The sequence below is a fragment of the Vicia villosa genome, linkage group LG4 (assembly GCF_029867415.1).
Source record: "Vicia villosa cultivar HV-30 ecotype Madison, WI linkage group LG4, Vvil1.0, whole genome shotgun sequence".
In the NCBI taxonomy this organism is placed as follows: domain Eukaryota; kingdom Viridiplantae; phylum Streptophyta; class Magnoliopsida; order Fabales; family Fabaceae; genus Vicia; species Vicia villosa.
The window spans coordinates 171,678,965-171,749,974 of NC_081183.1; the positions used below are offsets into that span (position 1 = coordinate 171,678,965).

General features: G+C 33.0%; 3 protein-coding genes across 3 annotated transcripts; all 3 read left to right on the forward strand.

The window, feature by feature from the left end:
- Positions 1–9,372: 9,372 nt before the first annotated feature.
- On the forward strand, positions 9,373–11,954 carry LOC131595929 (probable peroxygenase 4). Its single transcript, XM_058868460.1, has 6 exons — positions 9,373–9,624; positions 9,706–9,804; positions 9,919–10,004; positions 10,827–10,921; positions 11,039–11,164; positions 11,564–11,954. The coding sequence occupies exons 1-6, from the start codon at positions 9,591–9,593 to the stop codon at positions 11,709–11,711; spliced, it is 588 nt and encodes a 195-aa protein (XP_058724443.1). The 5' UTR covers positions 9,373–9,590; the 3' UTR covers positions 11,712–11,954.
- Positions 11,955–24,298: 12,344 nt separating this feature from the next.
- Positions 24,299–29,574, forward strand: LOC131595928 (probable peroxygenase 5). The gene is made up of 5 exons (XM_058868459.1): positions 24,299–24,451; positions 24,555–24,671; positions 25,127–25,212; positions 28,940–29,160; positions 29,268–29,574. The coding sequence occupies exons 1-5, from the start codon at positions 24,358–24,360 to the stop codon at positions 29,401–29,403; spliced, it is 654 nt and encodes a 217-aa protein (XP_058724442.1). The 5' UTR covers positions 24,299–24,357; the 3' UTR covers positions 29,404–29,574.
- Positions 29,575–38,823: 9,249 nt separating this feature from the next.
- LOC131598322 (F-box/kelch-repeat protein At3g23880-like) lies at positions 38,824–40,023 on the forward strand. Its single transcript, XM_058870937.1, has one exon. It carries the CDS (start codon positions 38,824–38,826, stop codon positions 40,021–40,023), a length of 1,200 nt encoding a protein of 399 aa, XP_058726920.1.
- Positions 40,024–71,010: the final 30,987 nt, after the last annotated feature.

Sequence of the window (71,010 nt, forward strand, 5' to 3'; positions counted from 1 at the left end):
TCATGTGCTATGAATGCAATGAGCCTGGACACTTCAAGAATGAATGTCCAAATCTTCAGAAGGAAAATCCCAAGAAGAAGTTTCATAAGAAGAAAGGTCTTATGGCAACCTGGGATGAGTCAGAAGATGATTCAGACTCTGAAGATGAGCAGGCCAACTGTGCGCTGATGGCGACAGAAGATGATGGATCAGAATCTACATCAGAATCAGATTCTGAAGAGGTATTTTCTGAACTTACTAGAGATGAGTTAGTTTCCGGTCTAACTGAACTTCTGGAACTCAAGTCTCAGATTAGTCTCAAATACAAAAAGCTGAAAAAGCTATTTGAATTTGAAACAAAGAAGCTTGAGTTGGAGAATTCTGAATTAAAAGAAAAACTTTTAAAATTATCCAATAATGTTGGATCTCCTTCTGATTCAGAAAAATCCACTCCTAGTCTAAACCATATTCTGAAAGAATATGATTTAAGTTTCAGGAAGTTCTTATCTAGAAGTATTGGCAGAAGTCAGCTAGCTTCTATGATATATGCTGTGTCTGGAAACAAAAGAGTTGGCATTGGTTTTGAGGGTGAAACCCCATACAAACTTGAACCTGTTGATAAAATGAAATTCACATACAAGCCATTGTATGATCAGTTCAAGTATGGCCACTCCCATGATATTAGGCACACTTCACATGCTCAAAGTTTTCACATAACACACACCAAAAAGCATGTGACACAACCTAGGAAATATCATGAAACTCACATTAAAAATTATCATGCTGTTCCTCCTATTGTTTACAATGTTAAACCCAAGTTCAATCAGAACTTGAGAAAATCTAACAAGAAAGGACCCAAGAAAATGTGGGTACCTAAGGATAAAATTATTCCTATTGCAGATATCCTTGACTGCAAAAAGGACAAAGCACAACATGTCATGGTACCTGGACTCTGGATGCTCACGACACATGACAGGAAGAAGGTCTATGTTCCAAGACCTGGTGTTTAAGTCTGGAGGAGAAGTCAAGTTTGGAGGAGATCAGAAAGGCAAGATAATTGGCTCTGGAACTATAAAGTCTGGTAACTCTCCTTCCATTTCTAATGTACTTCTTGTAGAAGGATTAACACATAACCTCTTATCTATCAGTCAATTGAGTGACAATGGTTATGATATAATCTTTAATCAAGAGTCTTGCAAGGCTGTAAATCAGAAGGATGGCTCAATCCTATTTACAGGCAAGAGGAAGAACAACATTTATAAGACAGATCTGCAAGATCTTATGAGTCAGAAGGTGACTTGTCTTATGTCTGTTTCTGAAGAGCAGTGGGTCTGGCACAGAAGATTAGGTCATGCTAGTTTGAGAAAGATTTCTCAGATTAACAAACTGAATCTGGTCAGAGGACTCCCTAATCTGAAATTCAAATCAGATGCTCTTTGTGAAGCATGTCAGAAGGGCAAGTTCTCCAAACCTGCATTCAAGTCCAAGAATGTGGTTTCTACCTCAAGGCCATTAGAACTCTTGCACATTGATCTGTTTGGCCCAGTCAAAACAGCATCTGTCAGAGGGAAGAAATATGGATTAGTCATCGTAGATGATTATAGCCGCTGGACATGGGTAAAATTCTTGAAACACAAGGATGAGACTCATTCAGTGTTCTTTGATTTCTGCATTCAGATTCAATCTGAAAAAGAGTGTAAAATCATAAAGGTTAGAAGTGATCATGGTGGTGAATTTGAGAACAAATCCTTTGAAGAATTCTTCAAAGAAAATGGTATTGCCCATGATTTCTCTTGTCCTAGAACTCCACAGCAAAATGGAGTTGTAGAACGAAAGAATAGGACTCTACAAGAAATGGCCAGAACCATGATCAATGAAACCAATATGGCTAAGCATTTCTGGGCAGAAGCAATAAACACTGCATGCTATATTCAGAATAGAATCTCTATCAGACCTATTCTAAATAAGACTCCCTATGAATTGTGGAAGAATAGAAAGCCCAACATATCATATTTCCATCCTTTTGGATGTGTATGCTTTATTCTGAACACTAAAGATCATCTTGGTAAGTTTGATTCCAAAGCTCAAAAATGTTTCCTTCTTGGATATTCTGAACGCTCAAAAGGCTACAGAGTATATAATACTGAAACATTGATTGTAGAAGAATCAATCAATATCAGGTTTGATGATAAGCTTGGTTCTGAAAAACCAAAGCAGTTTGATAATTTTGCAGATTGTGATATTGATATATCAGAAGTTGTTGAGCCAAGAAGCAACGCATCAGAAGCAGAGCTTCTCAGAAGCAAAGAATCGGAAGATCAAGTATCAGCTTCTCTGGAGAATCTAAGCATTTCTGAAGAACCATCTGTCAGAAGATCATCCAGACTCATCTCTGGTCATTCAGAAGATGTCATTCTTGGAAAGAAGGATGATCCAATCAGAACAAGAGCATTCCTTAAGAACAATGCAGATTGTCAATTAGGTCTTGTATCTTTGATCGAGCCAACTTCTGTTGATCATGCTCTAGAAGATCCAGACTGGATAATTGCTATGCAAGAAGAACTGAATCAGTTTACAAGGAATGATGTTTGGGATCTTGTTCCTAGACCAGATGGATTCAATATAATCGGCACAAAATGGGTCTTCAGAAATAAGCTTAGTGAGAAAGGTGAAGTGGTAAGGAACAAAGCCAGACTGGTGGCTCAGGGTTATAGTCAGCAAGAAGGGATTGACTATACAGAAACCTTTGCACCAGTGGCCAGGTTAGAATCTATTCGTCTATTAATTTCATTTGCCACTCAACATAACATCACTCTCTATCAGATGGATGTTAAGAGTGCCTTCTTAAATGGTTATATAGATGAAGAAGTTTATGTCCATCAACCTCCTGGTTTTGAAGACTCTATGTCTCCTAATCATGTTTTTAAATTAAAGAAATCGTTATATGGATTGAAACAGGCTCCCAGAGCTTGGTATGAACGCTTAAGTTCTTTCCTTCTGGATAATGGTTTCACTAGAAGAAAAGTGGACACTACTCTCTTTTGTAAAACCTTTAAAAGGGATATTTTAATTTGTCAAATATATGTAGATGATATTATTTTTGGAACATCTAATGCTACACTTGGAAAGGAGTTTGCTGAGTCTATGCAGGCTGAGTTTGAAATGAGCATGATGGGAGAACTCAAGTATTTCCTTGGAATACAAATAAATCAAACATCAGAAGGAACGTATGTTCACCAAACCAAGTATGTGAAGGAACTTCTGAAGAAGTTTAATCTTCTAGACTGCAAAGAAGCCAAAACTCCTATGCATCCAACATGCATCCTAGGTAAGGATGAGGTAAGTAAGATGGTAGATCAGAAGTTATACAGAGGTATGATTGGATCTCTTCTATATCTGACTGCTTCTAGACCTGACATTCTGTTCAGTGTTTGTTTGTGTGCTAGATTCCAATCAGATCCTAGAGAATCTCATTTAACTGCTGTTAAGAGAATTCTAAGGTATCTGAAAGGTACTACTAATGTTGGCTTAGTTTACAGAAAATCTAAAGAATACAACTTAGTAGGATTCTGCGATGCTGACTATGCTGGAGACAGAATTGAAAGAAAAAGTACTTCAGGAAGTTGCCAATTTCTTGGAAGTCATTTGATCTCCTGGTATAGCAAGAAGCAAGCAACTATTGCTCTATCAACAACAGAAGCAGAATATGTCGCTGCTGCTGGTTGTAGTACACAGATGCTCTAGATGAAGAGTCAGCTAGAAGATTATCAGATATTTGAGAGTAACATTCCTATATTCTGTGATAATACTTCTGCTATATGTTTATCTAAGAATCCTATTCTTCATTCAAAAGCTAAACATATTGAGATTAAACATCATTTCATAAGGGACTATGTTCAGAAGGGTGTTATATCTTTAAACTTTGTGGATACAGACCATCAATGGGCTGATATCTTTACAAAACCCCTGGCTGAAGATAGGTTTAAGTTCATTCTGAAAAGCATCAGTATGGATTTATGCCCAGAATGAGAAGATGAGAAGTTCTCATGTATGAGTATCTTCTGAAATGAATGTGGAATTTTTTTAATCAGAAGTTCTGATTGAAATCTTTTAGAAATTATGATTCTGTTATTACTAACGTTTTATTGTCTAAGTTGATTCAGAACCTCTTTTAAAGCAAAACAGCTGTAACGTTTTATCTCGGGATGGTAAACCTGTCGTTACTATTCATGGATAAGCGCGCGTGCAGTTGAAGGGACACCGACCATAGGTAACTGTGCTAGTCACCTCATTCGTCTTTATTATCTCTCCTCATGTCACGTAACATTAAATGCTATTCAACATTCGTTTCATTTTTTTTCTTAAATACTCTTCAAACGCTTCTCTTTCCCTATCTCTTTGCATTCCTCATCAAGTTTTTCTCTCTCTCTCTCTCTTCCGTTTTCTTCTCTTGCTCAAACAAGTTTTTCATTCTTTTAAAAAATCCTAGCTCAAACCTAGCGTTCACCCTATGTCTGTTGAGGATCTATGACTCAAAGGCGACAGATCTCTGCATATCTCGGGATGGCTCTCCTAATACCTCTCAAGTCAGACCTCTTCTTTGATGTTGTTATCAACTTTCACCCAAAGACAGAAGACTTTCTTGAGTTATGGGAGGAGGTTAAGAATGATATTTTTAACTTCTATGTTGAGGGAAAGTCCACAGGGATTCTTGATGGGTTGACACCGAGCGTGTCCTGCTAGGGTGCTGTTTTTAATTTTTGTAGTTATTTCCTCTTGGGATGACTTTTTATGTATTTGCTAGGAATGTTTCTCATCTTGTTAAACATAGGAACCGTTTGTAATATCTTTTGATTATCAATGAAAAGTTTCTTTGTTTTTACATTCCAGTAATTTTATTTGTCGTTTTAATCATCTGAATCTTTTGAAATATTCTTTTTGATGTTATGACAAAAAGGGGGAGAAGATAAATGATAAATGATTTGATTAATCTATCAGTTGCTGGGTAAAGCTCCCACACATTTACTAACAAGAACTGCAAGTTCTATATGGTTTAAGTGTTTTGCAGGTATAAAGAAGTGAAGAGAATCTTCAAAGCAAACACAAGAAGCAAAACCATGGAAACTGAAGCAAGCTGAGTGCTGTCAAGCTTCAGAAATCAGAAGCAAGAAAGAAGATAGAATTTGATCCATATTTGTCTATTTGTTCTGACAAAATTCTATTTGCTCTGATACATTATTTTAGCCTATATGGCTCTGATATATAATGTGTTCTAATATACATTTTATGTTCTGACTCGTTCATGCTGACTTTTGTCGTTTAGTTTTTGTTCTGTAACATTTCAGGATGTAGAGATGCTCTGATGATGCTCTGGTACATTCAACAATGTTCTGATACAAATCTAGCATGAAGTGATGTTGGTAGAAATTCAAAGCTCTGAAGCTATCCGAGGGAAGCAGAAATCAGAAGCTGCGAATGTTCTAAAGATCCAGAAAACTCAAGTTCTGAAGCTGTCCTAAATGGAAGCAGAAATCAGAAGCTGTGAATGTTCAGAAGATCAAAGAAATTCAAGTTCTGAAGCTGTCCTAGATGGAAGCAGAAGTCAGAAGCTGTGAATGTTCAGAAGATCAAAGAAATTCAAGTTCTGAAGCTGTCCTAGATGGAAGCAGGAATCAGAAGCTGTGAGTGTTCTAGGGATCTAAAGAAATTCTAGTTCTGAAGCTGTCCAATGGAAGCAGAAGTCAGAAGCTAGGAATTCTCTGAAGACAGAAGCTTATATGATCGTCTCTACCGAAATAATCAGGGAAGTCTTTTATTAAAGTTCTTCGAGTATTTATTTCAGGGGGAGATTATTTATCTCAGGGGGAGATTGTTAATCTCAGGGGGAGACATATTCATATGCTTATGCTATAGCTGTGTAATTTGTCTTTTGCCATCTATTCTTTCTGATCGCAAATTCATATCATTTATATATGTTTTTGTCATCATCAAAAAGGGGGAGATTGTTAGAACAAGATTTGTTCTGATCAATTATCTTAGTTTTGATGATAACAATAATATGAATTTTGCTTAAGATAATATGGTACTCTAATCCAATGCAATTTCCTTTTCAGGAAATATATAAAGAGTACGCATAATTCAGCGCTCAGAAGCTTTGTCTCAAAGGGTTCAGCATGCAACATCAGAACATGGTCTGGCAAGACATCAGAAGATGGTCGAAGCAGAATCAGAACATGGGTCTATGGAAGCATCAGAAGAACAAGAGAACAGAAGCACTGAAGTTCTGATGGTATCACGCTCAGAAGCACTTCAAGGTCAGAAGATCAGAAGATGCTCTGCACCAAGCTGTTTGACTCTGATGATATTCAAACGTTGTATTCACAAACATCAGATCAGAAGGAAGTACAAGTGGCAAGCTACGCTGACTGACAAAAGGAACGTTAAAAGCTATTCTAGGCTACGTCAGTAGACACAGCGTGAACAAGGCTCGAGGTAGTTGACAAAAGCGTATAACATTAAATGCGATGCTGTACGGAACACGCAAAGCATTAAATGCACTCAACGGTCATCTTCTCCAACGCCTATAAATATGAAGTTCTGATGAGAAGCAAGGTTAACGATTCTGCACCAAAACAACTCATATCAAACTTGCTGAAACGCTGTTCAAATCTAAACTCAGAATCTTCATCTTCATCAAAGCTCACTACATTGCTGTTGTAATATATTAGTGAGATTAAGCTTAAACGATTAAGAGAAATATCACAGTTTGTGATTATCGCTTTCAAGAAGCAATTTGTAATACTCTTAGAATTGATTACATTAAGTTGTAAGGAACTAGAGTGATCGTGTGGATCAGAATACTCTAGGAAGTCTTAGAGGTTATCTAAGCAGGTTGTAACTAGAGTGATCGTGTGGATCAGTAGACTCTAGAAAAGTCTTAGAGGGTATCTAAGCAGTGTTCCTGGAGTGATCAGTGTGTGATCAGAAGACTCTGGAAGACTTAGTTGCTGACTAAGTGGAGAACCATTGTAATCCGTGCGATTAGTGGATTAAATCCTCAGTTGAGGTAAATCATCTCTGCGGGGGTGGACTGGAGTAGTTTAGTTAACAACGAACCAGGATAAAAATAACTGTGCAATTTATTTTTATCTGTCAAGTTTTTAAAACTACACTTATTCAAACCCCCCCTTTCTAAGTGTTTTTCTATCCTTCACATTTCATTTTAATTGTTTCACATTTATTTATGTTTCGTATTTAATTTTAATACATTATCGTGTTTGTGTTTCAGAGCTGGATCATCTCCTACTTCCCCCGCATCCACGGCTTCCGCGTTGATCCTGAGTACGAGGACAAGATGCCCAGGGCCGCCCGATACGTTCTCCAGAGGGGGAATAATGTAGTGGGACTATACCGTGGGTACCTCGACCGCACGATGCACGATGACGTTAGTTGGAAGCCATTCAGCGACTACACTGATGTTGTCCCCTTTGACAGCATATCGTCATATTCTGGCTGGTTGGCATGCGGGACTAACACCATGATGCGGTATCTCCCTGAGCGGTGCATGCGACAGTGTGGATTTGTGCAGCTGATACCCAGGTCACCTTTTGAGGCTGCTCCCGAGACAGTGACCCGAGTGCAGCTCACTGACATATATGCAGATTGGGAGCGTCATGTGGTCCCGGAGGAGTATTGTCGCATTCGGGTCACCCAGGACTGGCACAGTGTGGAGGGGTATGTCACATGGTTCTATCGGGTGTCACATCCTCTGATGAGACCCGACGCTCCCGGCGCTCCTAGGCCAGCACACGAGGAGATCCTAGAGAACCAGCAGGCTGAGGATGACAACGCCATTGATCTCCTGCCAATCTGCCAGCGGATAGAGATGCTTGGGCGGGACGCGTTGGATCGAGGTATCGCTGATCAGGGCGGTCCATAGGCAGTCGCGGTGATGGAGAGGATCGTCACTGATGCGGGCCGTGCGGCGGCATACAGACAGTAGAGGAGGTCCCAGAGAGAGAGGTTTAGGCATACCCAGTAGGGGTTCGGGTTTATTTTTTTTGTATTCGGATTATATATTTCGCACACTATGACTCGGTCTGTATATATTATTTGAATTTTATTTATTATATTTGTATTTTACGTTGATATGTCGTTTGTTTTGTTCGGCTTTTTCGTTTTGTATATATTATACGTGCAATATATCTTTCGTACGGGACTATTAGAAAACCATAAAAAAAAGAGACTTCTGCATAATTCGAAAATACACTTTCGAATTACACTAAAATCTGAAAAAATGTGTTTTCGGAAGTGCATCTCCGAAAACACCCCCCATTTGGTGTTTCGGAAGTGCACTTCCGAAGTCTGGGAAAATTTAGAAGAAAAAAAAATTCGGAAATGCATTTCCGAAGCAGGGGTAAAGTGGGGTTTTCGCTGGGGGTGACCCCCATAGGGAGGTGGGTAAAGAAAAAACCTTATTAAAAGGCTTAATAATAACTTAATCTCCCCATTTTGTCTTTTTTTATCCCTCTATTTTAAAAACTACTATTTTACTATTCTTTTTAAGTTTTCTGTGCAATTTTTGTCCTTCTATTTTTCTTTTTTTTGTAAAACTAGTCCTTATTTTTGTCTTTTTTCAAAAGAAAATTCAAATTGAAATCAAAGTTGTAGTTTTTAAAACGTGGAACCAAAATAGAAAAAAATAAAAATAAAATAGGAGAACCAAAATTGCAATTAAATATTATTAAAATATATAATACATCAACAATTGAAATATACGACATATCATTCGTAATTATTCTATTAGTTTAATATAGCATTTTCCTTAATTATTATTATTTTTTTGAAAAACCTTAATTATTATTTTAAAAATATATAAAAGTCAAAGAAAATACCTGAACTTATAGAATACCATTTATATCTTTTTGATATAGATGCATGCTTACGGTAATAAAAAAAAAATGTGTTAACAATAATGCCTATAAAAAATAGAGAAATAAAAAAAACAAATTCTTTGCATTTAAAGCACGCATGTTTTTTGTCATTGAAGAATTTAAAGTAGAGAAAAAGGTTCATACACTGATAGTGTAAAATTACTTTACACTGTCAACCAATCACAACCTTGTATCGAATAAATCATACTTTAAATTAAAAAAAAATTAATGACAAGACACTTTGTTAGTTTTCTATTAGATCTGTCGGCGCATATAAATTAAACTCTTTAAAGTATACTTTTATTAAAAAAAATTAATATGTTTTTCCTTAAAAGTTAAAACCATGGGAAAAGCTTGACCAAAAAAAAAACATGGGAAAATCAGTACCTTCCAAGTTCCAATTAAGAAAAGAATATGCTAGAAAGAAAGTATGAAACGCAAGTTTTGAGATACAACACAATCAAACCATAGCGGTTCTCTCATTACCAAATAACACTCATCTCATCTTTAATCTTCATCATCATAATTAAATCACATTCTCATCTCTATATATACTACTAATCATAATCATAATAATAACAATTCATATTCATATAATCATATATTCCTTTCAATTTTCTTTCCTCTCCATTCCTTTGCACTCAAATTACTCTCCTCTTCTCTCTATCAAAAGAATCCATGGCCACCGCATCTTCTATCACAAACAATCAAGGTATCTCAACATTTCAATAGTTAATTTTTCTGCGTTGATATATTAATATTGTTTACGTGTTAAATTGCACAAAATATGCAGAGAAGAGAATAGATCCAGATGAAAATGTTCTACAAAAACACGTTGCGTTCTTCGATCGAAACCATGACGGTATCGTCTATCCATGGGAAACATTCCAAGGTTAGGTTTTCTTTTCTTCTAATTATCAATTTCTGTTAACAATCTTAACCCTAATTATTCAGTTTTATCACTTTTATTTTATAATAATTCATGAATGATTTTTCTTAATTACAGGATTTCGAGCAATAGGTTGTGGATATTTGTTATCGTCAGTGGCTTGTATTTTCATAAATTTGGGTCTCAGTCAGAAAACTCGTCGGGTATGTCTTTTATTTTTTCATTAAAATTATGTTAAGAGAAATTAACCCTTAATATAGATATTAATTTCTAGAGGAAATAGTATAATATCTCAGATTAAAAAAAAAAAGCATGATTTTGAAAATAGTTTAAAACAAAAAGTGCACGTTGAGGAGAAAGAGTGCAATAAATTAAAGTATAGTTCCATTAAGAAAAATAATAAGTACTACTAAAAAACAGAAATGGTGAAGTGGAATAAGAATCAGATTCTCTTTCCTTGGTAGTTATATTTTTACAAAAAAAAAAATTTGTCATATGCTTTTGGTACATTAGAAAAAGTATATGAAATTAAAGCACGTACAAATGCACGGCAGATAAGATAGGATTTGATTCATCTGCCGACGTATCATAGAATAAAATTGAATTTGATGTTTGCAATTTAATTTTAGAAATTAAAGTACACTATGTCTTTAAAAAAGACTATATATATAATAAAGTTAAGTCAAATATAAATATAAAAACAAACAAAAAAAAAGTCAAAATAGATTTAAATGGAACGAATATAATTAAATTAAAACATTCCACTTTTTCGATAATCATACAATACTAACTCAAAATTTATTATTTTCTTTGTTAAAAAAAATCATAAAGGTTGAAGAGATAAGAGATAATGAGTTGGAAAAATCATATTCTGTCTGTTCTTTTTTTTCCTACCACTCAAAGTGGTTGTTGGATAAAGACACTGACAAATGACAATGTCGTCAATTCAAGGTCAAGAAAAAGAATACTTAAAAATTACTACTACTTATTTAGATTAATTAACTTTAATTTTAATGGTGGTATAGGGAAAATTTCCTTCAATATTTCTACCAATAGAAATTAAAAATATTGAGAAAGCAAAACATGGAAGTGACTCTGGTGTCTATGATAGCCAAGGAAGGTAATATTATCATTTTATATAAATTAAAATTTTAAATATTTTTTTTAGTGTTTTTCTTTTCACTAAACATTATAACTCTTAATGTTTGATATTTTTAACTCTATTTTTTTTCTTCAGATTTGTTCCTTCAAAATTTGAAGAGATTTTCAGCAAGCATGCAAAAAAGAATCCAGAGGCATTAACATCTGATGAATTGATGGGGTTGTTAAAGGCAAATAGAGAGCCTAAGGATTATAAAGGATGGTAATTTTTTTTATTTAATTATATAAACTACTCCCTCCGTTTTTTATTATAAGTCGTTTTAGACTTTTCACACAGATTAAGAAAAATAATAATTGTTGTATGAAAATGAGAAATTATGAATGTTTTTACAAAATTATCTTTCATTAATGATATGTGGAAGATAAATTTATATAATTGAAAGGAGAGAAAATAGTAAATATTTAAGAATATAATAGGAAAAATAACATTAATTATTCATTGGAATTGTAAAGCAACTTATATTTAAATACAATTTTTTTTCCAAAACGACTTATAATAAAAAACGGAGGGAGGATAATTTAGTGAATTTATTTTGATTATTTATTGGTGAATACATTATACTTAATATATAATTAATTGTTGCAATATTTTGATATTCAGGCTTGCTAGTTACACAGAATGGAAAATTTTATATGTTCTTTGCAAAGATAAGTATGGTTTACTACACAAGGAAACAGTTCGTGCTGTTTATGATGGAAGCTTGTTTGAACAAATGGAAAAGGAACATTCAGAAAAGAAAAATAAATAAATATTTACTTGTTATGTTGTGATATTAGGAGTTTCTATGTGAATTTCTATTTGTGATTCTTCAAGTAATTTTAATAATATTCATAGATTGTGATATTGCCATGGGTGTTTTGTGTGAGTGTGGATCTTAAGGAATGAGGTTTAAGTTATATTTATTATATTTTAGATTAGGATATAGGTGGTTTGCTCATGTAAATGTCACCTTTTTTATTTTATTTGATTTACCATAGTATCACATTGTGCATGTAAATCTTGATTACATATATTTATTTATTTTGAATTGAATTGAATTGGGGAATTGATTATCAAAACCAAATTAAAATATATTATCGAAAAATTGGTTATGGCGAAAAAATATGTGAAAAATTTATTGTTTCGTACACCATCCTTATTTATCACTAGGCTATCTTTACCTAACTTCACCAATAGAAAAAACTCTCACTGATGGGAGAAACTACGGTCAATATATTATGGTTGTGTCTCTTAGACAATTAACCATAATCCAAATCTAATATCACTCAAAAACCATATCAGAGAGTGTCTCCTAGACAACTATCAACGATCCACCCCTTTGCATTCTTTAAAATTTTAAAAAACTTCTTGGTAAGAAAACATTAAAATTGAAAAGAAAAAAAACAAATTGGAAATCTTAAAAATCATTGAGAGGGAAAGGAGGTACTTTTTTGTAACCGTCTAATAAACCACTCCATCATTGAGTAATACAGAGGATGTAAACTAAGTATTGACAAAATAGTAATAATATAATAATTATGAGTATAGATCCTTTAAAAGTGATTTTTTCTTATAAAATTAATTTATAAAATTTAATCATTCTGGTAAAATAAAACCGATTCATTCTTATACATGACGGGGAAAATTGAGTACTAGAACCATGAGCTAAAAAGTTAATCCAAAATTACAATTATTTAAAAGTAATTGTGAAAAAGTGAGTTGCTTTAAAGAATTGGTTGTTGCTAAGCTTTAAGGTGTGAAAGGTGTCACACCTAACAAAAATTCTACCTTGCAATTATTGATAGGGATAATAATAATATCAAATGATTTTCAGAAGAAAAAAAAATCAAATAATTTGGAGCTGTATTATATCAATGACCAAATTATAAACGCAAGTTAACCCAAAAACAAGCAAATATTTGATGGCATAATTTAGGGTTGTGCATGTGGTTGGCTACAATCCCATTACTTTATCATTACTTCTTGTTTGATTTGATTACATAACTTTCTTTAGTACTAGCCGTGATAAAAACTATTTTTGATTAATTTGATTTTAATTTAATGATAATTGAATATAAAATTATTTATCTTTGAATATATTATCATAATATAATTTGATTTAATTTAATGATAATTGAATATGAAATTATTTATCTTTGAATATATTATCTTAATATACGAAGCATGAGCTCTGAGACGATACAGCCATCAGGACACACAAACACTTCGACATCTATAATATCAAAAATATAGGTTTTTTCTTTACCCACCTCCCTATGGGGGTCACCCCAGCGAAAACCCCATTTTACCCCTGCTTCGGAAATGCATTTCCGAAATATTTTTTTTTTTAAATTTTTCCAGACTTCGGAAGTGCATTTCCGAAAAAATCCCAAAAATTGAGATTTTAATTAATTCGGAGATGCATCTCCGAAAAAACAAAAAAAATCTAAAAATTCCAAAAATTAATTTTATGATATTAATTAATTCATATATCATAAATTTGATACTTCCTCTGGTCCTATTTATAAGAAAAAAATTCCTTTTTAGATACATTGAATAAATAATGTATCTGGACAAAATATTATTCAGATACATTATTTATTCAATGCATCTAGAAAGAGAATTTTTTCTTATGAGTTATGAATAATAATTATTATATATTTCTATTCTGATTCATATTTTAAAATTTAAAATAATTTTAATTAAAAAAATTAAAATAATTTCACTTATAAAATGAGTTATAATTTTTTATTTATATATTTATATATTTATAATAATTATTATATATTTATAAAAAAATTAAAAAAATGAGTGTTTTAATTTATATATTTATATAATAATTATAATAATTATTATATATTTATAAAAATTATTATATATTTATATATTTATATAATAATTATTATATATTAATTATAAATATATTTATATAATAATTAAAAAATTTTAAAAATGAGTGTTTTTATTTATAATTATTATTATATATTTATATATTATATATTTATATATTTCACTTACAAAATTAATAATTATTATTATATATTTATATATTTCTATTCTGATTCATAATTAAAAAAGAGTTATAATTTTTTATTTAGTTTAAAAAAATTAAAAAAAGATTTTGTCTTAATTTTATTTAATGAATAAATTTTATATTTAACTCTATATAATTCAAAATTTACTTATGAAATTAAAATGTTTTTGATTTATATAAGTTAGTAAAATTATTTTTAACTTTCAAATTGTTTAGGAAATTTTGATTCACCTTGATTTTATTGATTCACCTTAATTTTATACCTATTAATTGTATTGATTCACCTTGATTTTAATTTTTTAATAATTATTGAATTCTTTCGGAAGTGTATATCCGAAACATTCCAAGACCAATTTGGTTTTGGAATATTTCGAATATGCATCTCCGAAGACACCCTTCTCCCAAAAGGGGGTGTTTTCGGAAATGCATCTCCGAAAACACCTTTTTTTTCGTGTTTTCGGAAGTGCATTTCCGAAAACACCTTTTTTTCGTGTTTTCGGAAGTGCATTTCCGAAAACACCTTTTTTTTTCAATAAAAGTACGTTTTCGGAAATGTATTTCCGAAACAAGAGGTATTTTGGTAAATTCGCCAGAGGTGACTAAGAAGGTTAGGAGGTGGGTAAAGAAATTTCCAAAATATAAGACATTGACACCGCTACATATATAAAAGTATTTCTCTCAAACTCTATAAATGTCTAAAAATTTCCTTATTTAGAAGTTAACTTCCACACGCACCTTATACCATGTTGTCCATATGATTTCACTAAGAAAGCACGTCCAACAGTCCTCCGCAGTTCAAGTCGGATCAATCGAGGCAAATTTAATGATCATCCCTACATAAGCACGACTATGAGTCACTCCCAAGTATTCGCTCAATCACACTTGTAGCAATTTCCATCTCTCTTAAATACTGATTTCACTGTTAGAGTTAACCTTATAGGTAATTCCTTCTCTAATCACTAGAGATCACAACCACCACACCTAAAGCCTTTTCGCGATGGTTATATTACAAGGCCCATCCATTTTCTGTTCCAATACTGAATAGTGGCTGCATCAGTCATAATCATCTTTTTATTCTCATAAAATTACCATTGAATTTTTCTATTCTTCTCAGTTGCACTGCCACAACCGTTTATGTTAATCATTATGATCAACGTAACTATTTCATAAACCCTTTTCATTTTCTTGTTATCTCTTCCAATGGTCGGTTCTAAATAAATTTTCCCCGATAATTATGTTTTTGATGTCCGATTAACTATTTAGAACCTCCAAGATAACACATCACTAGTTTTCACTCTCACCATCGAGGAACCTTGGGAGATAAATTCATTAGCTCTTGGAGGAAATTATATGATGATTTTACTTCATAATTTAAAACACGAAAGTGTCACCCAAAGACAATAGTCCTTCCCAGTGGCATTCATCAAAGGAAGAATGGACACTTCAGAAGTACATAGATAGATCTACCAAAGTGGCAGTTGAAATAGGAGGAGCCAACGACAAGCCGGTGTGTTGGGTTTTGGAGAAAGGGTTAAGGCTAGACTATAAGTTCAAGGAAAAATCGGGCTTTGAGGAAATAGAGAACATGCATGATTTCTTCACTCGAGCCCAACTGTACATCAGTTACAAAGACAAATTGCTAGTCGAATATGTAGAGAGAAAAACACTATAAGTGGAAGGAAAGTAAATGACAGATGTGGTGAGGACGAAGATAAGGAATGACACTAATGACCATTGTCCAAATTTTCTAAGTACACCCCGATGAACACATCCGTAGAAATAATCTTACAATAATATCGAGTCAAGGAAGGCGGGGTGAAATATCCCCATGTCATAAAGAAGTCATCACGAACTAGTAAGTCAAAAAATTTCATATTTCATATAATTCATGACCACGAAACTAATGAGTGTATTATTCTAAAGAATGAAATAAAAGACTTGATTAAAAAGGGAAGACTTAGAACATACCTCAAGGACATGCACGAAGAGGGGAGCATAAGAGACACATAGATTCTCCAGTGAAACCTATCCGATAGAGTGAATCTCCACATAGAAATCGTTATCCATGATAGTGTGGTACACTGCTCAAGAAAACATATGAAGTTGTTGGAGGCACCCGTTAAAGGAGAGACAACAATGAAGAAGAGGATAACTTGAATGGGAAAATGACCCTTTATATCCTCCATATTTGGAGGTTGTTTTTTTATTTCATCTATTACCAGAGGGTTCCCATGCCCCAAGATGTCATCCTAGGGAATTGTGAAAAGAAATATTGCAGAGTTATTATTAGTAGATAGGAAAGTGGAGTTATCTTGTGAAAATAACCTTAGTGATAAAGACCACTACGGGAAACTTTGATGTTTCAAGGATCCTCATTGATGGAGGAAACTCCCGTGATGTCGTATGTTAAACTATTAACCAAGTTAGACTTGAAGAGAGAAAGGTTGTCACCCTACATGGGTACCAATCTGCAAGGCTTTAACATGTCAATAACCCACCCTTGGGGCTTCATTGAACTTATGGTTACATTTGGAGAATAGAGAGATGCCAAGATGATGGATATTTAGTTCCTAGTAGTTCCGTGCAAAAGTGTTTACACTACTACAAATAACGCATTAAACGTCGAACGTGGAATGTATTTTACCTCGACATTAGAAGCGAGGTAAACATGGTCGTCATAAAAAGTAAAGACTTATCACCTCGGTGATTAAAACACCGAGTTCTAATTTTATTAGCGCATTGGTTCGAACCCTAGCTTATGCACTTTTATTATTTACAAAATCTCGTGCCTTTTTATCTCGGTTTATTAAGAAAACCGATGGGTTATTAGTTATTTTATAATAAAACTCGTTAGATTGTTTACACAGAACATTAATAAAATAATTTGTTTACAAACTATAGTTTTTATCCAGAATATTACATTTTTTTCACAGAAAAAAATTAATTGTCCATGAAGATCATATGTTGGATCTTCAATCCCTTGATATTCTCCAAACCCAAAAAAAGAGTATTCTCGCTGGCTTTTGCTTGCATTTGTTTTTGATATGAAGAAAAAATGGTTAGACCAAAAAAGGGTTAGATAAATAAAAAAAATTATGCTCAAATAAATACTTAAGAACACAAACCTTAAACCCAAATAATCTTCTGCTCTTGCAATCAATCGTAGAGAACTATTCATGGCAAACACTCTTGCAAACCTTAAACTCTTCATGATGTTAGATCTTCAGATCCTTGATAATTAAGGGGAACAAAAAAAGGGTTAGATAAATAAATGGAGAAGTTTCTCTTAAAGACTATTGCAAATCTTAAAGTGGAGAAGTTTCAAGGGCTTTATGATGTTTTAGAATGCTTTTATAATGAAGGTTATTTATGTTTCACGCGGATCACTAATGGTAATGTCTTGAGCATTGATAGTCATGAAATGGTCGACAATAATTTAATTAAGGACGAGTTAGAATATTTATTTACAAATTAAAAATACAGTTAAAATAGAGGTTCCAATGTTCCCTCTGGTTTTTGGAAAACCGACGAGTTACAACATTTATTTACAAATAAAAAATACAATTAAAATTTTTTTTCTAATGTTTCCTCAGTTTTTTTGTAAAACCGAGGGGTTTGAACATTTATTTGCAAATAAAAAATATAATTAAAAGAGAGATTAGAACACCGACGTGGCACACATGGATTGGAATCATATCACTAGAATAACAATGATCATCTTTATTCAAGTCGCAAAGTCTCTTTTGGATTATCAAGGAGGCTTTTGAGCTATTTAAACGTCTCGTTGTATCTTCAAACATTGTTTAAAAGTCTTTTCCTATTTTCAACGTCTCATTACTGTAAACTCGGTTTTTGCGAACTGACTCCTTGCTCTTTCTTTTTTTTTTATATTTTTTTGCAAGAGTCGCCACCGACTTTTATTTTATCCAAATAGGAAAGGCATAAAAGAACAGGAAAGACCTTTTGACAGATTTTGGGTTCGGGGGGTTGGTTATACAAAGGGAAGGTTTTAAGCACCCTTTGTATCCATGGTTATCCATGGGCTCTTAATTGCTTAGCTCACTTTTTTAAATGCTTTGTTGATTTGAAAATAGAAGAAGTGAAGATGGACAATAGGTCACATAGGTCTCTGAAGAGTTTCACCGGGAATAATGCCCTTCAAATACCAGATGAAAGTTTTGAAAATAGATGAGAAGTTTTGAAAATACGTTGTTTGAAAATGGAAGTGTTTGAGCAAGCAATTAGGAGTTACTTACTCTCAATTTATAAGATCTTTCCTGTACGTTAGCAAAATAGACAAATAGAAAATAGCAGAAACATAAATAATATGTCCAATTGGACAAAGAAAAAAAAAACAGAAACATAAATAATATGTCCAAATGGACAAAGAAAAAAAATAGCATAAACATAAATAATATGTCCAAATGGACAAAGAAAAAATAACAGAAACATAAATAATATGTCCAAATGGACAAAGAAAAAATAGCGGAAACATAAATAATATGTCCAAATGGACAAAGAGAAAATAGCGGAAACATAAATAATATGTCCAAATGGACAAAGAAAAAATAGCAGAAACATAAATAATATGTCCAAGTGGACAAAGAAAAAATAACAGAAACATAAATAATATGTCCAAATGGACAAAGGAAAAATAACAGAAATATAAATAATATGTCCAAGTGGACAAAGAAAAAATAACAGAAACATAAATAATATGTCCAAATGGACAAAGGAAAAATAACAGAAATATAAATAATATGTCCAAGTGGACAAAGGAAAAATAGCAGAAATATAAATAATATGTCCAAATGGACAAAGGAAAAATAACAGAAATATAAATAATATGTCCAAATGGACAAAGGAAAAAATAGCAGAAATATAAATAATATGTCCAAATGGACAAAGGAAAAATAGCAGAAATATAAATAATATGTCCAAGTGGACAAAGAAAAAATAACAGAAACATAAATAATATGTCCAAATGGACAAAGAAAAAATAGCAGAAATATAAATAATATGTCCAAATGGACAAAGGAAAAATAGCATAAACATAAATATGATGAATGATAAAATAAAGTATAAAGCAAGAAATATAAAGAACAATATAATAAAATGCGGAATTTAAAGTTAATTGTTAGTATGTTAGCACGTGAATCATCTTGAAGCTAGTCAAGTATATTCACGATGTTAGTGAAGATCGATGGTGAGTGAATGATGATCTCGGATTTAAAATTAATGAAAATTTATCAGAAGCTTGATAGAATCATAGCGACTACATGATAAATTTCCAAAAGTCTTAAAACAACTGCATACAATCTCTGCCATATTTGATCTTTTATTCTGATTCGGGACAAAGGAAAAAGATAAGAAACAATATCAAATAATATACAAAAATAAATATAAAACAAATTAAACTTAATTCATTCTTTTTGTGATTTTTTTTTTTGAATTGATTTTAAGTTAATTAACAAGCTAATTAAACAAATAATTATACAAATAATTAAACTTAACAAGAAAAATATTATTTTATATGTCAAAGATTATAAAAAAATATAAACCTAAATCTAAAAGGAAAATATTTTTGGAGTTTTTTGATTGGTTAAAAATAATTAAAAAGCAATATTTACATAATTACTAATTAATTAAGCAATATAAATTAATTATGAAAAGAAATAAAATATTTTTATGTTAAAAATTAAATAAACATTTTATCAACTTAAAACTAAAATTAAAACTTTTTTTTTTTGAGAAATTGAAAATATGCATAAATATGGAGTTTTTAATTCATGAACTCCTAACACTACTACATATTAAAAATTACATTGTACTTACTCTATGATGTTCCAAGAGTGGAATAGAGTGATTGAAATTGAATGAAAGTGGCTATTTGAATGAGCCTTGATTTTTACAAGTTTCTTGAAACTTTTGAAAAATATAAAACTTATGCTATGCTTTTGGAGTGTGTTGTTATTCTTCTCTTGTTCCTCCTCCTCCTTTTTTCTCTCTTTTCTCCTCCCTTTAATGAAGAAAATGAAGCTTTATTTATAGGCAAAGAGTTTGATCTAGGAGGCCAAGCAAGTGGAAAAAATAATGATTGATTTTGTGGAAAAAGAATGGAATATTCTTTTATGCTAAGTTAAAAAACTTAACCATGGTTTAATCACTCAATTATTATTCTCTCCAATCTTGCAATCTTATCTTTGATGCTTTGAATATATCATTGCTTGTATCACATGAAGCTTCCTTGCATTATCCTTGAATTATCATTGAATTATCCTTGAATTATCTCACTTTAATTAAACTTTAAATGAATAAAATTTAATTAAAATGAAATAAAAATGTTATGGATCATGGGTGGGTCGTGGATTCCCCTTAGACATATGGGAATCAAGATTGAATCACAAAAGAATTGGCCTTTTTTAAAAAAAAATCAAGTTTTGGTCATTACTTGTTTCATGCATTTTTCCAAAAAAGGTCAACTTCCTCGAGGCATATCTCCCTCAATTTTGATCCTATGAAAGTGTTCTTTTACTTTTTGGAAAGCCCAAGATGTCCTCTACAAGCCACTTTGGAAGCGTTTTTTCATTTGGAGAAGTTATCTTGATGATATGGGCTTGGACAAAAAACTGCTTTTCGTTGACTTTAAAAATGACCTGTAATGTTTTGGCTTATATCTCTTAGGCGGAAGCATTTCTTGACCTTAGTCCCAACATCAAAGTTGTAGAGAATTGAATTTCCTTGAGAATGAGCTTTGGTTGGAATTTTTCTGATAAATTATGAGAGAGTTATGGTCGGTCAAAGTTTAGTTGACTTTTAGGTAAAAAACTCTAATTTTGCAATTTTGAGTTTTGTCGATTTCTGAACTTTTCTTGATGAATTATGATCAACCATTGATCACATGATGAATCTTTTGACAAAATATGGATGTTGACAAAAAATTGCATTTTTGACTGTCTGTTGACTTTTTGGTCAAACTGGTCGTCTGTTGACTGTTTGAGCTGTTGACTGTGCGTCTGAGCGAATCGAAGTTTGAAAATTTGTCTGGTGATATTTTGAGATATATGGAGATCCATGTAATCCATTTGAGGTCTCAAAAACTCATTCTCCTGAAAAAAAACAAAAAACCTTGTTAGGGACTGTTTGTGTAGGAGACAGTTAGGCGTACCTGATTTTTGTGCACTGTTCAGTCTCTGTTGATCACGTGATTATCAGAAGACTTCTAGAACAAAATCTTGGAAATTTGAAGTGCGAAAAATTGATTTGACTGATGGTACAAACACGGAGAATTGAGCTGATAGCGGGTTTGACTGGTAACTAGCTGTCCGGGTATTAACGTAACAGTTAAAGTGAAAACTTAACAGTTCAAGTCAATTTTTTCTTTTTGTTTTTTTTTGGTTTGTTAATGGTGAAAAATTTATTTACCTGAGCTGTTAGAAAAACATAAACATAATAAATAAATAAAATATACTGTACGCATACGAAATTACCGATAATAACCTTGAAAAAAAATATTTAATGCACAGAAAAATAAATATTTAACACACATAATATTATCTTGATAATTAAACTACGGTACAACAGATAGTACAACATTTAATACTAACAGTACAAATATTACATAATATAATGAACAGTACGACAAACAAACGGTACATTATTTGAGAATAAAAGATACGACAAACTTTAAAAATGACGATTAATAATCCATGCTATGAACAACAGAAAATAGATGATCGGAAGTGTAACCATCGCAGGTCCGCATTTTTCAGGACTATGCAGACAGAAGAAGGACATGATCACCGTAAAAATAGTGATGACTATAAGAAAAAGTGTATCCATCCATTTCGCCATTTTTGCCGGGGAAGAAGAGAAAATAGTAGAAGTTTGAGAAATTTGGGAGATGAGTGAAATTTGATGTGAGAATTTATGGAAAAAATGAGGAGTATTTATAGAGTGAAAAGAGAGAGATAGAGACGTTGGGAGTGGAGTGTTACCGTTTGAATAGTAGTAGAATTTGAAAAAAAGTATGGTAAGTTTTGAAAAGAAAAGGGGTATAGAATAAAGCTAGGATTTAATTTGAAAGAAATAGATTTGAAAAGAAAGAAAGATATTTGAAAAGAAAGAAAAAGATTTTAAAAAAAATAATATAGTATAAAAATAAAAATTAGTGGGAAATAAAACCAATAATAATTTAATTGTTACCAGTATAATCTGAAACCTGGACTCCGCGCCTGCAAATTTTAATTCTGTACCAACTGCGTCAGCATTATTTATCTGAAAATTAATCTCAAATAAACAGTGTATGAAGTGATAAACAGTATTTGGCGTTTATGTAAGAATAAATTTAACAGCGAACCAAAATACTGTATAAAAAATTCTAAAAATTGAGTATTTATAAAATCAGGATATTTATGAAATAAAAATCCAAGATTGTATAAAACTCCAAATTTTTAGACAGAAGTCTGTTGACTTCTCTGTTTTTTTTAAAAAAAAACGCAGGCAAATTTTGGGGTATAACAATAATGATCATAACACTTAGAAAATGATGGGATCTCAGAGGTCAAAAATTGGGGTGCAACAATTACCAACTCTTTATTTCTTGTTTCATTGTTTCAAACTTCTATTGTTTCAAAAATGGATGCAAGTATGTTGTTGGTTATCAATGAAAAGTACGTAGATTTCAATGATTTTGATTGTTTTAAACAAAGGAAAATTGTTAACAAACATAGGTTGAATGGTTACTTTCACATTCTTCATGCCCCCATATACACCAATATCATTAAAAAGTTTTGGATGATGTTGAAGTTGAGTGGACTGAGAAGTTTCAATTTGTTGCGTAGTTTTCTTTGTTGTGTTATTTTTTATTATTATTATTATCAATGAAATATTTCTTTTTTTTATTATTTTCTATTCTTGTTTATTGATAACAAAGTTTTAAATGCGAAAACGGGGATTCGAAGTGAGGTTCTTATAGCTATATTATCTCGGTTCTCAAGAAAATCAAGATAACAGTTTCATTAATTTTTGCATGGATAAATAAAGACGCTAACTTATAGTTGTGTTACCTCGGTTTTTTATAACAATGGCGTAACATGTTGTTTATCTAATTAAAAAAATAAAACATTGTGCTCCTAGGATATATCCTCTCGGTGTTTAGCATGTTGGAGATGAAAGGTTCGTCATAGAAAGTGTTATTCGTTGTAGTGTTACAATTACATCTTCTGGAGATCTTTCGTAGCAAAATTGGATGTTGTTCTATTTATAATGAAGTATCATAACGTTCATGACGGAGCAATAACTATTTCCACAGAACTGAAAGAAGCACGCCGTTGCCATAAAGCTCCGTAGAGAAACTTGGATGTTGTTCTTGTCCATGAAAAAGAGAAGGTAAAATAGGCCAATTCTTATGGACAACACTTTTTAAACGTCAACATCGTGGACTTCGATGCACATATAGAGGAAACCACACCTAAGGATGAACAAGAATCATAGAGGCCTCTCCCCATCGAGGCTAGAATGAAAATCCTGAGGCCGGTCCCTAACAGAAAATTTGTATCCGTTAAACTCGACAACATCCCAACGCACCTTGTAAAAATTGAACCAATCTCCCTAGATTCAGTGGAGGAGGGATTTGTCAAATGCCTTAGAGCCAACACTAATATGTTCACTGTTTCCCAAAGAGTTATAAGGCTTCAATTCCAGTGTTACATGCTACTACTTGAATATGAAAGTGTTAACCTTGTAGATACACTCTAATTACTAAAGCCCACAACTACCGCACCATAAACCTTTTGACAATGACCTTCTTTAAACTTGTATCCATCTAGTACAAAATAAAATCAATTTTATCAAATACAAACAAACATATTAAAATCAATTTTTATATCAGTAACAATTATAAAGATTCTAAAAATAAAATCAAACATAAACATATTAAATAAAATCAATTTTACATAAGTTATAAAAGCTCTTAAAATAAAACCAAACATCAAGATATTACAATCAATTATACATTGGAAACAATTGTAAAGGCTCTAAAAAATAAAATCAAACATAAACATAATTTAGTTGATGAGTGTACTCTTTGAAAACAGACTAACTACACAAAATGTTTCTGACAAAACCTTATGAATTCATTACTACCCTTTGGAGTTTTGTTTTTGATTTACTCAAGTGTCAGTGTTGTCGCTTTCATCATAAACAAACAATTGAATCATATACCAAAAATAACAAGTTTTCCTATTTACTAAGACACCTATAACAGTTCCAAAACAGAAAGATAAAGATGAAATATAAAAGCTACCTACAAAACCCTACACGCTAAGTTATCCTTCACCTATATATTCACACAATAAACCAAAAGCAACACTTACTTAAAATGCACATTCTCCTAAAACTCCTTTTTTGGTTAAGCATTCTCATCATCAATATGGCATCTTCTTCTTCTGTCTCATCAGATAGCAAACAGCAAGGTATTTATTTATTTATTTCAATTTTTATCTTCTTTTAATTTTTCTATTTTGTTCATTTTTTCACAATTGATATATTATTTATTTTATTTTTATTCACATGTAGGATTTGTTTGTGGTATTGATGATAATAATTCCGTTCATGAAAATGTTCTTCAGAAACATGCTGCTTTCTTTGATATCAATAAAGATGGTGTTATTTATCCATGGGAGACTTTCCAAGGTTTTTTTTAATTACATAAATGCTTTTCAATATTCATTGCAAATAGTTAAACTCAGGTAGTTAATGAATTTCATGTGAGGTCATTTAAATTCAAACCTCTTCTATTCATTTTCCTCAATTTATTATGGAAGGAAATGAAGAAAATTAGATAAAGTTTAGGTAATGTTTTCTTTATGCCTACTTTAGTTAAATTTAAAATCAAAACACTTAAGTTTGAATTCTGAAAAAAAATTTTGATTAGACTTTAATGATCTTCTAGCTGAGTTCTGGATTTTCAGAAGCCTTCTCAGATCTAGAGAGTTAAGATTTTTTTTTTCACATTATATACATAATTCATGTGTAGAAGAACACTAAAAACAATATATTCAAATAGCAATAAATTTTATTTTTAAAAATAAATCTTTTCAAACTTTATAAGAATTAATTTTGGTTAATGATAAATGAATGTATAACAGCAATGCGTCAAATTGGAAGTGGGGTGTTGTTATCAACTGCAGCTGCTGCTTTCATAAATGTGGCCCTCAGTCAGTCTACTCGCCCTGTAAGTAAATAATTTTATCTTGTTTTCTTCTTCTTTATTTGGTAGGATAACAATTGTACTCATATTTAATCTATACCCACAAAATATATTTATAATGAATCGGACAAGTAATATAAAGAGTAATTGTTGAATCAATAAAAAAATGCAAATATTTATAGTTATATTGTTTAAAATATCAGAGTTGTAATAATTAAATGCAAAAATATAATTAATATAGAAAAATATGTTCAAAGACATTTTTATTGATTAAACTTACCAAAGTTGTTTGCTCAGGAAAATTACAATTGTTGAACAAGTATGTTCTTCAATTTTCCAAATGCCCTAAACAAAATTACAAAACCTCCTATATATAGGAGTAAACTAAGAAGTCCGGACTTCAAACTTATTACTACTAGATTTGAAAAAGAAAATAAACACAATAGTAGCCGACAAACCCATATGGCCAAAGCAAAAAAGCAAAAGCAAAAACCAACATGACTTAATAATACACTTAATAATACCACAATGAGTAATGTAGATGATTCTTTTGAGCTATAATAATATCATTTCTTTTTAGGCAAAGCCAAAGTAATTTTATTTTCTTCTTATCTTTGTTTCTTTTTAGGCATAAAAGTCAAAGTAACTTTATTCTCTTCTTATCTTCATTTCTTTTTAGACATAAAAGCCAAAGTAGCTTTAATAGTTGACAAAGACAACTCCTATTCTTGAAATTTAATAATATCTTAGTAATACTATCATGGTAATAAAATCGTGGAACATGATACATCCTTCTTTAGAGACATGGACTACTGTAACAGTCGTCTTCATTTTCCGGTGCAAGGTTTGATGTGCTGGAGGCACTATCACTTTCGGAAAAAAGCTAACATAGCATCTTTTAATTTTTCTATGAACTCTCTTGGATCCGCAGTAGAAGATAGTGTGACTAACACTTTAGATCTATCTGCCAAAAAAGCAGTGTCTTCTGAAACAGACGAAGTCTTGCATAATTTTGGATGATCTTTAAGCCAATTCTCTAATGTTGTTTGTGATAGTAGTTCAGGGTTAAACCTAACTTACCATTTAATAGATATCCTTTTAATTAATTGTTGGGTTGGACATTCTGGCCATATTTGTTCAGAAGAGAACTTCCAAAAATTAATACAGTTAATGTCAAAGACTGTGCAAAAAGCCAATAAAGATTTGTGCTTTAAGCATGTAATAGTGGAAGTAAATTCTTTATAAGCTTTATAGGCATAATATGGAAATATATCTTCATTAAGTCCATACACATTAAACCACTGTGTGAACCAATTAGGAAAAGATAATGAAATATTCTTATTAAACCAAATGAACCAGGTGTGCTCAAAAGGTTTTAAACAAAGAAAATTGGACGAAGCATATTCCCATATAATAAAGATAGTTGTAAGTTTGAGGAGTATATTCCCTTGGAAATGATTTAACAGCTGTTAAAGGAAGATTTCAATCAGCGTGTGATAGGACCTTATTAATTTTAAACTTTGAAAATTTAATAATTGATTTTCTCCTTATTAAATTTTCAATAAGATTCCAATCAGCGGGTGATAAGATCTTATTAAATTTTCAAAGTTTAAAATTAATAAGGTCATATCACCCATTGATTGAAATCTTTCTCCAACAGTTGTTAAATCATTTTCAAAGGAATATACTCCTCAAACTTACAACTATCTTTATTATATGGACGCTTGGTCCAATTTTTTTTTGTTCAAAATCTTTTGAGCACACCTGGTTCATTTGGTTTGATAAGAATATTTCATTATTTTTTCCTAATTGGTTCATACAGTGGTTTAATGTGTATGGACCTAATAAAGATATATTTCCAGATTATGCCTCTAAAGCTTATAAAGAATTTACTTCCACTGTTACGTGCCCAAAGCACAAATCTATATTGGCTTTTTGAACCGTCTTTGGCATTAACTGGATTACTTATTGGACGTTCTCTTCTGAACAAATATGGCCAGAATGTCCAACTCAACAATTAGTTAAAAGAATATCTATTAAATGGTAGGTTAGGTTTAACCCTAAACTACTATCACAAACAACATTAAAGAGTTGGTTTATAGGTCATCAAAAATTATGCAAGACTTCGTCTATTTCGAAAGACGCTGATTTTTTGGCATATAGATCTAAAGTGTTAGTCGCACTATCTTCTACCGCGGATTCAAGAGAGTTCATAGAAAAATTAAAAGATGTTAAGTCAGCTTTTTCTGAAAGTGATAATGCCTCCAGCACATCTCACCTTGCACCAGAAAAGGAAGACGACTGTTACAGTAGTCCAGATCTCTAAAGAAGGATGTATCATGTTCCAGAATATTATTACCATGATAATATTACTACGATATTATTAAATTTCTAGATAGGAGTTGTCTTTGCCAACTATTAAAGCTACTTTGGCTTTTATGCCTAAAAAGAAATGAAGATAAGAAGGGAATAAAGTTACTTTGGCTTTTATGCCTAAAAAAATGAAGATAAGAAAGGAATAAAGCTACTTTGGTTTTGCCTAAAAAGAAATGATATTATTACAGCTCAAAAGAATCATCTACATTACTCATTTTGGTATTATTAAGTGTTTTATTAAGCAATGTTGACTGTTTCTTTGGCTATATGAGTTTCTCGGCCACTAGTGTGTTTATTTTCTATTTGAAATTCGGTTGTAATAAGTTTGAAGTCCGGACTTCTTAGTTTAATCCTATATATAGGAGGCTTGTGGGTTTGTTTAGGGCATTTGAAAATTTGGAAAACATACTTGTTCAACAATTATAGTTTTCCTGAGCAAACAACTCTTGTAAGTTTTATCAATAATATATATATATATATATATATATATATATATATATATATATATATATATATATATATATATATATATATATATATATATATATATATATATATATAATCAATCGACACAAAGTGTTATATTTTAATTTGACACCAAATTATATCCCTTTATTTTTATAATTTAAAGACTAATATGATTTCACTAAAAATATGCAGTGTCATGACACCAAATTGTCTAAAGGTTAAAATATATTTACTTAAAATGTAACACATGAGTTTTTTTAAGGACAGGTAGAATTTGGTGTGAAAGTTGATATAATTTCACTAAAAAAACTCACGTGAGTAGAGTTCATCCACTATGTATGTACCGCCGTTGAGAGACACTCTCATCTCGTCATGGACACTAGATGATACACGCCGCCTGACCACCATATTAGGAAGAGGGGACCTAAACGTCAAAGATTGACCCAAACAAATGAGAGAGACACCACATATTCATTCAAAATCTTAAAGTAATAGGTGTATGAGTGCTTTCACTTATAAAGTGTTCAAGCTCCACTTTTATTAGTAATGTGGGACTTAGAACCCAGTTGTTTTTCAACACAATCACACTTTATTCTCAACACATACAATTAAAGAAAAAGAAAGATTTAAAAAGTCTATAAAAAATTATTAAAAAAGATGTTGAAATTAATGATTTGGATAGAGCATAATCCTATATATAACATTATAACGTAAGTTAATCTATGTAGCGGACTATATTTAGTGAGATAAAACTTTGGTGTTACGATACTTATACAATTTTGTTTTACATATTTTGTCATATTTCATAGGAATAAATTTATAATAAGAGCTTTCAATTAATAGTAATATATATAAATTATTTGTGAGCACTTAACCTAACATTTATTAAATGATTGTTGTTATGTAGGGAAAGTTCCCCTCTCTACTTTTTCCTATTGAAGTTAAGAATATCCAACTAGGCAAACATGGCAGTGACACTGGAGCTTATGATACTGAAGGAAGGTTTGTTGAATCAAAATTTGAAGAAATTTTCATCAAACATGCACATACACATCCAAATGCTTTAACACATGACGAGCTCGACGAGTTGATTAAGGGAAACCGAGAGCCTAAAGATATCAAAGGAAGGTTTGTAATTTGTTGGATATGATGCATATAGAATTACAATTTTTAGTATTAATTATTAAATTTATTGTTACTACAGAAAAATAATAACCATTTGATGCTTCATGCAGGATTGGGGGCTTTGTTGAATGGAAAATTCTTTACAAACTTGCGAAAGACAAGAATGGTTTTATCCGTGGCGTTTATGATGGAAGCTTGTTTGAAGTGCTCAAAAACGAACATACAAAAAGAAGTAGTTCATCCTAATTATAATTTATTGATATTCACGCAAAAGGCAAAAGGAAAAAGTATATCAATTCGTTTTTAGTTTCAATGTCCATTTATTTGTGAAGTAATATGTTTTACTCATGATCTATCATGTTGTAGAGTATACATATCGAAATGACGATTTATATAAAGTCCATGAGTGTTTTTGTATTTCCGTCTAAACCATATATTTATTCTTACATACTTCTTGTTAACCATAGTAAAAAAAACATATAAACAAGGTTGTAGTTAATTACATTAGCATTCCTAAAATAGAGAAATATATAGTTGCTTTTGTGATGGTAGCTTTATATAATTAACAAGAAATAAGATGAAGTGTATGCTTGAATGTCCGACAATTTAATCAAAGTTGCAGTGAAAAGTTATACCAACTTTGTTCTGTGTAGGAATTAGAAATAGACAATGATTGAATGAGATAAAGTTTGGATGCCGTGATGTGAGTTTCTAGTACGGAGGAGTAAGGATGAACCTATAAAATTAACACTCCAACACCTAAGACAGTGAATGAGAGAGAAGTAGTTCGAGTGTGTGAATAAGAGCGTATCTGAAATGACTAGTGCTCCACTTTATATAGTACTAGTCAGAGACCCGTGCTTCCGCACAGGTGAATTTATTTTAATATTGACGAAATAATTTTTTTAGATATACATATGAAAAACTCATATTTATTAGTAAAATACAATGAAAAATTATGAAATCAAAATATTATAACAAAAAAACAATTTGATATATGATGTATTTAGATACACATGGTAAAATAAACAATTATTAGATAGACTAAATCGTATTAAATAATTTTAAAAAAACTTGTGACATGGAAAAAGAAGAAGAAAATTGACATTTGAAAATAATGGTAATAATTTGATAGTGACTCGTAAGATAAAAAGTTAGTTGTGTGAATGACTATGTAGTATTATTCTCTTTGATAAAATTCATTTTTAATTTTATTGAAATTAAAAAATAGATGAACTGGTATTTTTAGTGATAATAAACAAATAGAATAGATAAAATATGTTCTAAATACAAAAAAATCAATATATTTTGTCAGATGATGAACAATGGTACATCATCTAAAATACATAATCTTAAATGGATATTGGTCTTATGATAATTATAGGATTCCATTTGTAAAGAAAGCATGAATTTTTATAGGATTATTTATCTAATATTACAAATATTTACGAATATTACTAATAATTATAAATATTTTGTTGATTAAAATAAAAAATGTATAATGGTGAAAGTGACCCGTAAAAATAGTAAATTTGAGTGATTCTAATTTTCTCATTCATCTAATTTTTGTTTAAATATAAGTCAAGATAAGTTTTGTCAAATTGTTTACATGAATTTATTATATTTGTTTCTAATATTTATTTTGATTTAACGTCTACAATTTGTAATTTTAGAATTTTATTAAATATTTTTTATAAATATTCTATTGTAAATTATTTTAATTCAATTAACGACAAAAATTTTGATCACAAAATTTGTACCATACAATTAAAATGTGTTTTCATTATTTTTATCATATATATTTAATTGTATTAAATAATTATAAAAAAAAAAGAATCGTGTTGATAGTGGCCCGTCATAAAAATAAGAATATTATCTCTCAAGTTAAAACAATATTAAAATAAAATAAATATTGTGTTGATAGTGACCTGTCCGATAATAAATTTTTTAATTTTATTAAAATTAAAAAATAAATTATTTTTTAGGGATAATAACTAAATAGAAAAAAATTAAAATGAAAGGAAGAAGGTGTGAGATAAATTTGAAATTTTAATTAAGATAGAGAAAATGTGCAATGATCGGTTAAAATAAATTAAATATTGTGTTGATAGTGACCCGTGAAATAAATAAATATTTAGTTTTATTAAATGAAAGTAAAAAAGTGTGGGAAAATAAAATGTGAAAGAAATTTGAAATTTGAATTAAGAGAGAGAAGATGTGTGTTGGGGAGAAAAAGAATTGAGGTTGCGAAGAGTCCAATGATGATTGAAAGCTAAAGTGAGTTTACTAAAAAAAATTAATTGAAATAATAGGAACATAAGAAATGAAATATTGAATGTATGTGAGGTGTATTGGAATAGGTACATGGTATGGTATGGTGAATTTAAAATTTGATGGTGGGAAAAAGTGCTTTTTAATTTGAACTAATAAAAGGATGACAAGTGGTGCATCTAGTTATAAAAGATGATAAAGTGAAGGGTGAATTTGTTAATTACTAAAATATCCAAAGTGTAGTGTAAAAAATTTTTAAGACAAGGATATTTTTGGAAGTTTGGTCAATCTTTTATTAATGAGTAGATAGTAGGTGAGTGGTTAAACCATATTCGTGTGATTTGGCGCTTTATGCGGGTAGTCGTTCGATTAGATCCAATAGTGAGAAATGTGCAGGAGGTTGAAACCACACGTCCTCCACTGGAGTGAAGTCTCAACTGTTCCATGTGTCTTTCCGTGCGATGCTTATTTTTAGGTCTTTCATCGTGGGTCTTGCGAGCGGCCAAGAATAATTTCCCCTCGAGCCCTTGTTCCTACTTATTAGAATAAGGGTATTGTCGTACATGTCTCTAGTTCGGCTTCTAGTATAAGGAATTGGAAAAACCTTGACGGGGCGTCAATAACATTAGGAATAGACACATCAAATATCTTCCTCGTAACTAACAACATTTTGTAGGTGGTCCCGACGCTTGGCCCAATATTTGACAATAATGATGTCTTCATATACTAGGGTATTCAAATGTTTTGAGAAGTCTAAGGCGAGATCTAAATCATTAATAGTGTTGTTTGTGCTTCCTAATGCTTACTATAGTGGATCGTACGATTGTCTTCGTTGGAGGATATACAAGAAGTTATGGGGTTACCATTCCCCCTTCCGCCATTCATGAATCTTGAGACACTACTACAAATAATACATCTTATGACAGAACTTTCACCTCACTTAACAAAAAAATCGAAGTGTAAATCATAGACGCGTTACATTTTATTTTAATTTTTTAAAAAAAAGCATATATTCTCTCGGTTGAGCTGGAAACCGAGGGGTAGAGTATTTAGAGGACACGCCTTTGAATCTCTGCAACTACATTTTAACACCTTTTAATTTTTAAATTTTTTTCACTTATTACCTAGATTTTACGGAAAACCGAGGGATAAAGTATTTAGAGAACATGTCTTCGAATCACAACAACTATATTTTATCACTTTTTAATTTAAAAAATATATATTATGACCTATTACCTCGGTTTTACTAAAAACCGGGGGATAAAGTAGCTAGAGGACACGTCTTTGAATTCCAACAACTACATTTTATCGCCTTTAAGTTTTTTTTGATGACTTATTACTTCAATTTTGCTAAAAACTGAGGAGTAAAGTAGCATATTTTTTATTTATGACCAATTTGATGAAAAAAATTAAGTAACGACTATTTTTCATCCATTTCTAAAGTAATTGGTCAAAACATTGTCAACTCATCAATCCACATGAAACATTAGTGATCCGCGTGAAACTCTCACTAGCTAATCAAAATGGGAATCGACTATTCATCTTGGATGCAAAATGCTGAAATTTAAACTTAACATATTGAAAACAATGATAATGAAAGGAAGAGCCGAAAAATATTTCAAGGTTGGTTTTTAATGTTTAATATTTTCTCTAGTTAGGAAAGCATGAAAGTAACCTATTAATGTTAGTTGTAGTTGTATTAAATAAAATGGTTAATATTGTTGTTGTTGTTGTTGTTGAAATTTAGTATTTAACAATTCTATTGATTTTGTTTATTTATTTATTGTAGTTATTGTTGAGATATAATATTTAAAGAATCCATGGATTTTGTTGTTATTGTTGTTGTTGAGATTTAATGTTTAAGGATTCTATTGATTTTGTTGTTGTTATTGTTGTTGTGGATGATGAGGAATATTTAGAATTTGTCAATAAATTTGATGCTTTGCATATTAAAAGGAAAAAATATATCAATTTTTTTTTGTAAACAGGACTTTAGCCCCCTCGGTTTTTGTTAAAAATTGAGGTAAAAAGTAGCACAATTTTGAAAATCCAAAAAATACAGTTGCTGGGGATCGAACCTACCAATGCCACTTTACCCCTCGGTTTTTGAATAAACAAGAGAAAAAATGGTAGATTTTCATGTTGCTCTTCGTTACCTCGCATGTGTAACCGAGATTTTATTCCTTTCGCGTACGAGGTGGAGTATGGTTATTTGTAGTTGTGAGAGTTCTTCTTCTCTGTCTACATCTTATTTCGTCTTCATCAATATCCTCACATTGTCCATCATTCTGGTAAAAAAAATGAGTGACACAAACATAATATTTACTACATAACCTTTCTTCCTCAGTGGGAGTTAAGGCACCTCAATAAAATAAGGGGACAAGTTCAAGAAAGGCTCTATCAAGACTGCCATTTTTGGAAGAAAAAAAAGAAATGATATAAGAATCAACATCGTCCACTCAAAAAGATGAAACATTCTTCTGGAATTTATGAACACTCTTTTGTGATTTTTTACCGATAATGCTATAACTTTTCAGATGCAAGAAAATAAAACGCCAAAGAAGAAGATAACCGCTAAATTTGTAAAAACACTCAAAGAAAAACAACGCTGACTCCTAAAGGATTATGCTCTAACAGGCAAAAGGAAGTAGGCATTATCAAACATGTCAAATCACTCGAACGCAATAGTCAAGTGTTTTAATTCCCAAGGTTCATAATGATGATACCTCAGAAAAGACGTTAGAAATATGGAGCATTAAAGGCGAAAATTACTAAGGGAATGAAACATTTTCTTTTGCTATTTCAATCGTAAACGTGAGAGTGGTCGACAGCCGAAGCTAGACTAACAAAATGATGCCTTGCTGAGCATTGACATGGGCTTAGGGGGCAATTGTTCCTGGCCGACCATATCACCCCAGCCGACCACTTTGAGGAAATAGTAATCATTCCAGAATATTTTGAGCACAAAGATTTCTCCTCATGACGATAATGAAGATTTCGACTACAAATGTATCCAACAGCTCTCCTCAATTCACTTCTACGAATTAGCAAGTTTGTCATTCCTTCTCTATTATATATATATATATATATATATATATATATATATATATATATATATATATATATATATATATATATATATATATATAGGGATATGATCAAATGACACCAAGGTGTTAAAGTTTAATTTGACACCAAAATCTCAACCGTTAAAAGAATTGATCTAACGGTGATGCTAAATAAAATAAAATAATAAAAAAAATACATAGCATATTTTTCTCCTAAAAAATAGGCTATTTAGCATCACCGATTATTTTAATGGTTGAGATTTGGTGTCAAATTAAACCTTGACACCTTGGTGTCATTTGATCATATCCCATATATATATATATATATATATATATATATATATATATATATATATATATATATATATATATATATATATATATATATATATATATATATATAGGGATATGATCAAATGACACCAAGGTGTTAAAGTTTAATTTGACACCAAAATCTCAACCGTTAAAAGAATTGATCTAACGGTGATACTAAATAGTCTATTTTTTAGGAGAAAAATATGCTATGTATTTTTTTGTTATTATTTTATTTCATTTAGTATCACCGTTAGATCAATTCTTTTAACGGTTGAGATTTTGGTGTCAAATTAAACTTTGACACCTTGGTGTCATTTGATCCTATCCCTATATATATATATATATATATATATATATATATATAACGCCACATTTAAGTAACAAGTTTCAATTCACGCTTCTTCCTCATGTATAACCTTGCACAGGGCCGTCCCAAACAATTTGGAGGCCCTGTTCTAATTTTAAATTTTGATCCTAATAAAAATAAATTTAAAAAAATGTATATTTTTTTAATTTAAGTTATAAATAATAATAAAACATTGATAGAATCACAGATATTATTTTATAATATTTTTATCATAGAATTTTAATAAAAAATGAATTAGCCATATAAAAATCTTTAAATATCTCATTAAAAATACTTGCTAAAATGACATTATTAAAACAAATTATTGAAGTACAACGAAGTATATTTAATATATTTTTATTTAACTTGTTAAAATGACATTATTAAATTTACTAAAAAAATTTAACATGTTTACAAATTATTTAACAACATGAGAGTTAGTGTAATCGCAAATTATATTTTTATGAATTAAAATTTAAGTTAGAAAATAGAAATTAAGAATCGAACACGCACCCCTAGTGCTCGCTCACAAAAGAGATCACCCCACTACGCTACTTAGCAGTATTTATAAATGTTTAAAATGAGTAAACATATAATAATTAACCTTATATTTCTCTCAAGCCCAAACATTAATTTGTGGCCCTTAATATTGGAGGCCCTGTGCGGTGGCCCATGTTGCACACCCACAAGGCCGGCCCTGACCTTTCAGGTAATTGGACGGTGAGATTTGACAAAAAAAAAAAGAAATATAATAAAATTGTAATTGATAAATAGATACTTAAAGAATTAAATAAGTTTAATACTATTTTATCGGATGTTATGTAACGAAACCCTTTTGACATGTCTTTCTTTTTTTTCCATAGAATTCACTTCTATAAAAGAATTTTATTTCTCATCGGTGTGATTCATATATTTAGTCTATGTTGCATCTTTACTCTTCCAATTAATTGAGGTCTTCCTATCATGAATAAAATTAGGATTATTTTAATTGTACTGTCTTGTTGTTCTTCTATTTTGTTTCATATCTTGATACCACGCTAAATTCGTAATCGGTTGAGAATTATGAATCTAACTTTCCTAAGATAATTGAGGTACTTCTTGTTGTTCTTCCATCTCATGATAGTCATTTTTCTCAATATCTTTACATAAATCAAATAAAGGTCCCTGAATATGCTCAACCTTCCCCTTAGTATCCTTTATAATAATAACTTCATTCATATGCGAGTTTTTTCTCCTTGTAAGAGCTTTCATCAAGTGGTCTCTAGAAAAATCCACACCTTTAAAAAACAAATGAGTGAATTTTTAAAATACAAAAAATTTTAAGGTAAAGTGTTATGGTTAATGTAAGAATATAATTCCCTCCCTTTTATTGATACGATTTGTGAATTATATACGACTCTTGTCAAATTCTATATGGATATTAATAATAACTAATAAATATAATTGGTAATTAATCAATACAATTAATGTCTAATGAATATGATACATACGATGAAAGACATATTCTAGTATTTATGATTGTGTCACTACCTTTGAGATATAGGTTCTAAAGTATTAGGCAATGTCTCCTTCACAACTTCATCTCGCAAACTAGGCATATGTGAAAGTCTACTAATATTGGTATGAATATTTGAATGGAAAACCTTCTCTGACCCTTTTCTTCCATCTCTTTCAATACCGTCATATTCTTGCGACTCAGGGTCGTAACAGAGGATTAATCTCCCTGAAGGACCGTTCGGGGCTTTGGGACTTTTCCCGAGCTACTGCCATATTCAAAGACCATTTGTTTATAGTTATCCATATCCATCTTGAGGTATATTTGAGCGAGGCTTGGGAAGGTTGGAAGAAAGACGAAGACGAACTCAGGGAGTTGCATCTCGAAAATATTGACATATCTAAGGAGTATGCAAAGTCGGTCAAAGACAATTATTCTATTTTGAATGTTTCTTTTGAAAATGCATTGCAACAAGTAGAGATTTTTTATCCTACAATGCATATTTCACAAGAGCAGATTAATCTTGATTAGGAGATGAAGGATGGCAAGTCGACCATCTTCGAGGATTTGTAAGACTCATAGTCTATTGGCTTTTTTCCATATATAGCCGGGATGTTCTTACTCGAGTTTACTTTTCTAGGAATTGGCTACCATCTAAGGTCAAGCTCAAAATTTTTATTAGACGTATCTAAGGAACGCGTCTTACCAAGGATTATCTCATGTTCCCTATCCCCAAGTTTAGACTTGGTTAGAGACCGACGTAGCAGGGACTCACCTCATGCGCTCTAGAGTGACTAGCTATCAAGATGGGGTGAAACATTTATCACCATTTTGTCTTGGGGTACATTATCTTTATCTATATGACTTTTGTTGCTCGTTTTTAATACTTCAGTCGTATGCTTGTGGTGTTTATATCTCATGAGTTGTGCATATCCTTTGTGGTGATAAGGAAGGCAATTTGGTAAATATTTATCCATTCTTATTGAAATAAGACATTACACTCTAATGCAAAGTGTGTTTTACGCATATCACACAGAGAAACTTAATCGAGCGACATAATCACTGATTATTAGTCTTTGGGTGTACTTAATCTTAATGAATAATTTATCAAGTGTACCAAATCGCCGTCAAGTAGTAAATTCGGTTCTACGCCAGTTTTACTGTCAAATAAAGACACTTCAAAATAAACATAGTCAATCCCCAAAATCTCCTCAATGATCCCAAAGTACGCTCTAGATGCTAGTACGTGATTATTATCTTTGGAACTAGAAAAGTACATGGATTCAGCCTCAACCATAACACCACTATTTTGCATAGTGCTATGATCATCCTTTGATTTTGTACAAAATGAATATTTTCTAATATCGTATGCACTTAACGTAATTACATTAAACTTAGGCACACGTGACAACCATTTGCAATTATCCGAAGGGAAGGGGTTTAACAAGCATAGTAATGTTTTAATTTAGAAAAAATGAATATAAAATAATTTGTAATATTCTGAAAAACGGTTTTATAAAATCTATTTTGAAAAATACAACAAAAAAAACATTTTTTTAAAACTGAAACAAACAAGCCCCTAATTAAAACTTTGTTGGTTAGTATTTTATATCGGAACATATAAATATAATTTATTTAATTTTATTATTTTTTATGCATTATCCATTTCAACATATAAGAGTGTTTTTGGTGTCTTATTTTTATATTATATTACCTTTTAAATAAATAATAAAAATATCAGAAAAATAATAAAAAAAATGAGAATAATAAACTGCTAAATAATATTGTGTAAATAAAAATATAAAATAAAAAGAATAATCGATATGATATTATTAAATACTATAAAAAAAATTAAAATACTAAAATTATTTAGTGATGTATAGGAAATCTTACGTAAACAATCCCTATTGAATAAAAATTTGACAGTAAAATAAATGTTACTCTATTTTATTCCTATGGTTGAAACTGTGCTGCAAATAAGGCTGTAGTGTAGGCAAATGTGATGTCGTCAAATCCGATCGTTCTCTCATTAATGTAAATGACTGGTTTCTTAGAAATGAAATGCTTAACACCACGGAGTAGATTTCGTGGGTTTTGAGAAAGTCTTCCCTTTTATTAGCACTGCTCTATTTCTAAATTTAAAAAATTATTTAAATAGTTGATTTGAAGCAATGCTATTAGGATTAGAAGCCACCCTTTTGAGAGATATGCTAGAAGTAGCCACCATTCCATTTCCCGTCTTGCCGGAAGTACTCATCTGCGAGATTCTTCTCAGACTTCCGGTGAGATCCCTCCTTCAATGCAAGTGTGTATGCAAGTCATGGAAAATTTTAATCTCTGATTCCGAATTCATAAAGAACCATTTTAGAATCTCAACCTCGGATCCAACCATGACCAACCAACAATTAGTGTTTTCTTTTAGGAAACAACCCGGAAAAATTGTATCTTACGCTTTGAAGCCGTTATTAGAAAATACAGCAACCTCTATTAAACTTGGTACCTACCTATTTAGAGAAGAGACTTATTCTAATATTATAGGTTCATGCAACGGTCTTTTGTGTCTGCTTGATAATTTTTCACGTTGCTATGTTAGACTGTGCAATCCTTCTCTTGGATTGATTTCTAACCGATCTTCAATACCTGTTTCGGAAGATTGGTACATCGTGCATTATGGTTTTGGATACGATCAGGTTAATGATAAGTACAAGGTGTTATTAGTTGTGCAGATTAAGGGTCACATTTTTACCAAAATACACACCTTTGGTTATGATGATGGATGGAAAACAATTTCCAATTTCCCGTGTGATTTAGATACGCATTATGGTAAATTTGTGAGTGGCACTATGAATTGGTTAGTTTCTAATAAAAATACATTTCTTTCTTTACATGTTGAGAATGAGACTTACATAGAATTGTTGTTACCTCAAAATAATGTTAACAAAAAAATGTACTCCTATCGTGCATTGTCTGTTTTGAATAATTGTCTATGCGTGTCTGAATCTGATAATTTTCACTGGGTTTTATGGGTGATGAAAGAGTATGGTATTGTTGAATCATGGACAAAGTTCATCATCATTCCTCATGACAACCTCATCCATAATGTACCTTATTCGGTTGAGCCCTTGTTCATTTCACAAGATGGTGTTCTAATGGTATTAATCGATTCCGAACTTATCCTATATAATTCAAATAGTGGTGTTGCCTTGATAACTTTCAAGGGACTTGGTATTCGTCCACATCTTCACTGTGAGAGTTTAATATCACTGCCATGTTTGTTTCGTATAAATATTTACAGAAATGCTGCTTTTCAGCTATTCAGCACTACAAGTTGGAAACAATTATGGGATCTTCTTTTTATTCTATTTAAGTAGAATTTGGGAACTATTATGTTATCTTCTTTTTATTCCATTTAGTAGAACTTGAGAACTATTATGTTATCTTATTTTTATTCTATTTAATATAACTTGGGAAGTATTATGTTATCTTCTTTTTATTCTATTTAGTAGAACTTGTAAACCATGTATCCAGTTCATCTCTTACGGGATGTGCTTTTTTACAATGCCGAAAAGAATTGTAAATGAATACAATAAAAATGTTTAATTAAGTATGTAAGATTTAATGTCTAAACCAAACATTTTTGTGCCGCAAGTTTATAGATCGAATAAATAAAGTTCTATTTTTTCATATATATACTAGTATTAGTTGGTTGACTAGTGTATTGCACGAATACTAATTGAACATAAATATTATTTATATTTATTATGTTTTTTGAAAACTTAATTTTTTAAATAAATATAATCAGAAAGTAAATACCTTAAAACCCCAAATTTTTTAAAATTAAATATGATTAAGGATTCTATGAAAGAAATTAAGTAAAGACTACATAAATATAAAATATACTTATAATTAAAAGATATATTATATAAAATAAATTAAACTAAATGATATTCAATACATCTTATATGTAATATATTAATACAAAATTATATTATAATATAAACTATATTCATGAAACAAAATATATTGAAACTGAAAAAAAAAAACTATATAAAATACAAAACAGATAAAGACAAAGTCTATCTAAAATATAAAATATAAAATATTAATAAAAATTGGTAAGCTGAGACAAAGTATTATTTAATTTTAATAAAAGTACAATGTATAAATTATACAATCTATATATAATTAAAAATGTGGGTGCAGTTACCGTGCATGGATAAAAATCTATGCACCGTGTATAGATTATTATGGACCCTTGGATCATTGGATCAAATTCTAGACATCAATTGTTATTACTTAATATTCAATACTCACCACTCAATACTCAATACATAATACTCAATACTCAATACTGAATTAAAAATATGATTCAATGGTTTATGTAGACTTATGCATGGTGCATAAGGATTTTCCTTATGCATATTAGCCCAAGCCTAAAAATGTTATTATCTTAACCATTACATAAAGCAAAAATATTATATATGTGAAAGACATTATTTAAGGTGTTATTTTAGTATATTATGATGGTCAAAGTAAAAAATCAATGGCATGATATATAATTTTTTAAATTTTAAACGTGCATTCATTTCAACGTGGTTGTAGTTTTATCATTGATAAAAAAACATAACGATTCTTATCTATAAGATCAAATGATTGACACATTTAATTTGAGAATATTATATGGAAATTAAAAAACAATTGATTATAGGGTTTAATAGATATACATTGACAGTGAAACTGTCATCTAATAGAAAACAAGCAATTTGTCATGTCACTAAAATATTTTAATGATAAAACTGTGATGGAATTGGATACATGGTTGTGATTGGTTGACAATGTAAAACTATTTTACACTGTGAGTGCATCACTCATTTTCTCTTGATTATATATATTAGAATTTTTTTTAAATAACCAATTTTTTAATTTTTTTCAGAAATAACCAATATTTCAAAATAATTATGCAAATAACCAATTTTTTACTAAAAATACACGTTGTCGCCAGGGGTGGCGACAACACCTACCTTTCAACGTAGTTGCAATATATATATATATATATATATATATATATATATATATATATATATATATATATATATATATATATATATATATATATATATATATATATATATATATATATATATATATATATATATATATAATTGCCAAAACTCAATCGATCTTAAACAAAGCTCATTCTTATGGGCGGTTCGGCCACCAAATTTGACAATTTCTGTAGACACCCATATGGGGTGAAAATCTCTACTGAAAACCCCAAATTGCCCTTTTGAAATGCATCTCTGAAGGCACCCATATCCTAATTTTAAAGATTTCAGATATGCATCTTCGAAATCACCCTTAATCAGATTTCAATGATTTCGGATATACATATTCGAAATCACCAAGAAGCTGTTTCAGGTATGCATATCCGAAATATGCAGATTTTCAATGATTCATTTTTTTCACTACGCCAAATCTTACATTTAGCAACGCAGCTACGACAGCGCTTTGAGAGAAAGCGCTGTGTAGCAACCTGCCCTAAAAATTAGACTTTTAGAGTCGCCACCTATTCTGAAGGGCGAATAGGAAACCCTACGCAGTTATGAGATTCAGGGTAAGTTATTATAATCAGGTCGAGGGAAGGTGTTAGGCACCCTCAACCCTTTCCTATTGGCTTTGAATCTAAGGTAAAAGTTTATGGCTAAAACATTGAGGTTTAAAAGCTAAAGAATTGAATAGGGGGAAAATTGAGATTTTAGGGAGGGGGACTCGCCTTGTTGCCAAGTGCCTACGTATCTCCTTATGGAGAATCAGAGTCAACGTAGTTCGGGGGACGGGTTGTACGCCCTTAAGGTCTGAAATTTGATTTGAAGGTTTTTCAGAGGCTTTTTGGTCAGCCTATCGCAGTTTGAATTTGATTTGAAAGGGCATTTTGAGTTGCCCAGGATAAAAATCCTGTAGTATCGTGGTTTAGTGTATTTTAGATGTTTCGGGCGTACAACCCTGATTTGATATGACACCGTTAGTTGCAATGATCAATAGGTTTGATCATTATAGTTAACGGATTAATGGGCATTGCTGGTTACTCGGATCGATAGATTGATCGTCGCGGGCAGCAAATTAAATGTATTTTAATTTATGTATATTTTTATCTCTCGTCTAATGCGACTAATGGATTTAGTCGGGTCGAGGAGAGAATTTAAATAAAGTATTAATTAAATTATTTTACTGCTTTATTCAGATATTTGATCAGTACGACATAGAGAGTCGACTAATTCGAAGGCGGGATGAAATAGATATTCATCCGCCATTTATCCGTTAAAGAGGAAGTTAGAGTTTATTGTTTTTATTATTTTATCTCTCGTCTAATGCGACTAATAGCTTTAGTCGGGTCGAGGAGAGAATTATTCGAAGGTTAATGTTTCGCCCAAATGGGCAGTGGGATTTGGGCAAATCCTAATACATATAACCTTTCTAGGGTTTTTGTGATTTTTAACCATTTAAATTAATTAAATAATTAAGTCGAATAGTCGGGGAAAATAATCGAGGGAATAATCCTAAATAATTGTATCCTAATTATATGCATAACCCTAATTTAATTATATTATTCATTTGATTTAACAATCAAACTTTATAAAAATAATAATTTAATTAATCATTAAACAATTGAATAATTTAAATAATTAAGAAAACCTGGAGAAGGATCCTGTGTATGCAACCTTAGAGATCCCATGCTGCACCTTCATCTCTGATGCGTTGGATCCATATGGCAGATGATCTGACAGCTGATGCGTGAAGGACCATGATACGCGCGCCCTGGCCAACCGTATGGGATCCGTGAGCATATTGAAACATCCAAATTATCAAAAATAATATGTCGCGTGTGGGGTTCGAACCCCAGTTTCCTCCCTCGCCAGTCAACCTCTTTGCCAACACGCCACTTCTGAATTCTGTCATTAACATACGTTCGTCTGTTATTATACGAATTTGAAGCGTTATATAAAAGAAAACTTGCGCTGCTGGGGGGTTCTCCTTCCTCGTTTCAACGCTTATGCACACAACATGGCCATCCCTGTAAACGTGAATCCAAGCAACACAACAAATAAATAAATTATAAGGTCATGGATTGACTAACAATGGCCTTCCGAATCCAATGGTATTATCGGTTTATATTAATTTTGCTTGTATCAAGAGACCCCAAATATGGAGCTTCAAGATCTAACAATGGTGATTCTTGAAACCTGCAACAAAAATTCAATTGAATGGCCCAAAAAGATTCTAAACAAGATTATAAACACCAATATATATCCAAATTCAATTTATGATGGGTGTATGCTTGGATTCGGAAAAAAGAGAACTTGAGTCAAAAACGTTCTTCTCCTCCTTCCCTTTGTTTTACGTTTTTTTTGTCTGCCTCTGCTAGCCACTTTTTTCGGCCAATCCCCCCTTGTGCACCAAATAATTCTTTTTTATATTGGTCAATTTAGGTTTTTTCTAATGGGCCCATTGTCCAATTGATCTTTTTTCTTTTAGCCCAAATAAATTACTACCCCATTAATCCATGGTATATTATAACAATAATAGTTAAAAATAATTATAATAATCTTAATAATAATATTATTAAAACCACCACTAATTAATAATAGTTAGTTATAATAATAAAATGATTAAACTAATTATAAATAATAAACCATGTGAATAATTTGTGAGAAAGGACTAAAAAAACCTCAAGAAGACGGAATAGATGAGCTAGATGACTGAGCTCAAGCACTTTCTGATTTTAACCCCCATTTTGACTCAGGATATCTTATAAGAATGCAGGTTTGACAATAGGAATGTCAAACCCCATGATTCTTAATTTTGATCCTTGATGAATTAAAAGACATGAGTTGACCGGGCAAATTTTGGGGTATGACAGCTGCCCCTGTTCAATCTTCTTAAACCTGAAGAGTCAGATAAGCACGTCTGCTTATCGTGATCTGAAGGTAGAAGATGATTGAACACTGAAATGCCCTGAAATTTGCCTTTGTCGGGAAAGAATTCCGTGGGAGATGGGCTTAAAGATGCCACCCAAGGTGAATACCATTCTTCTAAGTGTGAAGCACACGCCTTTTGGAAGGGACCAGATGATTGATTTTTTTTTGTAGCGTAGCCTAAAGAGGCAACCTGAATTTTATGCGATGGTATGATGCATGTGATGTATGATGCAGCGGGCTTCTCAAAATAAATGAAAGCCATGTATGTATATGCATTATGTATGAATGAGGTATGTTAATTGAATGATGCATGATTGTTAGTTACGTTAATCGAAGTATGTTAGTATTTCTGAAAAGAAAGATAACACCTTTGATTGTTTGTTGAAGTTTTGGAGAATATCACTGCCGAGGGACTAACGCGATAAACCCAGTTGAGGAATCGTTTGAAAAATCTTGTATGCCTGGAAAAGCTCCTAGAAAGGATGGAATACGTCTTGAAGAAGACTTCCTGGAAAGGTTCCTGAAAAGGAATAGCGAGGACCTTCTGTTGGTTGTGTAACTGGCTTGCTATGATCAGCAAGCTTCCGCAGTTTGTGAACCCCTCACTTACCATAGTGCTGGTAAGCTACTCGCAGTTTGTGAACCTCTCACTTACCATAGTGCTGGTAAGCTACCCGCAGTTTGTGAACCTCTCACTTACCACAGTGCTGGTAAGCTACGTCGCAGTTTGTATTTCTCACTTACCATAGTTCTGGCAAGCTACTCGCAGTTTATATCTCTCACTTACCATAGTGCTGGTAAGCTACGTCGCAGTTTGTATCTCTCACCTACCATAGTGCTGGTAAGCTACGTCGCAGTTTGTATCTCTCACCTACCATAGTGCTGGTAAGCTACTCGCAGTTTGTATTTCTCACTTACCATAGTTCTGGCAAGCTACTCGCAGTTTATATCTCTCACTTACCATAGTGCTGGTAAGCTACTCGCGGTTTGTATCTCTCACTTACCATAGTGCTGGTAAGCTACTCGCGGTTTGTATCTCTCACTTACCATAGTGCTGGTAAGCTACTCGCAGTTTATATCTCTCACTTACCATAGTGCTGGTAAGCTACTCGCGGTTTGTATCTCTCACTTACCATAGTGCTGGTAAGCTACTCGCAGTTTATATCTCTCACTTACCGTAGTGCTGGTAAGCTACTCGCAGTTTGTGGACCCCAATAGGATTGCTTGCTATAGTTCTAGCAAGTTCACCTGCACCAATAGGATCATTTGTCCTAGTTCGTACACTTCACTTGCACCAAAGGAATTACCTGCCATAGTTCTGACAAGCGTACCTGCATAAGAGTGATCGCCTGCTATAGTTCTAGCAAAAATTTACCTGCATGGAAAAGATTCACCTGTTCGGAGACTCACGACTCGAGGGTCGGAGAAAATACACCAATCACAACACGAGGGTTGGAAACTAGGCTTTTGTAGTATGATTTGAATTTTGATGTAATAATGAGACGGGAACTGATTACCAGACGGGAACTGGGTTTAATGATGGTTTGGACTGCCAATAGAAATTGGGCTTTTTGTGATGCGTAAATGCACTAGATGATATGCGTATGCTAATGCGTATGTATGTATGCTAATGATGATGCAATCCCGAGATTTTATCTCCTTAAACCCATTGAGCTTGTTTACTCCATGCTTGCACTTATACCCTGACTATGCTTATGCTGGCTTTGTAATGTTTATGTATGCTTATGCTTATGCGTATGTTTGGTTGACGTAATGAGTGGAACGAAGTAATGTCTTCTGTAAGATTACCTGAAAAGGTCTTTTTGGAATGGAAGTGAATGTTTGTCTTTAAAGAAGACTATCTGAAGTGATTTTTCGACATGGTAGCAATTTGTCTTAGAAAAGACCACCTGTAAAGGCTCTTAGAGTAGATAGAAATTTGTCTTAAAGAAGATTTCCCGAAAAGGTGTGGTGTAATGTATCAACCAATGTGTGTAAATGCATGATTTATATGTATTTGTATGATGCTCCAATGATAGGTTATTAATAACCAAAGCGTATATAGTTCGCTGGAGTTGCGGGTTTGTTTGATAAGATGGGGTGTGATGCTAGCGCGATTTCCCAATACCTGTTTTGTTCGAACTTTGAAGATCGTAGTTAGGAGAAAAAGATTTGTTCAATGTTGTATGGTGCGGGAACGCATTTTCTTTTTGTTGTGTGTCTTGCGGATTTGATGTCCATTGCCCCAGTATTTTCATGGAGAAAGACGCTTATGAAGGAAGTGCCCCAGGGAATAGCCTTGTCATATGCTTCGATGTTTAGATTGAAGGGTGTGCCCCTGATCTCCATGATATGGAGGACTATCCTTAGTGTGCTATCCTTTTGAATTCTTCCCATGTCTGACATGCCCCTATTTGAGATTGCTTTGAGATGTGCCCCAAGTCGATTGAACCTTAGGAAGACCGCCCCTAGTTAATAGGATGTTCGATTGTATGCCCCTGTGCTCCTTGAAATTTTTGCTCCTGTTTAGGAGAACCCCCTAGATGTGGTTCCCCCAACTCCAGGGTCTTTATTAGAAATGATCACCTTTGATTACCCCATTTCGGGATTTCCTCGATGCTAAGTGTATACTTGTGGACGACGTTGTATCCTTCGAGAAGTAACTCCAATGCGATGCGTACGCAAGTTTTGAAATCGAAGTCCGTTATGAATTAGGACTGGATGGTTTTGGAAGGAATGCTTGAAGAAGCATAGTGGTTAGAAATAGTTTTAACAAACATAGGAGTCAGTATAACAAATCCTGCTTAATATGCTTTCGTGGTTAACCTTGCCTCAATTAGGACTTTTAAATGTTGTAACTTGGCCTGGTTCATGTTTTAAGAAACAATGGATATAAGGCTCAAAATTTTATTTATCCCACCCCTTTCTCCTTGATGTTCTCCAGATCCTAAAATTCGCTTAATCCAATGGATGTGCTTTGTTTGTAAGAGAATCAGTTTTGATGTTGCGCGGAGGCCTTAGTAGAGATCCAAGCATTGATGAAAATATTGTGAAGATCCAAGCATGGATGCGAAGCTTTGATGATTTAGCAGTCACCAGATTATCCATTGTATTTAGCCTTTGTTTTTTATCCCTTATTTTTGCATGAGCTAATTCTTTTGAATTTGACCCATCGGGATGCCCCAATTTTGCCTAAGTCTTTTTTGTTTCCTTTTATGGAATTTTCATTTTGACTTAGCGGCCGTTTTTTATTCTTGAAAGCTCCTTTTGAGATTGATTCTTGGATATTGCATGTTGTGACTGCTATGTTGATTTTGATTCGCAAGCTTCACCTTTGATATTTCCTCTATCTTGAATAATGTAATGAGGAAGAAGATTGTTGTGAATGTCATCTCCATTACTTCCTCAATCTTTGATGAATGCGAGAAAGAAAATATGCTTGAACCTTTGCTTTGCTTGATCCTTTGCTTGGATTGAGTGATTCTCTTGCCAACCAAAATACACCATTGAATTAATTGAAATCTACCCTGCCCCTGGTTGAAATCAAAGTTTTTTTTTTTAAAAGTAGAAACAAACTCCAACTCCTGGCTCGAGGGGGTAACGAGGGATTAACATCCTTATATCTCCACTGTTTGGGAATTGAAGCAATGCCTGTATATCCTCGGCTCGGTCTTACCTTGAAAGCATATGTTTAGCTGGACTTAGTTATTTGTATTCGTCATTCTCCCTCAAGTTTGTTAATAACCCTAAAAATAGAAGTGTGTGACTGGAAAGTCATGGTAGTGAGTGAATGAATTGACTCCAAAACCTTCATGGTTGTCCCATTAGAATTACTAATCCGAAGGTACAACTTTTATCTTGAGTAACACTTAGCGGTCGTAAGGGTTGAAATTGTGAGCACGGTAAACACCTATTGATCCTAGGGATAATCTCCTTTGTAGATCCACTGACCTTGTTTCACTCCTTAGATTCTTAAACTTGTAGAAGTGAGGGCAACCTCGAATTTTCTTTGGACATGTCAAACCCGGCGGGAATAAATTGTTAGCGGTGGGTTTTCGTCGTATCGGAACTTCATGAGTTTCCTTTGACTGAACCTCTTTTGCTTTCCCTAAGGATAGTATCACCTATGACCCTTTTTTTCTTTGGTGTGGGGTTGACATATGCCGCATTCCCTCCATTGTAGTCATGCATCTTTGCTCAGGGTATTGCCCCAGTTGGACTGACCCTCGCCTCCAGATTATCGTAGAGCATCCTTGTAAGTTTGATATGTTCTAAGATGAACCCCTTTATGACTAGATACATCTTGAGTGTATCTATGAGGGAACTCTTTGTTGAACTAATCCTTGCTCGATGACAACCTTTATTGTTTTTATAATCCTGTTATGACAAGGCATGGACATGCGGCTGGCATGGCGAAAGGCATCCCTTTTTTACTTAGTAAGACTAAGATCCTTCTCAATAATTTATCCTCCTTTCTCCATAGTCTATGATCCTTTTATTTGGGAATTTTGGGAAACCGGCTAGCGTGGTAAGTGTGGATGCGGGTGAAGATAGAAATGCAAATGAGAATGTATGAATGCATGAAAATACCAATGCACGCGTAAGCGAGAGACTCCTTGTATTGTAACTCCGTGTATGCAATGCAGACGTGTAACATATGATCCTAGGGATAGCCTTAGAGGCGACATTAGACCCTCTTGGAATCTTTGCAGGATAAATGTTATGACACGCTAAGGGAAATCCCTTAGATTCGAGAGTATGCAGAAGATAGCGGCTAGTGACCGTTCAATGACAGTCACTAAATCTCATGACCATCGAGAGGCCAATCAACGTGTACCAATGAATTTGTCCCTCGTGGGAAGGTTCTCTATGCGGAACACAGCCTATCTAAGGACGATATGGACGAAGAAAAATCCCTACAGGCTAGGGATGTGAGATGTACAAACGAAAATCCAAAACCCTACAAGTTAGAGGGTGCGCGAGAACAAGCATGGAGTGACCGTTTAGGACAGTCATTAGATCTCATAGCCATCGAGAGGCCAATCAAACGCATGCTAATAAAGTTGTCCTTCGGGGAAGGACGCGATTTTTTTTTGAAATAGCATCCCTACAGGCTAGGGGATACGTAGTTGTAAGCACTGGGTGACCGTTCAAGATAGTCACTGAGTCGTATGGCCATCAAGAGGCCAATTGACGTATGCTAACAAAGATGTCCTTCGTATGAAGGATGCGTTTTTTAGATATATAATCCCTACAAGTTAGGGAACGCGTAGATGTAAGCACATGGTGACTGTTCAAAGCAGTCACTGGATCGCATGGCCATCGAGAGGCCAATCGACGTGCGTAAATGGAGGTGTCCTTCGTAGGAAGGACATGGTTTTGGAAATAGGGTCCCTGTAGGCCAGGGAACGCGTAGATGTACCCGCAAAATTAACACGCAAGACATTCGCAGTACATAAATTGCAAACATATAAAGAGCACAAAAGCACAAAAGTCCTAGGTTCATAGGTTCGACGTAGCGGCTTAGGGTGCCTACCCTTCCATTGGTATATTCTAGAAGGTCCCATGGGGTCGTTCGTAGCCGCCGAGAACTTTTTGTCTCTTTGGATTTTAGAACAACTCATTTATCCATGAGGTTTGAATTTTAGGGGTAGGTTCCCAGAGAGATCAGCCAAATACCAAGTCCAGCCCTCAACAAGGTCGAGCCTCGTATCAGACCTTTCCGGATATTCAACCCACTCTGAGTGGAATTATAATAAGACTCGTAGGCGATGTAATTCTCCTCTGGTCATTATTATAATTCCCACGCTTAGGTTTAACAACAATTTATATATACCCAAAATTTACAGTAAAACAAATAATCATTTAAATAAACATTTATTTAAATTACTATAAATAATTACTGTAAATAAAAACCGTAAATAAATAAATAAAATTGAATTTAAATATTTATAAGAACCTGATCCCCAAATCCTGTCATTTGTAGCTCCAGAAGCACAACAATAAATATTAACGTCGAAAATATTCATTTGAATTGTTGTGAATAATAATTGTAAACGGGAATTGTAAATAAATAAATAAATAATTAATTAAAAAAATTAAATATTTAAATAAAATAAAAAACCCAAATCCGAAACCAAACCCTATTTTTGGCAAATTTGCCAAACCCTAAAAAAGTTTGCCAAAACCTAAAAGTTTCCAAAAACCTAAACCCTGCCAAAACCTAGGAGCATAATAATTTACAGTTTTGTTATCACTATAGTCCCCAGCAGAGTCGCCAGCTGTAGCAACCTGCCCTAAAAATTAGACTTTTAGAGTCGCCACCTATTCTGAAGGGCGAATAGGAAACCCTACGCAGTTATGAGATTCAGGGTAAGTTATTATAATCAGGTCGAGGGAAGGTGTTAGGCACCCTCAACCCTTTCCTATTGGCTTTGAATCTAAGGTAAAAGTTTATGGCTAAAACATTGAGGTTTAAAAGCTAAAGAATTGAATAGGGGGAAAATTGAGATTTTAGGGAGGGGGACTCGCCTTGTTGCCAAGTGCCTACGTATCTCCTTATGGAGAATCAGAGTCAACGTAGTTCGGGGGACGGGTTGTACGCCCTTAAGGTCTGAAATTTGATTTGAAGGTTTTTCAGAGGCTTTTTGGTCAGCCTATCGCAGTTTGAATTTGATTTGAAAGGGCATTTTGAGTTGCCCAGGATAAAAATCCTGTAGTATCGTGGTTTAGTGTATTTTAGATGTTTCGGGCGTACAACCCTGATTTGATATGACACCGTTAGTTGCAATGATCAATAGGTTTGATCATTATAGTTAACGGATTAATGGGCATTGCTGGTTACTCGGATCGATAGATTGATCGTCGCGGGCAGCAAATTAAATGTATTTTAATTTATGTATATTTTTATCTCTCGTCTAATGCGACTAATGGATTTAGTCGGGTCGAGGAGAGAATTTAAATAAAGTATTAATTAAATTATTTTACTGCTTTATTCAGATATTTGATCAGTACGACATAGAGAGTCGACTAATTCGAAGGCGGGATGAAATAGATATTCATCCGCCATTTATCCGTTAAAGAGGAAGTTAGAGTTTATTGTTTTTATTATTTTATCTCTCGTCTAATGCGACTAATAGCTTTAGTCGGGTCGAGGAGAGAATTATTCGAAGGTTAATGTTTCGCCCAAATGGGCAGTGGGATTTGGGCAAATCCTAATACATATAACCTTTCTAGGGTTTTTGTGATTTTTAACCATTTAAATTAATTAAATAATTAAGTCGAATAGTCGGGGAAAATAATCGAGGGAATAATCCTAAATAATTGTATCCTAATTATATGCATAACCCTAATTTAATTATATTATTCATTTGATTTAACAATCAAACTTTATAAAAATAATAATTTAATTAATCATTAAACAATTGAATAATTTAAATAATTAAGAAAACCTGGAGAAGGATCCTGTGTATGCAACCTTAGAGATCCCATGCTGCACCTTCATCTCTGATGCGTTGGATCCATATGGCAGATGATCTGACAGCTGATGCGTGAAGGACCATGATACGCGCACCCTGGCCAACCGTATGGGATCCGTGAGCATATTGAAACATCCAAATTATCAAAAATAATATGTCGCGTGTGGGGTTCGAACCCCAGTTTCCTCCCTCGCCAGTCAACCTCTTTGCCAACACGCCACTTCTGAATTCTGTCATTAACATACGTTCGTCTGTTATTATACGAATTTGAAGCGTTATATAAAAGAAAACTTGCGCTGCTGGGGGGTTCTCCTTCCTCGTTTCAACGCTTATGCACACAACATGGCCATCCCTGTAAACGTGAATCCAAGCAACACAACAAATAAATAAATTATAAGGTCATGGATTGACTAACAATGGCCTTCCGAATCCAATGGTATTATCGGTTTATATTAATTTTGCTTGTATCAAGAGACCCCAAATATGGAGCTTCAAGATCTAACAATGGTGATTCTTGAAACCTGCAACAAAAATTCAATTGAATGGCCCAAAAAGATTCTAAACAAGATTATAAACACCAATATATATCCAAATTCAATTTATGATGGGTGTATGCTTGGATTCGGAAAAAAGAGAACTTGAGTCAAAAACGTTCTTCTCCTCCTTCCCTTTGTTTTACGTTTTTTTTGTCTGCCTCTGCTAGCCACTTTTTTCGGCCAATCCCCCCTTGTGCACCAAATAATTCTTTTTTATATTGGTCAATTTAGGTTTTTTCTAATGGGCCCATTGTCCAATTGATCTTTTTTCTTTTAGCCCAAATAAATTACTACCCCATTAATCCATGGTATATTATAACAATAATAGTTAAACATAATTATAATAATCTTAATAATAATATTATTAAAACCACCACTAATTAATAATAGTTAGTTATAATAATAAAATGATTAAACTAATTATAAATAATAAACCATGTGAATAATTTGTGAGAAAGGACTAAAAAAACCTCAAGAAGACGGAATAGATGAGCTAGATGACTGAGCTCAAGCACTTTCTGATTTTAACCCCCATTTTGACTCAGGATATCTTATAAGAATGCAGGTTTGACAATAGGAATGTCAAACCCCATGATTCTTAATTTTGATCCTTGATGAATTAAAAGACATGAGTTGACCGGGCAAATTTTGGGGTATGACACGCTGCTATAGCTTTCACTAAAGACAACTATAAAACAAGGGGAAAAAGCGCTGATATATGGGGGTCCTACGAAAGCGCTTTTCAAAAGCGCTGGTATAGGCTGGGCTACGAAAGCGCTTTTCAAAAGCGCTGGTATAGGCTGGGCTATGAAAGCGCTTTATAGAAGCGCTGGCATAGGGTGGGCTACGAAAGCGCTGCTATAGGGGTAGGCTACGAAAGCGTTTTTTTTCTAAAAAAGTGCTGGTATAGGGGGTGCTACTAAAGCGCTTTTCAAAAGCGCTCTCGTAGCTATTTTAAAATTAAATTAATTAAACTAATTAACACAAAAACACGTTTTGCCCTAATTAATTTCTCATTCTCTCTTCTTCTCCTCGCGTCTGAAACCCTAACCACCTTCATCTACAGTTACTCCGACCGTCCCTCCGCCACGACCTTCATCTTCAGTTGCAGCTACGACCGTCTCTCCACCACGTTCTCCATCCTCATTCTACTCTCGATTTCTAAATCGTTCTCCCTCCGCCTCTGGTTCGCCGTCTCAGAGATAACATTGCTGCGAGATGCAATAGGGTCATTTGTTGCATGGCCCTCGGAGCTCATTATCATTGGTGATGAGGTATGTTGAAAACCATGATGAATCATTTAGTTTTCGAATGTCAATTCTGAACCGTTACGTTAATTATTTTTTACATTTTAATTTTAGACTGCTCTTACAAAACCCGCAATTAAGGATAAAGGGATTTTGCAGGAGGACAAGTCTGTTGCATCACTAAAAGAGGTACATTTAAAGTGTTAATATATAATCTGAATCTAAAACTGCATGATTTTATAATTTACCTAAGTTATATGATTTTTAGGTATCTGCTCGGGGGTAACAACAAGTGACGCAGCAAGTTCGTAGCGTACCACCCAAGGAAAAGGGGCCTCCAAAGCCAGGGGCAAAAAGAGGTGGTGCTTTTGTGCCTCGATACCGGCAGACGCTCGGAACACTTGCCTTGATATGTCAGATTTGACAACAGGTGCTTTCCGTGAAATTAATATGGATGAAGCTGTCTTTGGTATTGAATTCCTCGAAAATATTGCACTAGATGACATGCATGAGATTTTTTCGCATGACCAACTAGGCGTCGGTAATGTTCACTCATACATCCGGTAATCCGATGAATATATTATTTAATTAGTTGAACAATTTATTTACACATTTCAATGAAAATAATCTAATGTTTATTATGTTTTTATTTAAGGTTGTTGTATGACAAAGTGTTGCGCGGGACTGAATTGTCAAACAGATTCCATTTCGTGTCGTCCGCCCATTGCAATAGACAGACAATTGCTACGGAACCGGAATCAGTTAGACAGCGCTTAGTCGATAGATTCCTGACTACCGGCAATACAGAAAGTCTGTTTCTTTGGGCGTATAATACCCGACCAGTAGGGTTAGTTTCTCATTCTTGGTTCATCTAATCTTTGTTTCTTTTGCCTAGTAAAATTTTCATATAAACTTTTGTTTTAATTTATAGAGCACACTGGTTGTTGCTTGCTATCAACCCTATAAGAGAAGTGGTATATTTTCTGAATTTGGTAGATGGTGTGTGGACCAATTATTCGGCTATGAAGTAAATGATTGATACGTAAGTGGGATCGTTCTAAATATTCGTGTATATTTATATATTTAATTATTTGTGAGATTGATCTAAATATATGCTTTTATATTTTTGTTAGATCAATACAAGTGTTCCGAAGTCAAAGAGACGCACATGTATCCCAGACTAAATCAAACAACATTACTTGGATCAAAGTGCAGGTACATTAATTTTCATAATTTTGCTTATAATAGTTATGCTACTTGATAAAACAAGACAACAATAAAATCTTATTTGTTTTTTTATGTAGTGTCCGCAACAGCGAAATAGTCATGATTGTGGATACTTTGTTTTGAGGTTTTTGAAAGAAATCCTTCAAACGAATCAATTAGAGATTCCAATCACGGTATGGATTTATAACTTAAGATAATTTCTTATAATTTATTACATTTAACTAAATCATTCATATTATGTTTTTGTTATGTAGTACTTTGATGACTTTTATGTTGCTTCTTACACGAGACTTAAGTTGGAAGAAATCAAAGAGGAATTGTGTCAATTTATATTCAACAACTATTCATATAGGTGTGAATACATTATTGTGTGAAAAGTTTTATGAATACATTATTTTGATAATGACTTTGTGTTTGAGTTTCTTTGGTGGATGTTGGTTCATTTTGCTTAATATTAGTTGACGATGATGACGTTGTTATATGAATCAAGTTTGTTTTTGTTGTTGTTAAGTGGTGCTGATAGTTTGATTTGAGACTGGATTGATGACACATTACATTGGTGGATTGAGTTGTAAATCACATGAAATTGTTGCTAATAACATTGTTGATGTTACTGAATGACAATTTGTTTTCTTGGAAAATTTGAAGTATAGATGTTGGAGCCTTTAATTGACTGTGTTGTTCTGTTCATACTTTGCAGGACCAGGACCGTGCGTTCGTCGGATTTTTTACATTTCGGGCTTATATTCAGATTTAGTTATTGTTAGAGATGAGTTAGTTATATGTATCTCATTTAGTTTGTTTGAGATGAGTTAGTTACATGTGAATTGAACTATAATGGTGTATATATTATTTTGGATTATAATGGTATTATATTAGTATATATTGTCCTACCTATGGTTGAAAATATTACAGGTTGAAAATATATTACAGGTCGAAAATAAATATAGGTTGAAAATATTACAGGTTGAAAATATATTACAGGTCGAAAATATTACAGGTTGAAAATAAATATAAATTACAGGTCGAACTGGGAAGGCTTAAATTACAGGTTGCACTTTAAAATACTGTGTTTAGCAACGACAACGCTTTCAAAAACGCTCTTAAAGGGCTACCTACGAAAGCGCTTTATAACTAAAAGCGCTGCCTAAGATAAAAAAACATAAAAGATAAAAAAAAGCGCAACCTACGAAAGCGCTTCTGGAAAAAGCGCTGCTATAGGGGGGCTACGAGAGCGCTTTTCTGGATAAAAGCGCTGCTATAGGGGAGGCTACGAGAGCGCTTTTCTAGAAAAAGCACTGCTATAGGGAGGCTACGAGAACGCTTTTCTGGAAAAAGCATTGCTATAGGGGGGATACGAGAGCGCTTTTCTGGAAAAAAGTGTTGCTATAGGGGGGCTACGAGAGCGCTTTTGGAGTTTCAAAAGCGCTGTCGTTACCTACGGCAGCGGTAGCTTTGGCAGCGCTTTTAAGCGCTCTAAAAGCCCAAAAAAAGCGCTCTAGAAGCCCTTGTACGGCGTAGTGTTTCCAAAACAACAACATAGTAGAAATAAAATTAAAACCTCCTACTATCCGATAAAATGTAACGCAAATAAAAATAAAAGCAAATATAGATTAAAAAATTCGATACTATAATATGGAAGTAGTTGTTCAGATAAGTGCCAATGTAAAAATATTACAACACTGGATAAAAAGTCATGAATAAAACACAAATAGACATCTACTACTGAGTATGCCTAATGCAAACACCTTGCGACCTCCTCTGCCTGCTATACGCCGTCGCACCGGACGCCTCACCAACCATCCTCTGCATTATGGCAGCCACCTCAGGACCGCCCTGCTCAATAATCCCTCTCTCCAATGCATCCTGCCCTATCAAGTGTATCCGCTGACAAATCGACAAGAGATCAGTGGTTTGGTCATCCTCGGCCTGCTGGTTCTCTAAGAGCTCCTCATATGCTAGTCTAGGTGGACGCCTAGGAACATCAGGTGTTATTATTTTTCCCTTTTTTATCCTTATATTTTTAACAAAAATTCACTTATATCCTTTATAATTTATTTTAATTTAAAATAAAATAATTATGTATTAATATCTCTTATGTCATTTTATCATATAGTACAATTATTTATTAATATCTCTTATGTCATTTTATCGGATAGTATAGTTAAAAGCCTCATAATACCCTTATGTATCATATTTAAATTTTTTTCATGATAGAAAAGTTTTAAAGCATTGGAAGAGTAAAGACGCTACATACATTAAACATATAAATAACACTGATGAAAAAGAAAATTCACAACGGAAAAAACATGTCAAAAAGATTTAGATTACATAACACCAATCAAAATATCGTAAATTTATGTAATTCTTTGAATTGTCTATATATTAATTACAATTTTTTTATATCTATTTTTCCTTTTTTGTTTGGTCTGATCAATCATATTAAATTTGTATCCTTTTTTCTTTTATAATAATATTTTTTTATTAAAGAAACTCATGGGAGATTCCATGAGATAAAGGCAATCCAAAATTTTAATTATTTAAAAATAATTTATTATAAAAAAAAAAGAGTGGCTTTAAATAATTGAATGTTGCTAAAGTTTAAGGTATGAAAGGTGTCACCTAAACAAATACTCTATCTTGCAATATTTATAGGGAGAAAAATATCAAATAATTTGGGTCTGTATTATTTATGAATTATGACCATTTAAAAACTCAAGTTAATCTAAAAACAATCAAGTATTTGATTCCATCATTTGGGGTTGTGCCTGTTTATCATGTTGGCTACAATCCCCTAACTTCATTTCTCCATTTTGCACTTCTTATTTGATTTGATTTCATTACTTATATTTGTTGAAGTTGAAGAGTGTACCCATTGTTTATGTCAAGAGAGAAAGAGTGTAGTCTTCGAAAATTAGATTAACTTCAAAAAATCTTTATACACAACAAGAAAATGCAAGATTAACTACCATAATTTTACTACAAAATAATTTTGTAGCTAATTCCAATCTATATCACAACCATATAATCAAATTACGAATAATTAACTAATGTTTAGTATATATTTATTTTTTATTTAATATTTTCTATTTACTGGTGTTCACTCTCAGATACTGTGTCACTCTCACACTCACCCATATTCGTCTTGTTCTCCGTCTCCGACTGACCTATCCGCCTCCGTCTCCGACTGACCTATCCGCCTCCGTCTCCGACCGACCTATACGCCTCCGTCTCCGATTGCCACCGTTTTCCTCCGAATTTGATTGATCTCATTGTCTTCTGACTCCGATCGTCCTAGTTCATACATCTCTGATCGATAACTCCACGCGCCGCCCTCAACATGAAGCAAAGAAAAAAAAGGAAGTAGTTGCACTGTGAACAATGAAAAAGAGAGTGTGTTGCTCTCGGTGACATAACCAACGACGTTGTTTTCCGATACAACCAGTCACAAGCAGGAGAAGAATAAGAGAAACTTCGCAAAATCTTGGTACCAAAGAAGTTGGAAGATCCTCAGTTATGTGAACCCTATGTTACATAATCACGATTATCTTCGTAATTTGGAGGTAATTGTTAATGAAAATTAAAATTGCATTAGGGTTTTGGTTTTCGCTATAAGGAGTGTTCTTGTGAATAGGTTAGTTGAAGTTGCTGAATAATACAAGCTTGCTTCTGATACACTTTATTGCTCTGCTTCTGTTTCTTACACAAATAGGTTTCTATCTTTGAATGATTTAAGTAGACGGGAGTTGCAATTGCTTGGTGTTTCTTCAATGTTGATTGCTTCGTGAGTTTCCACTTACTTTTTTGTGTTCGTGTTTATTGTTTTGATTTGTAGTTTATTTGTTGTTTGTGTTTATTAATTGTTTAATTTGGGAAGTTAGGGGGCAGAAGCTCGGCACACAACGCGTTCGATGAAATGTCAAAGTGAAAGTCATGATCGTTCCTCGAGGGTTCAAAAGGAAACAAATTTGGAGCTCGGAAAGACATCAGTCAGATCGGCTTCAAAATGTTGCTCTAATTGTCGGATCGTACTGACAACACCGCCATTAAAAGATAGGTATCTTTTGCACATTCTATTGACCAAACATGTTAAGCTATTATTTAATTACAACGCTAACGGTTATGGTTATCACTGATGTGGTATGTAAATTAATTATCATTCACCTTCGATGAATTCATAACTCTCCTTTTTCTAAATGTATTCGTGACATTAACTTCATTGCATGGTGGTGTCGATAAGATAAAGTTACCGGTATCAATACATAATAGAAAAACATATAGAATTACTATAGCATGAAAACCCCGTTTGATGAACCAATGCCATGAAACTCAACTCATGATTTGTTTATTTATATGATCTGGTGTTAATTCTATATTGCATAATCGAGGTAGCACAAAGTTAACTCATGATTCGATAAGCTTCCTTCTCTTTTCTTTCGATTCGCAAATGGAGAATTATTGTGCTTTAGGATTTATTATTCATTGATATATCTGCCACGTCAGTCCATATAAGTATTGAGTTTCTAACTTCTTCCAATTTATAGTTCTAGTGTACTTAAAATACATGTTTAAAACAAGGTTCTTATAATTGCTGGGTAGAACTCATTACCTTCCCAAAATCTAAACTTTCTTGTTTGTTACCCGGGCATTAGCAGTTATGTGTGCTCAAAAGTTAAACACTGAGATTAGGTGGTCATAAGGTTTTCTAAAATGACCAGTATCTTTTTATGGTGAACTATGTCATTTGTATATTTATGTCAAATGTTTATAGGTAAACTGATGTCACTGTATTTCCCGACATATATTGACTTCGTCGAGATCAATTTTGTGAAAACGAGATTACTTCGGCGTTCTGTATATCCTCGGCTCGGTCTTACCTTGAAAGCATATGTTTAGCTGGACTTAGTTATTTGTATTCGTCATTCTCCCTCAAGTTTGTTAATAACCCTAAAAATAGAAGTGTGTGACTGGAAAGTCATGGTAGTGAGTGAATGAATTGACTCCAAAACCTTCATGGTTGTCCCATTAGAATTACTAATCCGAAGGTACAACTTTTATCTTGAGTAACACTTAGCGGTCGTAAGGGTTGAAATTGTGAGCACGGTAAACACCTATTGATCCTAGGGATAATCTCCTTTGTAGATCCACTGACCTTGTTTCACTCCTTAGATTCTTAAACTTGTAGAAGTGAGGGCAACCTCGAATTTTCTTTGGACATGTCAAACCCGGCGGGAATAAATTGTTAGCGGTGGGTTTTCGTCGTATCGGAACTTCATGAGTTTCCTTTGTCGGGTCGAGGAGAGAATTTAAATAAAGTATTAATTAAATTATTTTACTGCTTTATTCAGATATTTGATCAGTACGACATAGAGAGTCGACTAATTCGAAGGCGGGATGAAATAGATATTCATCCGCCATTTATCCGTTAAAGAGGAAGTTAGAGTTTATTGTTTTTATTATTTTATCTCTCGTCTAATGCGACTAATAGCTTTAGTCGGGTCGAGGAGAGAATTATTCGAAGGTTAATGTTTCGCCCAAATGGGCAGTGGGATTTGGGCAAATCCTAATACATATAACCTTTCTAGGGTTTTTGTGATTTTTAACCATTTAAATTAATTAAATAATTAAGTCGAATAGTCGGGGAAAATAATCGAGGGAATAATCCTAAATAATTGTATCCTAATTATATGCATAACCCTAATTTAATTATATTATTCATTTGATTTAACAATCAAACTTTATAAAAATAATAATTTAATTAATCATTAAACAATTGAATAATTTAAATAATTAAGAAAACCTGGAGAAGGATCCTGTGTATGCAACCTTAGAGATCCCATGCTGCACCTTCATCTCTGATGCGTTGGATCCATATGGCAGATGATCTGACAGCTGATGCGTGAAGGACCATGATACGCGCGCCCTGGCCAACCGTATGGGATCCGTGAGCATATTGAAACATCCAAATTATCAAAAATAATATGTCGCGTGTGGGGTTCGAACCCCAGTTTCCTCCCTCGCCAGTCAACCTCTTTGCCAACACGCCACTTCTGAATTCTGTCATTAACATACGTTCGTCTGTTATTATACGAATTTGAAGCGTTATATAAAAGAAAACTTGCGCTGCTGGGGGGTTCTCCTTCCTCGTTTCAACGCTTATGCACACAACATGGCCATCCCTGTAAACGTGAATCCAAGCAACACAACAAATAAATAAATTATAAGGTCATGGATTGACTAACAATGGCCTTCCGAATCCAATGGTATTATCGGTTTATATTAATTTTGCTTGTATCAAGAGACCCCAAATATGGAGCTTCAAGATCTAACAATGGTGATTCTTGAAACCTGCAACAAAAATTCAATTGAATGGCCCAAAAAGATTCTAAACAAGATTATAAACACCAATATATATCCAAATTCAATTTATGATGGGTGTATGCTTGGATTCGGAAAAAAGAGAACTTGAGTCAAAAACGTTCTTCTCCTCCTTCCCTTTGTTTTACGTTTTTTTTGTCTGCCTCTGCTAGCCACTTTTTTCGGCCAATCCCCCCTTGTGCACCAAATAATTCTTTTTTATATTGGTCAATTTAGGTTTTTTCTAATGGGCCCATTGTCCAATTGATCTTTTTTCTTTTAGCCCAAATAAATTACTACCCCATTAATCCATGGTATATTATAACAATAATAGTTAAAAATAATTATAATAATCTTAATAATAATATTATTAAAACCACCACTAATTAATAATAGTTAGTTATAATAATAAAATGATTAAACTAATTATAAATAATAAACCATGTGAATAATTTGTGAGAAAGGACTAAAAAAACCTCAAGAAGACGGAATAGATGAGCTAGATGACTGAGCTCAAGCACTTTCTGATTTTAACCCCCATTTTGACTCAGGATATCTTATAAGAATGCAGGTTTGACAATAGGAATGTCAAACCCCATGATTCTTAATTTTGATCCTTGATGAATTAAAAGACATGAGTTGACCGGGCAAATTTTGGGGTATGACACGCTGCTATAGCTTTCACTAAAGACAACTATAAAACAAGGGGAAAAAGCGCTGATATATGGGGGTCCTACGAAAGCGCTTTTCAAAAGCGCTGGTATAGGCTGGGCTACGAAAGCGCTTTTCAAAAGCGCTGGTATAGGCTGGGCTACGAAAGCGCTTTTCAAAAGCGCTGGTATAGGCTGGGCTATGAAAGCGCTTTATAGAAGCGCTGGCATAGGGTGGGCTACGAAAGCGCTGCTATAGGGGTAGGCTACGAAAGCGTTTTTTTTCTAAAAAAGTGCTGGTATAGGGGGTGCTACTAAAGCGCTTTTCAAAAGCGCTCTCGTAGCTATTTTAAAATTAAATTAATTAAACTAATTAACACAAAAACACGTTTTGCCCTAATTAATTTCTCATTCTCTCTTCTTCTCCTCGCGTCTGAAACCCTAACCACCTTCATCTACAGTTACTCCGACCGTCCCTCCGCCACGACCTTCATCTTCAGTTGCAGCTACGACCGTCTCTCAACCACGTTCTCCATCCTCATTCTACTCTCGATTTCTAAATCGTTCTCCCTCCGCCTCTGGTTCGCCGTCTCAGAGATAACATTGCTGCGAGATGCAATAGGGTCATTTGTTGCATGGCCCTCGGAGCTCATTATCATTGGTGATGAGGTATGTTGAAAACCATGATGAATCATTTAGTTTTCGAATGTCAATTCTGAACCGTTACGTTAATTATTTTTTACATTTTAATTTTAGACTGCTCTTACAAAACCCGCAATTAAGGATAAAGGGATTTTGCAGGAGGACAAGTCTGTTGCATCACTAAAAGAGGTACATTTAAAGTGTTAATATATAATCTGAATCTAAAACTGCATGATTTTATAATTTACCTAAGTTATATGATTTTTAGGTATCTGCTCGGGGGTAACAACAAGTGACGCAGCAAGTTCGTAGCGTACCACCCAAGGAAAAGGGGCCTCCAAAGCCAGGGGCAAAAAGAGGTGGTGCTTTTGTGCCTCGATACCGGCAGACGCTCGGAACACTTGCCTCGATATGTCAGATTTGACAACAGGTGCTTTCCGTGAAATTAATATGGATGAAGCTGTCTTTGGTATTGAATTCCTCGAAAATATTGCACTAGATGACATGCATGAGATTTTTTCGCATGACCAACTAGGCGTCGGTAATGTTCACTCATACATCCGGTAATCCGATGAATATATTATTTAATTAGTTGAACAATTTATTTACACATTTCAATGAAAATAATCTAATGTTTATTATGTTTTTATTTAAGGTTGTTGTATGACAAAGTGTTGCGCGGGACTGAATTGTCAAACAGATTCCATTTCGTGTCGTCCGCCCATTGCAATAGACAGACAATTGCTACGGAACCGGAATCAGTTAGACAGCGCTTAGTCGATAGATTCCTGACTACCGGCAATACAGAAAGTCTGTTTCTTTGGGCGTATAATACCCGACCAGTAGGGTTAGTTTCTCATTCTTGGTTCATCTAATCTTTGTTTCTTTTGCCTAGTAAAATTTTCATATAAACTTTTGTTTTAATTTATAGAGCACACTGGTTGTTGCTTGCTATCAACCCTATAAGAGAAGTGGTATATTTTCTGAATTTGGTAGATGGTGTGTGGACCAATTATTCGGCTATGAAGTAAATGATTGATACGTAAGTGGGATCGTTCTAAATATTCGTGTATATTTATATATTTAATTATTTGTGAGATTGATCTAAATATATGCTTTTATATTTTTGTTAGATCAATACAAGTGTTCCGAAGTCAAAGAGACGCACATGTATCCCAGACTAAATCAAACAACATTACTTGGATCAAAGTGCAGGTACATTAATTTTCATAATTTTGCTTATAATAGTTATGCTACTTGATAAAACAAGACAACAATAAAATCTTATTTGTTTTTTTATGTAGTGTCCGCAACAGCGAAATAGTCATGATTGTGGATACTTTGTTTTGAGGTTTTTGAAAGAAATCCTTCAAACGAATCAATTAGAGATTCCAATCACGGTATGGATTTATAACTTAAGATAATTTCTTATAATTTATTACATTTAACTAAATTATTCATATTATGTTTTTGTTATGTAGTACTTTGATGACTTTTATGTTGCTTCTTACACGAGACTTAAGTTGGAAGAAATCAAAGAGGAATTGTGTCAATTTATATTCAACAACTATTCATATAGGTGTGAATACATTATTGTGTGAAAAGTTTTATGAATACATTATTTTGATAATGACTTTGTGTTTGAGTTTCTTTGGTGGATGTTGGTTCATTTTGCTTAATATTAGTTGACGATGATGACGTTGTTATATGAATCAAGTTTGTTTTTGTTGTTGTTAAGTGGTGCTGATAGTTTGATTTGAGACTGGATTGATGACACATTACATTGGTGGATTGAGTTGTAAATCACATGAAATTGTTGCTAATAACATTGTTGATGTTACTGAATGACAATTTGTTTTCTTGGAAAATTTGAAGTATAGATGTTGGAGCCTTTAATTGACTGTGTTGTTCTGTTCATACTTTGCAGGACCAGGACCGTGCGTTCGTCGGATTTTTTACATTTCGGGCTTATATTCAGATTTAGTTATTGTTAGAGATGAGTTAGTTATATGTATCTCATTTAGTTTGTTTGAGATGAGTTAGTTACATGTGAATTGAACTATAATGGTGTATATATATTATTTTGGATTATAATGGTATTATATTAGTATATATTGTCCTACCTATGGTTGAAAATATTACAGGTTGAAAATATATTACAGGTCGAAAATAAATATAGGTTGAAAATATTACAGGTTGAAAATATATTACAGGTCGAAAATATTACAGGTTGAAAATAAATATAAATTACAGGTCGAACTGGGAAGGCTTAAATTACAGGTTGCACTTTAAAATACTGTGTTTAGCAACGACAACGCTTTCAAAAACGCTCTTAAAGGGCTACCTACGAAAGCGCTTTATAACTAAAAGCGCTGCCTAAGATAAAAAAACATAAAAGATAAAAAAAAGCGCAACCTACGAAAGCGCTTCTGGAAAAAGCGCTGCTATAGGGGGGCTACGAGAGCGCTTTTCTGGATAAAAGCGCTGCTATAGGGGAGGCTACGAGAGCGCTTTTCTAGAAAAAGCACTGCTATAGGGAGGCTACGAGAACGCTTTTCTGGAAAAAGCATTGCTATAGGGGGGATACGAGAGCGCTTTTCTGGAAAAAAGTGTTGCTATAGGGGGGCTACGAGAGCGCTTTTGGAGTTTCAAAAGCGCTGTCGTTACCTACGGCAGCGGTAGCTTTGGCAGCGCTTTTAAGCGCTCTAAAAGCCCAAAAAAAGCGCTCTAGAAGCCCTTGTACGGCGTAGTGTTTCCAAAACAACAACATAGTAGAAATAAAATTAAAACCTCCTACTATCCGATAAAATGTAACGCAAATAAAAATAAAAGCAAATATAGATTAAAAAATTCGATACTATAATATGGAAGTAGTTGTTCAGATAAGTGCCAATGTAAAAATATTACAACACTGGATAAAAAGTCATGAATAAAACACAAATAGACATCTACTACTGAGTATGCCTAATGCAAACACCTTGCGACCTCCTCTGCCTGCTATACGCCGTCGCACCGGACGCCTCACCAACCATCCTCTGCATTATGGCAGCCACCTCAGGACCGCCCTGCTCAATAATCCCTCTCTCCAATGCATCCTGCCCTATCAAGTGTATCCGCTGACAAATCGACAAGAGATCAGTGGTTTGGTCATCCTCGGCCTGCTGGTTCTCTAAGAGCTCCTCATATGCTAGTCTAGGTGGACGCCTAGGAACATCAGGTGTTATTATTTTTCCCTTTTTTATCCTTATATTTTTAACAAAAATTCACTTATATCCTTTATAATTTATTTTAATTTAAAATAAAATAATTATGTATTAATATCTCTTATGTCATTTTATCATATAGTACAATTATTTATTAATATCTCTTATGTCATTTTATCGGATAGTATAGTTAAAAGCCTCATAATACCCTTATGTATCATATTTAAATTTTTTTCATGATAGAAAAGTTTTAAAGCATTGGAAGAGTAAAGACGCTACATACATTAAACATATAAATAACACCGATGAAAAAGAAAATTCACAACGGAAAAAACATGTCAAAAAGATTTAGATTACATAACACCAATCAAAATATCGTAAATTTATGTAATTCTTTGAATTGTCTATATATTAATTACAATTTTTTTATATCTATTTTTCCTTTTTTGTTTGGTCTGATCAATCATATTAAATTTGTATCCTTTTTTCTTTTATAATAATATTTTTTTATTAAAGAAACTCATGGGAGATTCCATGAGATAAAGGCAATCCAAAATTTTAATTATTTAAAAATAATTTATTATAAAAAAAAAGAGTGGCTTTAAATAATTGAATGTTGCTAAAGTTTAAGGTATGAAAGGTGTCACCTAAACAAATACTCTATCTTGCAATATTTATAGGGAGAAAAATATCAAATAATTTGGGTCTGTATTATTTATGAATTATGACCATTTAAAAACTCAAGTTAATCTAAAAACAATCAAGTATTTGATTCCATCATTTGGGGTTGTGCCTGTTTATCATGTTGGCTACAATCCCCTAACTTCATTTCTCCATTTTGCACTTCTTATTTGATTTGATTTCATTACTTATATTTGTTGAAGTTGAAGAGTGTACCCATTGTTTATGTCAAGAGAGAAAGAGTGTAGTCTTCGAAAATTAGATTAACTTCAAAAAATCTTTATACACAACAAGAAAATGCAAGATTAACTACCATAATTTTACTACAAAATAATTTTGTAGCTAATTCCAATCTATATCACAACCATATAATCAAATTACGAATAATTAACTAATGTTTAGTATATATTTATTTTTTATTTAATATTTTCTATTTACTGGTGTTCACTCTCAGATACTGTGTCACTCTCACACTCACCCATATTCGTCTTGTTCTCCGTCTCCGACTGACCTATCCGCCTCCGTCTCCGACTGACCTATCCGCCTCCGTCTCCGACCGACCTATACGCCTCCGTCTCCGATTGCCACCGTTTTCCTCCGAATTTGATTGATCTCATTGTCTTCTGACTCCGATCGTCCTAGTTCATACATCTCTGATCGATAACTCCACGCGCCGCCCTCAACATGAAGCAAAGAAAAAAAAGGAAGTAGTTGCACTGTGAACAATGAAAAAGAGAGTGTGTTGCTCTCGGTGACATAACCAACGACGTTGTTTTCCGATACAACCAGTCACAAGCAGGAGAAGAATAAGAGAAACTTCGCAAAATCTTGGTACCAAAGAAGTTGGAAGATCCTCAGTTATGTGAACCCTATGTTACATAATCACGATTATCTTCGTAATTTGGAGGTAATTGTTAATGAAAATTAAAATTGCATTAGGGTTTTGGTTTTCGCTATAAGGAGTGTTCTTGTGAATAGGTTAGTTGAAGTTGCTGAATAATACAAGCTTGCTTCTGATACACTTTATTGCTCTGCTTCTGTTTCTTACACAAATAGGTTTCTATCTTTGAATGATTTAAGTAGACGGGAGTTGCAATTGCTTGGTGTTTCTTCAATGTTGATTGCTTCGTGAGTTTCCACTTACTTTTTTGTGTTCGTGTTTATTGTTTTGATTTGTAGTTTATTTGTTGTTTGTGTTTATTAATTGTTTAATTTGGGAAGTTAGGGGGCAGAAGCTCGGCACACAACGCGTTCGATGAAATGTCAAAGTGAAAGTCATGATCGTTCCTCGAGGGTTCAAAAGGAAACAAATTTGGAGCTCGGAAAGACATCAGTCAGATCGGCTTCAAAATGTTGCTCTAATTGTCGGATCGTACTGACAACACCGCCATTAAAAGATAGGTATCTTTTGCACATTCTATTGACCAAACATGTTAAGCTATTATTTAATTACAACGCTAACGGTTATGGTTATCACTGATGTGGTATGTAAATTAATTATCATTCACCTTCGATGAATTCATAACTCTCCTTTTTCTAAATGTATTCGTGACATTAACTTCATTGCATGGTGGTGTCGATAAGATAAAGTTACCGGTATCAATACATAATAGAAAAACATATAGAATTACTATAGCATGAAAACCCCGTTTGATGAACCAATGCCATGAAACTCAACTCATGATTTGTTTATTTATATGATCTGGTGTTAATTCTATATTGCATAATCGAGGTAGCACAAAGTTAACTCATGATTCGATAAGCTTCCTTCTCTTTTCTTTCGATTCGCAAATGGAGAATTATTGTGCTTTAGGATTTATTATTCATTGATATATCTGCCACGTCAGTCCATATAAGTATTGAGTTTCTAACTTCTTCCAATTTATAGTTCTAGTGTACTTAAAATACATGTTTAAAACAAGGTTCTTATAATTGCTGGGTAGAACTCATTACCTTTCCAAAATCTAAACTTTCTTGTTTGTTACCCGGGCATTAGCAGTTATGTGTGCTCAAAAGTTAAACACTGAGATTAGGTGGTCATAAGGTTTTCTAAAATGACCAGTATCTTTTTATGGTGAACTATGTCATTTGTATATTTATGTCAAATGTTTATAGGTAAACTGATGTCACTGTATTTCCCGACATATATTGACTTCGTCGAGATCAATTTTGTGAAAACGAGATTACTTCGGCGTTCTGTATATCCTCGGCTCGGTCTTACCTTGAAAGCATATGTTTAGCTGGACTTAGTTATTTGTATTCGTCATTCTCCCTCAAGTTTGTTAATAACCCTAAAAATAGAAGTGTGTGACTGGAAAGTCATGGTAGTGAGTGAATGAATTGACTCCAAAACCTTCATGGTTGTCCCATTAGAATTACTAATCCGAAGGTACAACTTTTATCTTGAGTAACACTTAGCGGTCGTAAGGGTTGAAATTGTGAGCACGGTAAACACCTATTGATCCTAGGGATAATCTCCTTTGTAGATCCACTGACCTTGTTTCACTCCTTAGATTCTTAAACTTGTAGAAGTGAGGGCAACCTCGAATTTTCTTTGGACATGTCAAACCCGGCGGGAATAAATTGTTAGCGGTGGGTTTTCGTCGTATCGGAACTTCATGAGTTTCCTTTGTCGGGTCGAGGAGAGAATTTAAATAAAGTATTAATTAAATTATTTTACTGCTTTATTCAGATATTTGATCAGTACGACATAGAGAGTCGACTAATTCGAAGGCGGGATGAAATAGATATTCATCCGCCATTTATCCGTTAAAGAGGAAGTTAGAGTTTATTGTTTTTATTATTTTATCTCTCGTCTAATGCGACTAATAGCTTTAGTCGGGTCGAGGAGAGAATTATTCGAAGGTTAATGTTTCGCCCAAATGGGCAGTGGGATTTGGGCAAATCCTAATACATATAACCTTTCTAGGGTTTTTGTGATTTTTAACCATTTAAATTAATTAAATAATTAAGTCGAATAGTCGGGGAAAATAATCGAGGGAATAATCCTAAATAATTGTATCCTAATTATATGCATAACCCTAATTTAATTATATTATTCATTTGATTTAACAATCAAACTTTATAAAAATAATAATTTAATTAATCATTAAACAATTGAATAATTTAAATAATTAAGAAAACCTGGAGAAGGATCCTGTGTATGCAACCTTAGAGATCCCATGCTGCACCTTCATCTCTGATGCGTTGGATCCATATGGCAGATGATCTGACAGCTGATGCGTGAAGGACCATGATACGCGCGCCCTGGCCAACCGTATGGGATCCGTGAGCATATTGAAACATCCAAATTATCAAAAATAATATGTCGCGTGTGGGGTTCGAACCCCAGTTTCCTCCCTCGCCAGTCAACCTCTTTGCCAACACGCCACTTCTGAATTCTGTCATTAACATACGTTCGTCTGTTATTATACGAATTTGAAGCGTTATATAAAAGAAAACTTGCGCTGCTGGGGGGTTCTCCTTCCTCGTTTCAACGCTTATGCACACAACATGGCCATCCCTGTAAACGTGAATCCAAGCAACACAACAAATAAATAAATTATAAGGTCATGGATTGACTAACAATGGCCTTCCGAATCCAATGGTATTATCGGTTTATATTAATTTTGCTTGTATCAAGAGACCCCAAATATGGAGCTTCAAGATCTAACAATGGTGATTCTTGAAACCTGCAACAAAAATTCAATTGAATGGCCCAAAAAGATTCTAAACAAGATTATAAACACCAATATATATCCAAATTCAATTTATGATGGGTGTATGCTTGGATTCGGAAAAAAGAGAACTTGAGTCAAAAACGTTCTTCTCCTCCTTCCCTTTGTTTTACGTTTTTTTTGTCTGCCTCTGCTAGCCACTTTTTTCGGCCAATCCCCCCTTGTGCACCAAATAATTCTTTTTTATATTGGTCAATTTAGGTTTTTTCTAATGGGCCCATTGTCCAATTGATCTTTTTTCTTTTAGCCCAAATAAATTACTACCCCATTAATCCATGGTATATTATAACAATAATAGTTAAAAATAATTATAATAATCTTAATAATAATATTATTAAAACCACCACTAATTAATAATAGTTAGTTATAATAATAAAATGATTAAACTAATTATAAATAATAAACCATGTGAATAATTTGTGAGAAAGGACTAAAAAAACCTCAAGAAGACGGAATAGATGAGCTAGATGACTGAGCTCAAGCACTTTCTGATTTTAACCCCCATTTTGACTCAGGATATCTTATAAGAATGCAGGTTTGACAATAGGAATGTCAAACCCCATGATTCTTAATTTTGATCCTTGATGAATTAAAAGACATGAGTTGACCGGGCAAATTTTGGGG

Coding starts and splice junctions, on each gene's coding strand:
- LOC131595929 (XM_058868460.1), top strand. CDS start 9,591: ATGGCCACCGCATCTTCTATCACAAACAATCAAG. Junction 9,625..9,705: donor TTCTATCACAAACAATCAAG/GTATCTCAACAT, acceptor CAAAATATGCAG/AGAAGAGAATAGATCCAGAT. Junction 11,165..11,563: donor CCTAAGGATTATAAAGGATG/GTAATTTTTTTT, acceptor TTTGATATTCAG/GCTTGCTAGTTACACAGAAT.
- LOC131595928 (XM_058868459.1), top strand. CDS start 24,358: ATGCACATTCTCCTAAAACTCCTTTTTTGGTTAAGCATTCTCATCATC. Junction 24,452..24,554: donor ATCAGATAGCAAACAGCAAG/GTATTTATTTAT, acceptor ATTCACATGTAG/GATTTGTTTGTGGTATTGAT. Junction 29,161..29,267: donor CCTAAAGATATCAAAGGAAG/GTTTGTAATTTG, acceptor TGCTTCATGCAG/GATTGGGGGCTTTGTTGAAT.
- LOC131598322 (XM_058870937.1), top strand. CDS start 38,824: ATGCTATTAGGATTAGAAGCCACCCTTTTGAGAGATATGCTAGAAGTA.